General features: G+C 33.9%; 5 protein-coding genes across 6 annotated transcripts in view; 1 reads left to right on the top strand and 4 right to left on the bottom strand.

Moving 5' to 3' along the window:
• Positions 1 to 17,106: 17,106 nt before the first annotated feature.
• Positions 17,107 to 19,559, bottom strand: LOC133315768 (transcription factor bHLH106-like). The gene is made up of 2 exons (XM_061517430.1): positions 19,236 to 19,559; positions 17,107 to 17,604 (listed from the first exon to the last, which is right to left on the bottom strand). The coding sequence occupies exons 1-2, from the start codon at positions 19,557 to 19,559 to the stop codon at positions 17,107 to 17,109; spliced, it is 822 nt and encodes a 273-aa protein (XP_061373414.1).
• Positions 19,560 to 26,573: 7,014 nt separating this feature from the next.
• On the bottom strand, positions 26,574 to 31,289 carry LOC133315769 (transcription factor bHLH30-like). The gene is made up of 2 exons (XM_061517431.1): positions 30,969 to 31,289; positions 26,574 to 27,071 (listed from the first exon to the last, which is right to left on the bottom strand). Exons 1-2 carry the CDS (start codon positions 31,287 to 31,289, stop codon positions 26,574 to 26,576), a joined length of 819 nt encoding a protein of 272 aa, XP_061373415.1.
• A 20,601-nt stretch (positions 31,290 to 51,890) lies between these two features.
• Positions 51,891 to 61,198, bottom strand: LOC133315798 (putative transcription factor bHLH107). Its single transcript, XM_061517472.1, has 2 exons — positions 60,884 to 61,198; positions 51,891 to 52,376 (listed from the first exon to the last, which is right to left on the bottom strand). The coding sequence occupies exons 1-2, from the start codon at positions 61,196 to 61,198 to the stop codon at positions 51,891 to 51,893; spliced, it is 801 nt and encodes a 266-aa protein (XP_061373456.1).
• A 2,727-nt stretch (positions 61,199 to 63,925) lies between these two features.
• On the bottom strand, positions 63,926 to 65,987 carry LOC133315807 (rust resistance kinase Lr10-like). Its single transcript, XM_061517480.1, has 3 exons — positions 65,603 to 65,987; positions 65,227 to 65,256; positions 63,926 to 65,062 (listed from the first exon to the last, which is right to left on the bottom strand). Exons 2-3 carry the CDS (start codon positions 65,246 to 65,248, stop codon positions 63,954 to 63,956), a joined length of 1,131 nt encoding a protein of 376 aa, XP_061373464.1. The 5' UTR covers positions 65,249 to 65,256; positions 65,603 to 65,987; the 3' UTR covers positions 63,926 to 63,953.
• Positions 65,988 to 70,982: 4,995 nt separating this feature from the next.
• The window catches only part of LOC133315780 (acyl-coenzyme A thioesterase 2, chloroplastic-like), a 4,066-nt gene continuing 2,959 nt past the window's right edge, over positions 70,983 to 72,089 (top strand). For both annotated transcript variants that reach the window (XM_061517449.1, XM_061517450.1), the window contains exons 1-2: positions 70,983 to 71,566; positions 71,793 to 71,970. In XM_061517449.1, coding sequence (XP_061373433.1) covers positions 71,063 to 71,566; positions 71,793 to 71,970 — 682 coding nt within the window. In that variant the 5' untranslated portion in view covers positions 70,983 to 71,062. The remainder of the gene's footprint in view (positions 71,567 to 71,792; positions 71,971 to 72,089) is intronic.

The raw sequence follows: 72,089 nt of genomic DNA, 5'->3' as shown, positions 1-72,089 counted from the left end.
CAATTAACAAGTCTCCTCTATTTTTCTTAACATAAACAGCGTGTTCATATGGACATTGTTCAAGTCCATTCTCCTTGAAATATTTGTCAATACGAGCATTCCATGCCCGTGGTGCTTGCTTTAACCCGTAAAGTGCTTTCTTCAATCTCAGCACCTTCTTCTCTTCTCCTGCCTTCATGTAGCCCGGCGGTTGTTCCACATAGACTTCTTCTTCAAGAACACCATTCAGAAATGCCGACTTTACATCCATTTGATGTATTGGCCACCTGTATTGAGCAGCCTGTGAGATGAGTAGCCGAATTGTCTCCATCCTTGTAACAGGGGCAAACACCTCGTCATAGTCAATTCCAGCCTTCTGCTTATAACCTTTTGCAACTAGCCGAGCTTTATTTCGTTCTATCTCTCCTTTAGCATTCATCTTCTTCTTGAACACCCACTTCACTCCAATGGGCCGACTTCCGTTTGGTAGCTCGACTAACTCCCATGTGTTATTTCGGTCAATGGCTTCTATCTCCTCATCCATGGCATCTTGCCATTTCTTATCTCGGATGGCTTCTTCAAAACTTATGTTTTCAGAGTCTGCAAGAAGACAAACAAAATGTACATCACTTGTTGACTCATATATGTCCTATATGCTCCGCATCCTGGGTTGTCGTACCTCGTCTTCATCATCAGAAACTTCAGGGCTTGCCGGGTTGATAATTTGTGTTGAGATTCTGCCTTCAAAATTCACCTCGGATGAATTGCTCCAGTCCCACTCATTTGCTTCATTAAACCTTACATCTCGGCTCACTACAACCTTCTCGTTGACGGGGTCAAACAGCTTATACCCCTTTGTTTTTTCATCATATCCCACAAAAACATATTTCCTGCTTTTGTCCTCGAGCTTAGTTCTGAGCTGGTCTGGTACGTGTGCATAGGCCACACTACCAAATACTCTAAGATGTTCCACTGATGGCTTTTGACCGCTCCAAGCTTCTTGTGGTGTTTTGTCATCTAAACTCGAATGTGGACATCGGTTCTGCACATACACAACACACTGCATAGCTTCCGCCCAAAACTCCTTCGGCATCTTCTTGTTTTTGAGCATTGACCGAACCATGTCAAGAATAGTTCGGTTCTTCCTTTCAGCCACACCGTTCTGTTGTGATGAGTATGGTGCTGTTAGAAACCTCCTTATCCCCTGTTCCTCACAAAATGTCAGAAATTCTGTCGAGGTATATTCCCCACCTCGGTCAGAACGCACCGATTTGATATAGCTTCCTGTTGCCTTCTCAATCATCACCTTGAACTTTTTGAACACATCAAACACCTCGGACTTCTCCTTCAGAAAATAGACCCAAGTTTTCCGTGAGAAATCATCAATAAAAGAGAGAAAATACTTCTTACCGCTAAAAGAACCCGGATTGATGGGTCCACACAAGTCGGTATGTATTAATTCCAGAGGTTGCTTAGCCCGAAACCTTGTCATCTTCTGAAACGTAGTCCTGGCATGCTTGCCAAGTACACAACTCTCACAAAATTTTCCTTCAAAGTTTATGTCAGGTAACCCGTCCACCATCTTCTTCTTTGCCAACTCGGTTAGACCACCATAATGTAGGTGACCAAACCGGAGATGCCACAGTGACGCCTTATCTTCTACCTCGGCTTGTAAACATTCAACCTATACACATTTCAAATTCAGTTTATACATACGATTCTTACCCATTTGAACTCGGACTATCACCCGACCTCGCTCATCTTTCAAATACAATACCCGGTCTTTCATAATAACCGAGTAACCTTTCTCCATCAATTGACCCATGCTTAAAATATTGCTTTTTAGGTCGGGTACATAGTACACATCTCGAATTGAGCCAATTAACCCGTCCTTTTGTAAAAAACAGATCGTACCTCGGCCTTTTACCTCAACCTTCGAGGCATCCCCGAATGAAACATGTCCGGTTTCCACCTTTCTCATCTCCTTGAATAAGTGCTTATGTCCGCACATGTGGTTGCTCGCACCCGTGTCAAGATACCACTCCATGTCATCGTCTGACCTTCCTTCACTGTGTGTCATTAACAAGACACCATCCTTCATCTCGCCTTCTGTGGCTAGGTTAGATGTCTCCTCCACCCTTTTCTCTTCTCTGCATTCTCTTGCAAAATGTCCAACCTTGCCACAATTGTAACATTTGTCCGAGTTACAATCTTTTGAATAGTGACCATACTTGCCACACTTGTAGCATTCAATGTTTGAATAATGTGACCGACCTCCTCGACGACCCCGTCCTCTTCCACGCCAGTTCTGTTGACTTGATTGTCCTACCTCATCATTACAACCTTCTTGACTTCGGCCTCGGCCCCTACCACCACGGCTAGTACCTCGTCCACCGCGGCCACGTCCTCTACCTCGAAAGTTTTGAGAATAGAGAACCTTCTCATCTTTAATTGTTGCTTTGGTCTGAAGCGCTTGTTCAAGAGTCTCCTCCTTCTTCTTCTTTCTTTGTTCATGCGCTTCAAGAGAACCCGCCAACTCATCAATAGTGAGTGTAGACAGATCCTTGGACTCCTCTATCGCACAAACCACGTTTTCGAACTGGTCTGTCAAAGATCTCAGGATTTTCTCCACCACTCTGGTGTCAGGTATAACTTCTCCATTCCGTTTCAACTGGTTCACAACTCCCTGAACCCGGGCAACGAACCCGGATACTCCTTCCGTGTCCTTCATCTTTATTCCCTCCAACTCGGCACGAAGGGTTTGAAGCCGGACTTGTTTAACCCGGTCAGCTCCTCTATAGACATTTGCCAAGGTGTCCCAGGCTGCCTTTGAGGTCTCACAATTTGCTATCTTCTCGAACCCGGATTCGTCCACAGCTCGGAAGAGCATGAATAACGCCAGCTTGTCCTTTGCACGCGTCTCTTTCAACGTTTTAGTTTGAGCCGCCGAATAGCCTCCAGTGTCCTGTGGTTCTACAAAACCTGCTTGAACATTCTCCCAAGCGTCCTGGGATCCGAGAAGAGCCTTCATCTGGATGCACCAATTCTCGTAGTTCTCCTTCGTCAACTTAGGTAGTGCCATATCACTCCCCCTTTCCATAACTCTGATACCAATTTGTTAAGGTATCAACACACAGATGCAAGAGACAACCAAACGAATAATCTACGAAAGTTTTTCTTTATTATCAAACTCTCTTTTCTTGCTCTGTACTTTCTATGACGATTACATCTCCTTATATGGTAGCTTGCTAAAAATAACTTAAACACCTATTAAAAGCTATTAAACACAATAAAACATAAACCGTAGAAAACTTACAGCCATTTAACAAATATCAAAACCAAACCCCCATAACACTTAACCAACATTAATTCTTAAACATAAAGCTTCTAGAGACCCATTAATCTAAAAACCGTACATTTAAGTTTATCTAATAACAGTTGTTGCAATCAGCTTTGCTTTTTGATGTGTCAAATTGATGGTAGGGGTGGCAGCACTTTGTGATGAAGAAGAAGAGGACATGTTGGGTTTTGAGAGGGAGGGGGCGTGGGGGCACACAAGGAGAGATATTGTTTATTTTTTGTAATTTTGTTTGTGCTTGTGACTTTTGAGACACAGAGAGAGACAATAGAGGGAGAGAAAACTAAGCAATGAGACAATTAGAAGAGAAAAACCTTGTGACCTCATCAAACAGGGGATGCACAGGGCACATGCAGAGGAAAAGTACTTTAATAATTTAATCTGAAGTTAGATATTTATTCAGTACATATGAAGTTAGATATTTATTTAAGACGTAAGATCTGACATAATGCACTTATTAAGTAACGACATTTGAAATTAATGTTTCATTTTAGGAGATAATTTTATTTTATACACACGTATAAAAATGTGTGAAGTTTATTTTATTTTTTTCTCTTCTTTATATGAACTCATAAGGATCCTATATACTTTAATGTATATATAAGAAATAAAATTATTTCTTATAATATAAGAAATATTAATTCTATGATATTTATACCGTATTTAAGATAGAATATGATAGTGAAAGTTGGTTTTTTTATGCACAAAATTATATGATACGGGTGTAAGGATATGGTATCAAATTTGTCTTAACAAAAGAAACCAATTTAAAGGATGGAGAGATGGATAGATTTAACTGTCTTGTTTTTTTTTTTTTTTTTTTTGGTGAGGATTTAACTGTTTTGTTACTCTTGTATAACTTGTAACCAAAAACTTAAAATTAATCAGAATAGTAAAAGTTTGTGCACCTGAAACTGATTAAAAATTCCTTTTAAGCAACCCGTACAATTGCAGTTGTAGTTAGATTTGTACTAAAATATAAATTGTGTTATTTGTATTTACCACTCCTTTAGTATATATTACATATTTCGGAGAAATGTTTATTTGGCTTAATATTATATGAAAATTTTCAATTAATAAAATGAGACAATATATATGTAAACTTAAGATATAATAATTAAAATTTTACACAAAGAATTAATATTGTTGATATAATATTACATAAATCTCAAAATGTAATATAAACTCTTTGTTCACTGATCCTAATTAAACTCACTTATCACTAATATGGCTTGGCATTTTTCTTCAGTAAAAGAGAAAATAACTAAATCAAGGTCTTTGGTTCCCATTTGGGAATAAGGGAGACCCGGGCAAAATGTTGCCCATGGAATCATAAATTTTGGGGCAGTGCATCATTTTTACTTTTATATTTTTTGGCCAACATATTGAGAACTTGACCAATTCAGTTCAGAGTTTTATCGTATAGAGGCCATTCTGTCAATATCATTTTCTCTAAGTGATGCAATCTTTATCAACATTATTGCACACACATTTTTATTTTCAAAATTATTCATTTTCTACAAAGTTCTATCTGAATCAGTGGCTTTGACATACATTTTTTTTTTGATTGATTCTTTGATTTTTAAAGTTTCCGCCTGTAAGAGGGTGAGACTAAGCAAGTGAACAACAATTATTCGTTAATCTAATTGACTGTTTGATCAGGCTCCTAAAATCGGAAGCTAAATATAGGACATCAAATTATTTCTATAATAAAAAGCCTTTAAAACTAAATAATTTACATATGTCATGCACCTAAAATTATTTCTATTGAGAATTAATAATTAATTAATAAATGTCATGCAATAAATTATAACTGTCAGATTGACAGAAATCAACGATTAAAATACGATAGTAAACTTAATTGGTGGTAAGTGAATCTCTCTTATATTTTAATATTAAACATTATTTTTCAACAATAATGGTTCTCTTTTTCGACAATTATTTTAATATTAAATAATTGGTCAATTTCTCTTTTATGTTTCGGCATTAAGATGTGTCGTAGAGATTTAAATTTGGAGGGGGGGAAATGCCATATGGAATTTCTCAGAAAACATAAACCAGAACAGAAGAAGCCAGATGATAATTAACAACTATGTACTATCGATTCCGACATGATACAATACAATAATTTGACTCGTTAATTTTGAAAAATATTAGATTTTGACACGTTAGGACACATTTTGATATTAAATATATTTTCAATTCATGTTGCGTATATTATTTAATATTCAATAATTTAACAAAAAATAAAATTAAACTTATAATATCATTAATTTTGTAAAGAAACATAAGATATCACAAATATTTATACTAAATTCAATAAAATAGTAATAGTAATTCAACGAATCTAATAGTTAGAACTAAAAATGTAACTCAACGCAATCTTTGAAGCTTTTTTTGAGTTTTTACAACTCACGTTGAAGTGTTGAAAAGTGTCAGAATATTAGAGAGTGCCAAAAAGTATTAAACACTACATATCAAAAATTTTGAAATGTGATATTTCGTAAGTTAACAATGCAATAAAAAGCTATGATACCCGTAATTTAAGGGTACCCGAATCTCTGCCGACGTAGGCATATTAGAAAGGACACATAAGCGAATATTATTAGGTCGGATTTTTATAAAGTCTTCTTTTAAAAGTTTTTTTAATAAAAATTAAGAGAAGATAAGATAAATTAAAAGGACATAAATTAGAGTAAAATAATATAAGATAAGATAAATTAGAATGAAATAATTAAGATAAAAATAAAATAAAATGATATGGCAAAAGAAAGTGAGATAAGATAAGATGGAAATATTTAAAGACCCAATGTGTTCTCACTAAAAAAGCACCATTTATTTTTTAAAATATAAACTAATGACTATAAAATAGTATGTTCTTGATATATTATAAGGCTTTAATGTTTTTACTGAATATAGATAATGACATCGTTTTGGGATGAAAAATTAAAAAATTATAATAAAAAAGACTATTATAACTCTGAAATAAATTATAATTACAAAAATATCTTGATTTTTGTCTCAAAACGACGTCTTTTTAGACTCAATATAGATAAATTATCTACATTGACCGTAGAAAAAACGAACCCATATTATAATTGTAAAATTCACATTGTAGTTTGTCTAAATTTAACGCAACCTAATTTTTATTGCTATACCTTCTGAAAAAGATGTAATACTTAAACTGCCCCACTTATATCCCGTTGCTTTGTTTAGTGATTAAAGGTATCAGGTGGCCTTCCACTAAGAGATAGTTGTTATTCACTCTAATTTGACATTTTTCATGTAGGAGTCTACCCAGTGACATTTTTGTGCAGAAACAATGCTAATTTTTATTTATTTATTTATTTTTATGAGAATTGAATACATGGTTTTATTCAATGCTAATTATGTACACATAGTTTATTCTGGTTCATTTTAATATAGGGTTACATCAACAATCGAATCAATATATTTTCAACATTACACTCAGTACAAGCACTTAATTATAAAAGCACTCATTTTTTAGAATAAAAATAGATTAAAAAAAATTTAAGCCCTTACATATATTCATAGCCCTAGCCTAAATTATTAATAAAAAAAAAAATTGAGACACAAAGAAATACGAGATCCTATTGACTTTATATGTATCCGCGGCCATGGGTCAGTCAAGTAGGAGCCATACCCAACCTGTTATAATAGTGGACTGAAAAGCGCATTCCAAAACCAACACTTACTTCAGGACAACCTAAGACATCTGTGTTTAACTTGGCCGCCAGCCTGCCACCCAACTCACCCTACCCTAGGAGATAAAAAAAATTCCCTACAAGAAGAATTTTAGCACTTCTACCATTAACCCACCCAGTGATCCGGATCAATTAAAATTGGATAATGAGTGAGGAGAAAAAAGAGAGAAGAAAAGAAAATTATTTTCTTATCTCAATATCAACCCCTTAATGAAAGGAGCACTTAGCCTTGGAGACCTAAACATTTTCCCCCATCTAGCCACTGGCCAGTGCCCTGAAAATGATAGTAAATACATAAAATTAAAATGGATTTTATTAATTTCATGCAATAGGAAAAAAACTCTCATGCTATAAAAACAATCATGTATGAAACTCACCCATTTATAGAAAAAGATAAAAAAGTAACACGAAAATCGATGTATGTGTAGGAGATAAAAATACCCTCCTACAACGTAAGAGTGTATTTTCCCAGTTAAAATGGTAGTAACAAGACTATTTCATTCCTATAAATATACCCATCACATTATATATGTTATCTATTGCACCAAATTATCTGCACCCATTGCATAATGCCTACCTGTTGTAAATATTAGTGATTTAGCTGATTATTATTATTATTTGTTGTATTGGGCCAAGCCCATTAGGTCAAGGATTAGGTCTTTTATTCTTTTTAAATAAAGACCTCTCTGTACAGAATATACACACAAATTAATAATATATTTCTGATTACCCTTTTCAAGTTGGTATCAGAGCTCTCGATCTTGAGGGCTTTGCTTCCGCGCCTACGAAACCTTGTTCGTCTCTCGTTGCCATCAGCCGCCACCGAAATTTTTTTTCGAGGACCTCTAGGACTGAGAACATCTCTGTTTCTTTTTATCTTTCTTCTTTACACAAAGAATATCACTGTTCCAACTCAGAACCTGTTTCACGCATCACGTTCCAACCTGTTTCACGTTTCACGTCAAACTCAGAACCTGTTTCTCACGATTTGGACATTTTTCCGGTCGATTTTTTGCTCCGACCAACCACAGACCCAGCCGCACCTGCCGGACGTCGCCGCCCTAAAAAGCCCAAGGTCACCGGACGACAGACGTGCCTCCACGCGCCTCCCTTCTGTAACAGCCCGTTATGTACCGGTATTGTTAACATTAATTATGATATTAAGCGCAGTTACAATCATAGCAATTCATTTATAAAAATACGAATAAACTTTTTTCGATTATTACGCGAGCATTTAAAACAATAAAACGCGTAATAATTAAAAGTTGTGACAATAACTGTTAACTCTTGCGGAATATTTATTTTATCTATTTTTACATCACAATATACTTATTATAAGTTACTAAGGGATTCCCATAAACCCACTTAGCCAATTACCAAACTTTACGTTTTTACCTTTTCGAACATGGTTCACTCATCAATTTTCTGCGAACACACCGCTCACAACCATACCTTCTTTTCAGATTATATCTTTGTCTTACTTAATTTCCTTTTCAACAAGCTATCACACGCTCAATTCGGAGCTCATTTGCTCCGGTTATCGCCGTTTGAAGTTGGATAAGCAAAACAGCCAACCAACCCCAAAACAGCACCAAAACCACTTACGCTTCTCGAATTACTGCGCACAATCCACTCATCCAATTGCTCTCAAATTTTTATCCTACAAACTAGACATCTCAAAATTTATTTTGGTGTATCACACGCTCAATTTGACTGAGAGACGAAGTGGGAATCAATTTCCCAAAAAATGGCCAGAACAGCCCCTGCATCAGAGGTCCCTGGACAGTCCGAACTCAATAAATTCCACAGGGCTGCGTACAACCCAGAACTGGCTCATATTTTAACACCATATAGGGGACATCTCAAGCTTCAAAATGGCGTATGGCACGTCCCTATCGGATATCTGTAGAGGGAGATATGCTCTCCCAAAGTTCACCTAAAATCTGTCAATTCTACAGAAAATTCGCCAGAGTTTCCTTTATTTTTCCATCAATCTCCAAATTTGTGCAAGCTCATTAATGCCTCAAAGTACCTAATAATCCAACAATAATACAGTAATAATCCAATAGGTGGCACACACAAGGACCAACAACGCCTTGGGGCACTTACAACCCAATCCAGTTTATATTTATTACACAGTTTATACTATAGAGCTCACATTATATTCCTTACTTGTTTCAATCACAAAGGTCCCATTTACATGTAATTTCACAATATAAGCATATAACCATAACTCTAACATAGGCCTAAAGTCCTTCCATCCTGCTACATCATGCATCTCTTTTACATTTACAACATATACTTAAATATTACAACTTACAACTTCAACTTCAAATTACCCTTTACAATATTACAACTTCAATTACAAATTCAAACATAAGTTCAAATGATACAAACTACTAGACTTAGGCATGCCAACATGAACAATATGTCAAATACTGAAAATGCTCCTCTATCACTCTGCGGGCCTCTTGCCCGCTGCTCCAATGCCACAGGTACATCCTGAAATAAATGCCCCGAGACGGGGTGAGATATACGAATATATCTCAGTAACCCAGAGGTTCTGGAGAAAACTCCGCCCAATGGTTCACTTCGATGCATATGAATAGAATACAACAACCACTTTTTAAAACGGGATATAGCAAGGGTTTTAGAAAACGGGGAATATAGAGATACAAACTACGACGATACGGGATGGTAGCTACCAATACCACGCACGCCCTGGGCATATATAAGCCTATGGGTATCATCCAAGGTGCGTTCCAAAAACCACAACCATGATGCCCCAACCATCCAAAACGCCAAAGACATTCCTAGTGTGCTCCTACCCGGATCACACACCATGACCCACGGTCAACTGGAACTCCCTCCTGGAGACCTATCCAGTGGAAGTCTGAAACTGCCCGAAGGCTAATAAAACTGTCTACTGGCCAGAGACTCGGTACATAAGTACCCATTGTAATAATGCATGCATGCTCATGTGTTCTATACTACTCATACACACTTCCTACCGTTGCCATCAACTGGCAAGGTGGAACAGAAAAGGGGAACAAGCCCCAGTACCAAGAGGTTACCTTAAATATTTTTCTCACAAGCTCCGCAGCAGCTTATCCCTCAACTTGGTACACAGCAGAATGCCTACACAGAGGACATTCCCAATCACTCATAATTGAAACAATACATGCTAATTTACAATTATACATGCATTGAACCAATTACTTACCTCAATCCACTTGGTCCAGGACCAAGGGTAACTCCCAGATTCAAGGTTCGGGATTCAAGTCAACGTACGGCAACCTATACAATCACGTACATCCATCAGTACGCGTCAAATAGCATCAAAACGAAAAATCACGAAATCACCTCACCCACACTTGGTAGGTTCGGCCACCCTAGGCTTATTTCAACTTTTATTTTTCTAAATTTTCTTTCTTATTTTATTACGCCTCAATAGGTTGCCAAGAGGCTAGTTCAATCGTCGTTTTTTCCGTTTTACGACATTTACGCATCGTTTTGCGAAATATTTCACTCTAGGTTCTTTATGCCAACTAAGCCACTTATTATTTTTGCATTGATTCTTCCACTTGCGAATCACCACACAACCCATCTAATTACCTTTTTAACACATAATTCATCACTCAAACAATTTCCAACAACATCAATTCCTTAATTTTCCTTTAAAGGCCAAGTTGTAACCTAGGGCAATTCTAGGATTTCCATTCACATTTAATCACTCCACATCTCACACAACCACATTATATCATCATATAATCATACAACAACTCATTAATTAATTCCCAACAAAATTCCAAAACTCAAAGTCATGACATTCCTCAAAATTTCTAAGTTAAATTTTCATAATTTTCATCAATAATTTTCATGGCATTTCTAGCTCTCACACATCATTCTAAGACATTACCATCTAATACACATTTTTCAATTGAGCTCTCTAACAACACAAATCATCAAATTCCCCCTTAGGGTTCATGAATTCAATCCAAGGATTAAACCGTTAAAATGGTGAAGAAACTTACTCAAAAGCTTGGCACAAGACTCCTCCAAGCTATCTTAAACCATTGGAGCTCCAAACAACTCCATGAACATCATTTTTCTCCAAAATTTTGTGGCTGTAAATGGCCCATATCTAACCAAAGAGAGAGTTTCAAGGCTCAAGAGTGGTGCCAATGTGTTTAGAAGGTGATTTCCATCAAGATTCAAAACAAAAATCGTTGGATTCGGTGGAGAAACGACTAAGTTATGGATCAAAGAAAATTTTCATGAAGAATGGGGGGAGGAGGGCTGATGATCGATTTTGAAGAGAGAGAATGAAGTGAGGAGATGATGAATAGTAAGAAGGTGATGTGGACTTAAGTGGTTTTAAGTGGGGTGGGTCTCACGCCACCTCACACGATCTAAAACTAGTCTGACTTTCATTAAATGTCCGTAAATTCAAAACCTACTTAGAAATTCAAATTTTTAACATTAACTAATCTCCTTTAATTATACTTGATCAGATGAATTCAGAGTCCTCCATTCGTTCGGAGAAGACACTGTTTTAAGCTATTGCGCGCGTCGTTGGCACACTTCCCCAAAATGACTTACTTTCATCAGATTTTATCAACAATCATATTTCCTAACTTAATAGACCATTTATAACTCATATTTGAAACCTAGAGCTCAAAATTCAACTGGCACGTTTTACGGTGCAATCGTACCGCGGTATTTTTACCCGCGAAAAACATTATTCACTGATTTTTCTGAAACTTGCCTATCCACTCTATTTTTCGTTCCGAATCCATTTCCAGGGTTATTTTCAACATCTGAGACCTTCTACTCAATTTTTTATCTTCTTAGGGTTGCGTGTTGGCTAATTACCGTTTTGCCCTTTCTTTGTATTTTAGCCTAATCTTCAGGATTTTTCACTAATCCTCACTTAATTACACACTTAATAGTTTAAACACTTAATTTAAAATTGTGAGGTGTTATACCTTCTCCCTGCGCGTGCAACCCACGCGCCGCCAGCTTCTCCGGCGCGTGGAGGAGGTTCTGGTGGTCGGACCACTGCAGTCTTGATCGTCTCTCCAAGGCGGTTCTGGATCTGTGCTTACCTCTTTGATGGGACGTCGTTTGGTAATTTTTCGTGATTTTTGGCTTCTTGGTACTATTCTTTGAGTATTTTTTTTTGCAGTATGGTCGCTTCCGACATTGAGTCAACTCTAAACACATCTGAAAAAAATTCTACCCTATCTGTGGTGACCCCTCTTGGTCACAATGATCTTCCAAGTCTACATCAGAGTTATCAATTTGACGGATCAAATTATTTGTCTTGGTCTTAGCTCACTCGTACTACCATCAAGAGTCGCAATAAGATTGCTCATCTTGATGGCCCTGCTCCTGCTGCCACGGATCCTGGTTTTGCTGTCTGGGATAATGAGGATTCTCTTATCATGACTTGGTTGTGGAATTCGATGACTCCTGAAGTGGGTCGTCACTGTATGTTCCTTTCTTCTGCTATGGAGATTTGGGAAACTGTCTGCTCCACTTATTCCTTGAAACAGGATATGGCTGCGCGCTATGAATTACACAATAAAATATTCACTACAAAACAAAATTCTTTATCCGTGACTGAGTACTATGGCACCTTGAAGGAGTTATGGACTGAACTTGATCAATTTCAGAGTTTGAAGATGAAATGTACTGCAGATGCTACTGCTTTAGCCAAGGAGGTGGAAAATGAGCATATTTTTGATTTTCTTGCTGGTTTGAATTCCGAGTATGATCCTATTCGGGTTCAGATACTTGGCAAAGAAACTTTTCCATCCCTTTCTGCTATTTTCAATACTGTTCGGGGAGAGGAGAATCGTCGGGGTGTTATGATGAACCCTAATAAATCTGCCATGTTATCATCAAATGGTGGTGCTGCTTCTAAACTCACTGATGGATCTGCTATGATTTCAACAAAAAAGGATAGTTCTACTTACAGGAGTTCCTTTCCAAAATATTCTGATGGAGCATCTTCTAGACCTAAGAAAGATGATCGTTGGTGTTCTTATTGTAAAAGAACAGGTCATATCAAGGATCTATGCTATCTCCTCCATGGAAAACAAACTGTCTTAGAAAAGATGGCAAGGATGTGTGGTCAAGCGAATTTTACTTGTTCTGATATAGCTCCTGCACCTAATGAGACCCAACCTGCATTTCGTCCAGATGAGTTGGAACGACTTCGGACCATACTTGATTCTCTGAGTAAGCCATCTGGTACTAGTGATTTGGCTATAACTGGTATGAGCTCCAAAATTTCTTCTTTTCTTACTTCATGTATTGATTTTAAACATTCTTGGGTTGTTGATTCTGGTGCTACTGATCATATGGCTTGTTGTGCTGACCCCTTTGTTTCTTATAACCCTACCATTGGCACTCATACGATAGCCGTAGCTGATGGCTCACATACATCAGTTGTGGGTTATGGTAACATAAAATTACAGCCTTCCTTACATCTCAAAGATGCTCTTCATGTCCCTAAACTTTCTATTAATCTTTTTTCTATTCATAAAATCACAAAAGATGTAAATTGCACTGTAACCTTCTTTCCTACTCACTGTGTTTTTCAGGATCTCGCCACGGGGAAGACGATTGGGGGTGCTAAAGAGCAAGGTGGGTTGTACTATCTGGTGTCACAATCTCCTGCAACTCATGTTAAGGATCACATCTTGCTGTCACATGGCCAGTCAACTGCTGATTCTTTGATTTGGCTTCATCATAAGCGCTTGGGACATCCTTCGTTTAGTTTACTCAAGTCTTTATTTCCGTCTTTGTTTTTGTCTAAGTCTGTTGAGTCTTTTCATTGCGATGTTTGTGAGTTTGCTAAGCATCATCGTGTGTCTTTCCCTTCTAGTAGTACTAAAAGTGTTGAACCTTTTGATCTTATTCATTCTGATGTTTGGGGTCCTTTTAAGGTCCCTCATTCTTCTGGAAATAAATGGTTTGTTTCTTTTATTGATGATTGCACTCGTGTAACTTGGGTTTACTTAATGCGTGAAAAGTCTGAGGTACCACAACTGTTCTTTCAATTTTATAAAATGATTGAGACTCAATTTTGTAAAAAAATCAAAAGACTAAGGACAGATAATGGTATTGAATATGTCAATCACTCTTTTTCCCAATTTATACAAAATCAAGGTATGATTCATGAACTTACTTATGTAGACACCCCTCAACAAAATGGGGTTGCTGAAAGGAAAAATCGTCACCTTCTTGAAGTTGCTCGTGCCTTACTGTTTCAAACACATGTACCCAAATGCTATTGGGGAGATGCCATTCTTACTGCAACATTCTTGATCAATCGTCTACCCACTCGGGTTCTCGATCATGTAAGTCCTATTCACTCCATGACTTCTTTTTTTCCTTCTGTTCCAACTTTGCAAAGTCTTCCTCCTCGAGTGTTTGGGTGTGTTGTCTTTGTTCATATTCATAAACAGCATCGCAGTAAGTTGGATCCTAGGGCTCTTAAATGTGTCTTCCTTAGATATGCTCCTGATAAGAAGGGCTACAAGTGCTATCACCCTGGAAGTCAGAAATTTTTGTTTCTATGGATGTTACATTTCAGGAATCTGAGTCCTTTTTCCAAGGTCCTCATCTTCAGGGGGAGAATAATTCATCAGAAGACTCATCACCTTCCTTCTTTGAATTGGAATCTTCAGTGTCTACTCCTTCACCTGTGTCAGTGTCTCTTCCTCTTGTTCTTGTTCCTAATGTGTCTATGTCTGATCATTCTGTGACTGATCCTCCTATGACTGATACATCAAGTACACCAGAGATACAGAAGATTGTGACACCTGAATTGGTATATCAAAGAAGGAAACAGCCCACATTGCCTCAACAGCAACCTCAATCGTCTAAACCACTGGTAAGTCCTGAATCTCATATTTCTGATTATGATGTTAATACTTCTGATGACTTACACATTACTACTGCTTCTGATGATTTACCCATTGCTTTAAGAAAAGGAAAAAGATCTTGTTCCAAGAAATCTTGTTCTTCCTGCTCCTCTTGTACTCAATACCCTATCTCCCATTTTGTTTCCTCTGCTAATCTTTCTGTGCAGCACAAAAGCTTTGTTTCAGCACTAGATTCTACTTAAATCCCAAAATCAGTACATGAAGCTTTGAAAGATGGGAATTGGGCTCAAGCCATGCAAGAGGAGATGAATGCGTTGGAGAAAAATAAAACATGGGAGGTTATTGATAGACCCAACGGAAAGAAAGCATTGGGGTGCAGATGAATTTATGCCCTGAAATATAATTTTGATGGCACTCTTGAGAGATACAAGGCACGATTAGTCGCCAAAGGTTACACTCAAACCTATGGCATTGATTATGAAGAAACCTTTGCTCCAGTTGCAAAGATGAATACAGTGAGAATCTTGTTGTCCCTTGCTGCCCATTACAATTGGGATATAAATCAATTTGATGTGAAAAATGCTTTCCTCAATGGTGAGTTAGAAGAAGAAGCCTACATGGAAATCCCGCCTGGTTTTGATTCTGTAAAGGGGGAAAATAAAGTTTGTAGATTAAAAAAGGCCTTGTATGGATTGAAACAGTCACCTCGTGCTTGGTTTGGTAGGTTTACTAAGGTTATGATGACCTTAGGATATAGACAGAGTCAAGGAGATCACACTCTTTTCTTCAAGCACTCCCAAAATGGGAAGCTTACTGTGCTCCTTGTATATGCTGATGATATTATTATCACATGTGATGATTTTGTGGAGAGACAGATTCTGCAGACACGGCTTGCCTCTGAATTCGAAGTCAAAGACCTTGGGAAACTGAGATATTTCCTAGGGATAGAAGTAGCTCATTCAAGCAAATGAATTTTTATTAGTCAGAGGAAATATGTTTTGGATCTTCTCAAAGAAGCAGGGAAGCTCGGGTGTAAACCCTCTAATACTCCTATTGAGCAGAATCACAAGATAGGCTTTGAAGAGGAGAGTCCTCCAGTTGATAAAGGACAACATCAACGGCTAGTTGGAAAATTGATATATCTGGCTCATACTAGACCAGACCTAGCTTATGTTGTTAGTGTTGTCAGTCAGTTTATGCACGATTCAAAGGAGAAACACATGCAGGCAGTAGAGAAATTCTTCAGTATCTTAAAGCTACTCCTGGTAAATGATTGTTATTCCGACGTGATGACAATCTTTCTTTAGAAGTCTACACTGATGCTGATTATGCTGGATCCGTGACTGACCGTTGTTCTACCACTGGTTATTGCATGTTTCTTTGCGGTAACTTGGTGACATGGAGAAGTGAGAAACAAGATGTGGTTGCCAGATCAAGTGTAGAAGCAGAATTTCGAGCTATGGCTCAAGGCATTTGTGAGTTACTGTGGCTGAAAATTGTACTTGATGATCTCAAAATAAAATGTGAGGGACCTAAGAAGCTGCTATGTGATAATAAGTCCGCTATTTGTATAGCTCATAATCCAGTTCAACATGATCGGACTAAACATATTGAGGTCGACCGCCATTTCATCAAAGAGAATCTTGATAGCGGGTTGATTACCACTCCATACATTCCCACTGGGCGTCAATTAGCTGATCTATTGACAAAGGGACTTCCTTCAGACAGATTTCAAGAACTTACTAGCAAGCTGAGAATGATAAATATCTATTCCTCAGTTTCAGGGAGAGTGTTGTAAATATTAGTGATTTAGCTGATTATTATTATTATTTGTTATATTGGGCCAAGCCCATTAGGTCAAGGAGTAGGTCTTTTATTCTTTATAAATAGAGACCTATGTGTACAGAATATACACACAAATTAATAATATATTTCTGATTACCCTTTTCAAGTCTACCACAAAGGGAACCCAAGACTCCAAATACGAATCTCCAACTGGTCCACACACACATACAATGACAACAGACTCAACATAAGCCGTTTTTGGACTTCAGTAACATTATAACTTTCCACCATAATAAAAAATAATAAAAAATCCAGCTATGCAGAAATATATTACATAATACAACACAGCAAATGGTTGCCATCAACAAGAACAGGATCCATGGTTGCATGAGGAAGAAGATGTTTCAATAAAGCATAGTCTTCTCCGCTTGCTTGGATGTGACATTCTCATTGTATACTCAAGTGAGCTAGAAGCCTTATCCAGTACAGAACTTAGTGCCTCATGAACAGTACTTGCAATAGCTTGGCATGCCTCAGTGTCAATATTGTTCCCTTTGCAACATGTAAAGACAAACACATTCTTCATCCTGTCTCCTAAAGTTGATATTTCTGCTCTTACTAGTTGTAGTTTAAGGGCATTAAGTGTCTGTCTTATGTCAGACAACATCTCAGCTCTGTAATCACAACAGATAGTTGCTCTGTAAGAAATGGATCCATCTCCTACATCATCATCATATGGTGCAACTTTCACTTCATCAGCATCCATTGGTATTAGAATACCTTTGCTTGCTTCCACTGCTTCCTTTCTCAATTCTTTTACTTGGTTAACCACTTTAGTCAGTAATGTGGCCTTGTCCATCTAAAGAGTAGCAATTGACCCACCAAATCAAAGTCAACACATTTTAGCAAATGTTTTCTCAAAGAAAAGGGAGGATAATATCATACATAAAAAGTAACATCAAATTTCTGTTACATATACTTTTAAACTACTTAAAAAACTATATATACTCTCTTTATAACAAGGACAGTAGCCTTATGAATTAATTACTATTAATAGTGTTTAAATTGTCGTCTCATTTTGCTATCAACTTGACATCAACCTAAAGATTGTCACGGTGATTACTCTAGTTGATTGATCATTGATCATTTGATAATGGTGACTTGAATCATTTCAATAACTTCACAACTGAGATAGTTTTTTAAGGTAGTTGATTATATTATTAGAAGATTGAGGAATAATGAAGACAACACATGAAAAATTAATGTCTAACCAGTTTTGATTATCCGGTGCTCAAATATAATGGTTTTGCATGTCTTACAGCACCATCATCAGTTAGCCAACAAACAGAATATGGCTGTACAATGAAACAAGACCATCAAAAACATGCAAGCCACATACAATCACATAATGTCACAACTCACAAGAAATTGTCTCTGTCATGCCAACCAGAAGAACAGCTGGCATATCAGCTACAACACTACTTGATAGCGATATCTTAATCTATCTGATTCTACTGAAAACATTTCTGCTTTTTTTTTTAAAGACCATCAAATTAGAATTACCTAGTCAAAATTGACATTCTAAAGCACATGATGTTTAATAATTTGGTTTTTATGACTTAATCAAGGGGGAAAAAAAAAAAACTTTGTCTGCTTCCTTTGCTTTTCCTGTAAAAGTATATCCTACATCTCAATCCAATCAAAACCAGTAACCTTTCTGCAAATAAGTAAATTAAAAATAGCAAAAGCTATGTGGACCCCTTGCAAATTGAATGAACAATAAACAAAACCAGAATAATCTTCGGTCAGTAATATTCAGCTAGTGGTGTAGGGGAACAAGGAAGAAACATTTAGTTTACGACTATATAACAAATTGAATAATAAATGAAGGATTTCCAGTTTGGGATCATAGATGAAATAAATTATAATCATAAAGAAAAATCATGATCAGGAACTATATAATATGTGAGATTGTATGCCATACATAATAATAATTCCACATGCATTACAAAATAATGTGATGCAACTCCGTAGTTGACTCTAGAAAGTAGCAACTCCCATACCTAGTTGACCATACAAACACAATAATGATGCAATCAAAAGCCTTAATTTAATTAATTACAATAATTAACACGATGTGTTTCAAATCTCAAAAAGTTGTGATGTTTATAGTATACAACAGATTCTGAAATCCATTTTTCATTCAAAATTAACATGCTGCACGAAAGGGGGCATATATTATACACTCACCGGCAACTAGCTAGCTTTCAAAATTTAGAAATGCTATTTCAGTAAAACAATATGGATCATAATATTTCAATTAGAACAACTATAATAAAGACATATTTTGATGAAAATGTTAAACCGATTATACAATCAAAATGAAATCATAAAACTGAAAAGCCAAAAAAATTTAATGCTCTTAAAAATTATGATGATATACACATCAAAAGAACAATTTTCCAATAGAAGGAAAGAATAAAAACAAACCTTCTCAGAAGAGGGGACAAGACCACGTAGTGTTGCAAAATGATCGTTTATTCTGTCCCTCCTCCTCCTCTCTGCTTCTCTATGGTTCTTCAAAGCAGCTAAAGCTTTGTCCTCAGAAATCTCATTATTTCCTACCCCTGCAGTTGCACTATACTTCACCTGCTCTCTCTTCTCACTCTCAAAAACCAATGAATGCGATGATGTTAACCCATCTCCCAAAACATCATTGGAAGCTCCAAGGTTATACAAAGTGGGATTGAAGTTGAACAACCTCGAAATATCAGATCCAGATGAAGAATTCTTGCCATAAAAGGAGTGAAACATAGTCCTGAACCTAGTAGTAGTGGAGTGGTACTACTTGAGAAGCAGAAGAAGGAAACCAGGTGGACGAGTAGTTGGAGCGAACCAAAAAGAAAGCTTTTGTTGATGGATGATGCTCTGTGAACCTGCTATGCTGCTCTTTTTGTTTATGGTGTTTGTCATAACTTCCATTACGCAAGGGGAATAAGCTAGTGGGGCTTAAAGGGGAAGATCAGTGTGAAAACATCCACATTTTCTTCTTGATGTTTTTGAACTCTACCATTCCTATGTGGGAAAAGGCCAAAAGGGAAAGAAAAAAAAAATCAGACTTGACTATACAGACCGAAGACAAGGTTGTGATGTTTCTTAATGGTGCTGATGGAATTCATAGAAGGCTTCAGGAAGATACAGATCACTACTGGGCAGGCACAGTTTTTGAGCTGATATGTCATATGTGTATGGTGGAGAAACATTGTTGTAATGTTGAATATATTTATATACGGGAAATAAATCATTAGTTTACAAATTTTTTGTACAAATTTTTATAAATTACAATATTTTTTCTCGGAAGAAGATAGTGTAACTAGTATTCTTCCGGTAAAAGACAGTGTAATTTGTAATAGTTTATAAACAAAAAAATTTGTAAATATAACACGTTCTTTTATATATATATAATGTTCATTATTTAGTCCATGATTAGTAGTAAGACTCTTATTCTTTCCTTTTCTTGTTACTTTGGTCTTAGTCTCTTAGAGGCGTGCAAGGCTTAAATTATTAATCCCATTAATTACTTGGATTTATAATAAACAAAATTATTGGACTACGGATTGAAAATATTTTTTTGTTTTTTGTTTTTTTCCCACTTTTTAGGGGTTAACATTGTGATTGTATAGTTGAAGTCTTGTAGCTTCGCCGCAACTTCCTTCCTTGTGTTTAAGTATATTTTTATCTCTTGATAAGGTTGGATAAGCAGGAGTTGCACCTTTGTGTTCAGGTATTTCAGTCATCACTACCAGGCTAGCTGCAGCACGTGAATAAAGCAAAAAATGTCTTCGTAGGGTTGAAGCCTTTTCGAAAGCATCACATTTTTCTAAATATTCAGTAGTTTAATATTGTATTCTTTAGAAAGAGGTGTTGTTACTTACTATTTTGAGTAGTTCCTTGTGTAAAGTATCCCTTTCTTTGTGACGGCGAAGTGTCCTTTTTTTTCTAAACCGAGAGGTTGATCATTGATTAAAGATGCTCATATAAAATTTTGGGCCACTTTGACCTTTTTTAGATGTTATTTTCCGCAGCCCATAAAGTAATATATGTAGCTGAATTATGCTTCCAAAAAAATAAAATATATGTATATGAAAACAACTTATATTAATAATATCATTGTGATTTTCAATGTCGGTTGAGATTTTCATCCGTATACACATAAATTTCTCTAACCCAGGTCACAGCGCTGATTGATTTGGACATCTCACCAAAACCTTTTATAATTTTAACATTTTAATTGGGGTGAAGTCTCACTAACCGAACATTTGATTGACATAAAACACACGTGACATTTGTGAGTAATTCAAAACTGAAAATATCTTTTATTAATTCATCCAATTTTTAAAATATTTAATAGGAGAAATGACACACGTGTGTATATATATATATATATATGGAAATATTTTTTTTATTTTATATAAGAAAATTTTTTCATGCTACATACACTGTTGAGATATATAGTCCCACATTAGGTCTCAGGCTCCAATTCAAAAGCTCGGCCTTAGAGCCTCCCAGGCTGACCTAATATATTAATTTTTATTTTTATTTTATATTTTTTATATTACTTGTGATAGCTCTCTCTCCTCAATCCATTTCATCTCATTTTATTAATTAAACAAACTTTTTGAATGAATTTGTTTTATATTATGTTGTTTGGATATACATTAAATGTATGAATATTTATGAAATTACTAGTGCTGTTGATTGTATATTTTGTTTGGACAAATTTTTGTTATCTTAAATTTTTTAAATAGGCTAAATCAGACTTTTATTTTTTTTAAATAAGACAGGCCACATGCTGAAATTATATTCATAACAGGTAACAGGCTTGATCAAGCTGACACATTTAAACACAGGCTTAGCCTTTTAAGACCAAAGCTCGGCTCGGCTCAGCCCGTTAACACCCTTAGCCTAAGGCACTCACACCCTTTGAACTAGCTTTTGGGGTGGTGTATCCCAAGATTCTCTACATGGTATTAGAGCCTTGTGTCCCGGGTTCGATCCTCTCTGCCCCCCACTTTCTTTCTACTGGAATTTCTTTCTTCGCACAGGTAGGTGAGCCTGTGCATTGTCAACCCTTCAAGCCCAGTGGGCTCTCGTGTGAGGGAGCTTTCTTCGCACAGGTAGGTGGACCTGTGCATTGTCAACCCTTCAAGCCCAGTGGGCTCTCGTGTGAGGGGGCGTGTTGAGATATATAAAACCATTAATGTAGCTTCACCCAATAGCTTAAGCTTTTGGGTTGAATTGGTTCTTTACATACACAATACATGAGTAGATCTTGATTTTTTTATTTTCTCACTTTTTTGTAAATCTCACTCATATTTTATGTGTATTGCATGAGAAAATTTTCTCATATAAAATGAAAAAATTAATCTATATATATATATATATATGGGATAAGATCAACTTACACCGGTGTAAGAAAAATAAATCTTACACCAAATCTTAACCATTGATTTTCGGTTGAGATTTATTGGAACTTAAAAATTAATTAATGAGTGAGACATAATAAATCATAACCGTTAGATGCAGAAAATCAATGGTTAAGATTTGGTGTAAGACTTATTATTCTTACACCGGTGTAAGATGATCCTGCCCTTATATATATATATATATATATATATATATATATATTGGTTTAAAACTTCTACTTCTAATTTCACAGCAAAAATTTATTTATCCCCATGAAAAATCGAGCTGGCTTAATTTTTATTTTATTTTTTGCTTTTTGTAATGATGGATCCACCTAAAATGTTGTGTCTGCTGCAAGAAATAAACATATGCTGTGACAGCAGAAGTTTTAAACCCTATATATATTGGGATATGTTATTTTACCTATCTTTTTTTCTGTCTATCATTTTAAAAGACAATTAGATCAGAATTTTAATTAACATTTATCTTTCTCTCTCCTATTTAGATTCTGATTTTTGGTGTTAAAAGATTCTACCTCATATATATAAATATATATATATATATATATATATAACCTATCCCATATATATATATTGAGGTTTACATTTCTGCAGCTGCTGTACGTGCAGCAATCAAATACTTGTCATATATATATATATATATATATATATATTTGAAAACATTAAATGCAGGGAATCATAACCATACACATGTCGTTGTTGTACGTAAAGCGACTACAGAAATAATTTTACCATATATATTCAGTTTAAAGAATTTGAAATTGTAAAAGGAATAATTTTGAAAGTCTTCTAAGGGGATGTTTGGAATGATGGGAAAGTGTGTGAGAAATTTTTTTTAACCATGTTTGGTATAAAGAATCCTAAAGAAAGTTCAGACAAAAAAATTAACCATCATTTCAATTTTGTACTAAATACAACTAAAAAGTTATCCCACAAAACATATGATATTTTTTTTTACCATAAAACCAGAATCTGATTTTAATGAAAAGAGACCAAAATGCACCTTCCTTGGAGGAAAAGTCTGCTTCATTATTGCTACAATATTAAAAAGTTATGGGTAAATTGATAATTTCTGTTAATACTCCCATCAATATTTTAGAATCAACCAATCGTACCATCAGTAAAATTATCCAAATTTTTTCAGTAAAATTTTGACCTACCAAATAACTTTTCGTTACTTTCCTGGGCTAAATAATTTCTCCTATATTCTCAGAAATCTTTTTTTCTCTAGGAAAAAAAAATATCTCTTATACCAAACGTCTCCTAATTTTATTTTTACTCGTTTGCAGGGACTAAACCCAGCAACTTATCCTACTAAAAAAAAACCCCAGCAACTTAGTTAGTTTTCGGTCAAGACCCATACTAAACTCGACCAATTTTTGGTATAGGCCCACATCCCCCAAAACCCATTTTATTACTAATTTTGCTTTTATTAAAAAAGAAAAGAAAATCTCTGCTGCACACCAATCCATTCCTAAGCCCAAACAATTTTAAACTCTCGGCCCAACTTGTTTAAAAGACAAGAAGAAGAAAAACAAAAAAGACACAAGAAGGGAGTGGGTTATGGTGTATGAGCACAATACACAGATGAACTTTAGAGCGATAGGTGAGGGTAGATACTAGATAGACACCATCGTGTTAGCTATTATTGTTTTGATCTCCTAACAATCTCATCTTTTGATTTCGATCTAATAGTATTAAAGAATATTAGGCAAAAATATACAGAAAAAATAAATAAATAGAATAACATATCTCGTTATTTAGGGATATATTATTCTACCTATTTCTTTTTTATAGGCGCAATTGAATCTGCGCTTGCACCTACAAAAAAGAGATAGATAGAATTATATATCCCTAAATAAAAGGATATGTTATTTTACTTTTTTGTGTGTTTATCTTTGTTTACTATTCTCCAAGACCATTAGATCAGAATATTAATTACCTTTATCATTTCTCTCTCCTATTAAGATTCTAATATAATAGTATTAGAGAGTAATGAATAAAGATAGGCAGTAAAAAAAATCGATAGAATATATATAAGGATATATATATATATATATATATATAGCAAAATAATTTGTAATGTGACTGCATATAAGCATTGGAGCAATCACCTAAAAACTTGTTAGGGTTGTTTAAGTAAGTGGGTAGTTATTTGAATTTTAAATTTCCTAAAGAATGGGTCATGGCTATTAGTGGAGCCTATTTAGTGTTAGTGGGTAGTTATTTTTAGGTGACTGCATTGGAGCAGTCACCTAAAAACTTGTTATGATTTTTTATTTTATTTTATTATTTTCTGAATTGTTGGGTTGTTTAAGTAAGTGGGTAGTTATTTGAATTTTAAATTTCCTAAAGAATAGGTCATGGCTATTAGTGGAGCCTATTTAGTGTTAGTAGGTAGTTATTTTTAAAGTTGTCTTGTATTATCTATTTAAACCTTCATGTATTTGAATAAAAGTATCATATCAGATTAGAAAAGTTATCCCAAATAGCATTCTGTGCAAGAGGTCAGAGGTCAGGCTTCCTCAGTAAAGCCATTTGAGGTCAGGCTTCCTAAGTAAAGTCAAATTCCCATTTTTATTTATTGTGTTCGTAACAATTGGTATCAGAGCTCAGGCATGGACAAAGAGCTCAGGCATGAACAAACGCGTTCAGAAATTGGAAGATGCAGTCCAATCTTTGTCGGAGCAATTCAAGGAGATGTTCACCAAATTTTCCAACAAATTGGACGTCTTGGTGGCTAACAGGACCAACACCCTCTCATCTGCTATTGGACTGGCAAAACTATATGAGGCATGAAATCAGAAGATCATCTTTCCTGCTCAGAATGTGAAACGGACCATAACAGTCAGCAACACCAAGCGTTCACCTTTATCCACTCCCACCAGCGGTGTTGCATCTTCCCGTAGTGGCGCCTCCTCCATCGGCTCAACTCTTGTTCGCTGTAATGATGCATTCACTCTAGGCCATCACTGCAAACAATTTTTCACCATCCAAGCAGTGACAAAAGAGGCGGTGATGGACGAAAGTGAAGGAGAAGCAAATATTGAAGATTATTCAATTACTTGATGTTAAATTTACTCTTGAGGACAAGAGTTATTTTTAGGGGGAGGGAATGTTACGATTTTTTATTTTCTTATTTTCTTATTTTCTGAATTGTTGGGTTGTTTAAGTAAATGGGTAGTTATTTGAAATTTAACTTTTCTAAAGAATAGGTCATGGCTATTAGTGAAGCCTATTTAGTGTTAGTGGGTAGTTATTTTTAAAGTTGTCTTGTATTATCTATTTAAACCTTTATGTATTTGAATAAAAGTATCATATCAGATTAGAAAAGTTATCCCGAAAGGAATTCTGTGCAAGAGGTCAAGGTCAGGCTTCCTCAGTAAAGCCAAATTTCCATTTTTATTTATTGTGTTCGTAACAAAACTACGTCGTTTTGGTTGGGATAAAAGAAGTTCGCGTTCAAAATTAATTATAGAAAATAAAAATATTATTTTTATTTCTACTTTTGTATGATTATGATTCTCCATATTTAATACTTTAAATTTATTTCCGTCTTTGTATGGTTATAAATCCTCATATTTAATGCGTTCACACTACAAAACGATGTAGTTTTATATGACTGCACCATTCCTTAGGTGCAGTCATTCTATATCCGCTAAACCATATATATATATATATATATATTTATTTATTTATTTATATTGCAATGGACAAAATTAGGGTACCCATGATAATGTAAACTTCAGTTTGAGCGAAAACTATGATGGGAACTTGGATGATTGTGTGAATCAGCGTTATCCCAAGTTAATAGAAAGTAAACAAGATAAAAAAGGGTTGACCACACAAAGTCACACATAGGTTTATTAAGCTTTAGAAAACAAGTAGTTCGCAATACATATATTCACGTTTCTCTCTCTCAATAAATCTTCCCAACATTCTAGTAGTTATTGATGCTACTTGATTATTGTGTACCCACTGCATCTCCAACACAAGGAAAACCAAAGACTTCAGAGAACGAGTTACAATAAAGTAACACATATCTCCAACAGGTCCACAAACACAGTGACAACAGCTTCAGCATGAGTAGTTACTACAAGAAAAAAATGTATTTGTGACGAAAAAATTTCGTCATAAATTTTGTCACAAATAATCAAATTTCGTCACAGATAAACTTGCGACGCAGGAATTTGTGACAAAATTTACTTGCAACGTAGGTATTTGTAATGAAATTTCATAACAATTTTGGGACTTCAAAAGCATTACAATTTTTCAACATAAAAAAATAAAATGCAACATTGGAGAAATATATAACATAACATAACACAGCAAATGGTTGCCATCAGCAAGAACAGGATCCATTGTTGCAAGGGGAAGTAGATGTTTCATTAATAAAGCAAAGTCTTCTCCGCTTGCTTGGGCGTGACCTTCTCAGTGAGTACTCCAGTGACTTAGAAGCCTTAACCAATACAGAACTTAGTGCCTCATGAACAGTACTTGCAATAGCTTGGCATGCCTCCATATTAATATTGTCCCCTTCGCAACATGTATAGATAAACACATTCTTCATCCTGCCTCCTAAAGTTGATATTTTTGCCTTCACTGGTAATTGAAGGGTATCAAATGTCTTTCCTAGATCAGACAGCAGTTCAGGTTGGTAATCACAGCAGATAGTTGCGCTGTAAGACATGGATCCATCTTCTACATCATCATCATTTGGTACAACATTCACTTCATCAGCATCCATTGGGATTAGAATACCTTTGCTTGCTTCCACTGCTTTCGTTTTCAATTCCTTTACTTGGCTAATCACTTCAGCCAGTAATGTGGCTTTATCCATCTAAATAGTAGCAATTGACCCACCAAATTAAAGTCAGCAGATTTTAGTCAATGCTTTCTCAAAGAAAAGGGAGACAGTATCCTTATGAATTTAGTAATTTACTACTACAACTAGCATTTCAATTATTGACTCATCTAGTTATCAACTTGACTTTAACCCAAAAGATTGTAAACGGTGATTAGACAGCAACTGAGTTAGTTTTCTTAAAGTAGTGTGTTTCGTAGAGGAGATATTTTTTTTGTTAACAGCGAAAAAAGATTTCAAGAAATATGGTAGGAAACTTTTGTTTTCAAGGAATGTTGGATTAATTATACTTAAGGTACGAGAAAATAAAAATATTATGTATCAGATGATATTTTCGTTTGAAACTCTGTAATTAAAATTGAAATGATGCGAAAAAAAGATTGTTTCAAGTTAATTTCCTTACTAAAAAGTTATTTATAGGTTAAAATATTTTTAGAAATATTGGTTGAAATTTTTTGATTTTATGTTTAATTATTTGTTAATGATTGCTGAAAATATGCACTGATTTTATAAAATTAACGTTTGATGAATTTTTTTTTTAAAAAAATAATTCTGATATAATACAAAAGATAACCTTTAGCCATCACTGTTCCCCCGCACTTCGGATTAGTCCCATAGCCGGCTCAAAGAGTCGAAGCTCGTGGGGATACCGGAGGGAGCCAACTCGTCTCAAAGAGATAATTAGGGTTGGGTAACTCCAAAAAAAAATAACCGAATGAAGCGCGTGAAGCAGAGATTATCCGGTGCTTAAATCAAATATAATGGTTTTCCGTGTCCCACGTCACCATTTGATTCAGTCAGCCTACAAACAGAAGATGGCTGTCCAACAAAACATGGAAGCCACCACATACTATCACATAATACCTCAAGAAATTGAATCTGTCATGTCCAACAGCACAGCTGGCACGTCTACAACACCACTTGATAGCGATGTCCTAATCAATCTGAATCTAGTGAAAACATTTTATGTTTTTATTTTTTATTTTTTTCATTTAGATAAATACCATCAAATTAAAATACCTATTCAAAATTTACATCATCATATTAATCAACAAAAACGAAAAAAAAAACTCACCGCTTGCTTAGTTTTTCCTGTAAAAGTATTTAATAATTTAATCATATAAAAAATAATTTAATATTAATAAGAGAAGAGAAGAAAAAAATATTTAACTAAGTAATTATAAAATTATTACTATTAATTCATCATTTTATGATTATAATTCTCTCACATAACATAGTCCTATGAATCCATTTCTAAATATATTTCCTAAAACACATCAATAAAATCCAGTAATGTTTGTGCAAATAAATAAATTAAATGGAAACAAAAATAAAAAATAAAAATTAATAATAGGATAAGCTATATGCATTCCTTGCGGAATTAAATGAACAACAAAAAAAGCCAGTAATATTCAGCTAGCGATATAGGGGCCCAAGAAAAATTTTCATTTATAGAACATATTGAATAGTAAACGAAGGATTTTCAGTTTGGGATCATAAATGACGAAACCATTACAAAAAATATTACGCGCATAATGAACAATAATATGGGAGGTTGTACGCCATATCTGCGACCATTGAGTGACAAAATATTTATTTAAAAATAAAAGAAAAAATAAATCACCATCAATTTTATTTACATTATAAAAATTATAATATTTTATTTTATTTTATAAGCTAGCTGATCTTTGAAATTTGAAATCAAGGTTTGGTACTTGCATGGAAAATATTGGAAAATGAATTTCGTTGCATCTAAAATGCATCAATTTAAAAAGTAATTATTTTAAATTAATTGTCAAAAGTATTAATAAATTTAGAAAAAAAATTAATTTATTCTTAAAATAAAATAAATAAACAATGAAATAAAACCACAAATAATTTATAAATAAAATAATTTTCCAATATTAAATTTTGGCTTCACGAAAAAGCAAAAAATATTTGAAAGAAAATATTTACAGGTTATTTAGTTTTCATTTTTGAAAGGAGCAAATTAAAAGAAAGTTAATCCATAATTGCTTAAGATTTAACATTTGAGAATCACCAATCATACAATCAACATTGAAGTAAAGTTAAAAAAAATGGAAACATATTCATTGAATCATTAGAAAATAACTTTTATTATGAGAAATTTCACAAATGATGTTATTTTGAATTAAATCTATTTTTCATTGGACCCTACGAACACTTGACAGTGACAAGTCATACAATGATATGATACAATCAATGATGATCGCTTTTTTTAAAATTTCGTTAAATTATTTAAAAAAAAATCGTTAAATTAAATAATGTTCTTCTTGATAGCATGAAGGTAAAACGCGAACCCATTAACAATCCCCATTCCTTCTAAATTTTCTCTCAAATCATAGGCTAAACTGAACTCAACCAAAAATACAACACTTATGTTAAAATTTGAAGACAGGGTAACAACCATAGTGGTGCCACAGGCAAGACAGCAAAGGTGGGAATAGCACGGTGCGACGGTGGCGCGGTTTACTTTTCTTTTGTGCTTGACGGGATTTAAAGCAGTGGTCATGCGGTCTGATATTTGAAAAATGGAGTTTGAAGTGAGCAGTGAATTAAATTACAAAAACGGTTTGGTTGGAGCAAATCAAACCGGTTTTAAAAAGTGGCTTAGTTCTTGAATCAATTTAGAAAAATAGTTAAATTTTTAAATTGGTTTGAAAAAATCTGACGCCGTTCGGTTTGGTTCGTAATTCAGTTCAGTTCATTTAATTTTTTTTTTTCACTTCTAAAAATGAGTATAATTCAGTTCGGTTCAGACTAAACAAAATGATTTGGTTCTTAAACTTATTCTTAATCTAGTTTGAATAAAATAATTCAATTATTCAATCAATTTAACAAATTATAATTCTTTTGATACGGTTTGAATGAGTTGATAGTTCAATTTAATTTACCTATTGCACACCACTATTCTCAGTTAAACATTGTAACTTTATGTATGATGTTTTAGTTGAGGGGATGCTGTGTTTTCCCTTAAACAAATGCAGCTTAATTAGATCTGCGTGATTCCTCTAAAAAAATTTGTTTGGTTGATTTTATTTTATTTTTGAAGCAGTTGTTTGGTTCACTCAGCATTCAGCGGAGGAATCTATTTTTTTAATTTAATTATATATTATTAATGTTTTGGTTGAATCTGCAAGTTGAGGAATCTCCTCTCTCTTTTTTAAGTTATTTATTATTAATTATTTATTTTGTATTTTCATGATAAAGTGATGAAACTCAATAGTTGATTCTAGAAAGTTGCAACTCCCATGCCTAGTTGACCATACAATGACAGTAATGATGCAATCAAAAGCACTTAATTTAATTACAATAATTGTGATGATGTGAATCGAATCTCAAAATGCTGTGTGGGTGTTTATACTTTATAGTATACAACAGAATCTAAGCTCCATTTTTCTTTCAAAATTTGTGTGTAAGCATGAAAGGGCAGTATACATTCACAGCAATAAGCATCAAGACATAACTGAAATAAAATCACGTAGGTATGAATTCACTTGAGCATTTTGCAAAAAACTGGAAATCTCAGTTAAAAGTCTCAGACTTTTTTTTTTATTTTTTTTGTTTCTTGGTTATGCACTTTATAGAAACATTGTCATGATTCTTATGCAATAACTGGTTAGCTTTCAAAATTAAAAAATGTTGATTCAGTATATTCATATGGATCATATAATCTTTCAGTTAGAACAATTATATTAAAGACATATTTTGATGAAAATGTTAAACCGATTATACAATCAAAATGAAATCATAAAAATGAAAAGTCAAAAAACTTAATGGTCTTATAAATTATGATGACCTACACCAATCAAAAGAACAATTTTCCAATAGAAGGAAAGAATAAAAACATACCTTTTCAGAGGAGGGAACAAGACCACGTAGTGTTGCAAAATGAGCGTTTATTTTGTCCCTTCTCCTCCTCTCTGCTTCGCAATGGCTCTTCATAGCAGCTAAAGCTTTGGCATCAGAAATCTCATTTTTTTCTGCCCTTTCAGTTGCACTGCACTTCACCAGCTCTCCCTTCTCTCTCTCAAAAACCAATGAATATTGCGATGATGACAACCCAACTCGCGAAACATCATTGGAAGCTCCAAGGTTATGCAAAGTGGGATTGAACAACCTCGAAATATCAGAGCCAGATGAAGATTTTTTGTCATAAAAGGAGTAAAACATGGTCCTGAACCTATTGTACTACCTAAGAGAAGAAACGAGGCAAACAAAAAAGAAAGCTTTTGGGGATGGATGATGCGCTTGTGAACCTGCTATGTTGTTTTCTTTGTTGATGAATACATTTATATAGTGCATTATTTAGTCTCTGTAATAATAATGCTCCAATACTAGTACTATTACTACGTAATTCTTCCTAGTTGCGGAAACCAACTATGTATAGAAGCTTTGGGCTAACTTACATCAACCATAACAAGTGAGTCTGATATTATGGACTCCTCTTAATTCACCTAAGAGTTGGATTAGAGTCAAGTTCGACTCGAGTTAGTCTCGTGATTGGCTATAGATAGGTTGTGCTCCCGTTGAGAGGAATCATATCAATGTGAGTTTTATACTTGAAGAGGAGATTGTCGGGATATTTAAACGTGATGGAATCCCTATTTGGTTTGTAATGCGCTAAGTGAATTGTGTATAAGCGGGAGGACCCATAAACCCAATGACTTAGGGTTTAACATTAAGATATGGTGTCGGATTCACTTAATGGGATTGATCTAACTTAGTCCATTGATGATGGTCCCCTCCTATGGGCTATTGACAAGAATATAATATAAAATCATCTATATTTTTAGCTTAAGTTTTTGGTATAATTGATTTAAAAATCATCATCATCAACATCAACAACACTTATCCCAAATTAATTGGGGTAGGTGGTAGATGAACCCAAATGAAAGATACAAAAAAGTTGAAAAAAGAAACATAAAAGTAAAAATAAAAATAAATAAATAGAATAGTAATAATATATATATATATATATATATAAGTAAAAGTAAAAAGAAAGGGAAAAGAAGAAGAGGGGAAACGAAGGGGAAAAGGACTAAAAAAGAAACCATATGGAATATAGGAATAACAACGGGTCTAACCCTCCACCATGCTTATAGCTTTTCTCTATTCCGTTCTAAGACATACTGTCCGCCAATCTATATCTCACTCCATTAAATCTTGTTTTACCACCTTCCCCCAAGTAAGTTTCGGTCTACCTCTACCTCTTTTTGTGTTGAGCTCTTGGTAACAAACTTTTGTTCTTACGGGAGCATCCAGGGGCCTTCTCATTACGTGCCCAAACCACCTCAATCTATGTTCTCTCATCTTCTCAGCCACCGGTAGTACTCCTACCTTTCGTCGAATATCTTCATTTTTTATTTTATCCATCCTCGTATAACCACACATCCACCTTAACATCCTCATCTCTGCTACTCCCATTTTATGCTCATGTTGCCTATGTGCTGGCCAGCATTCAGCTCTATATAGCATTGCAGGTCTTACTGCTGTTTTATAGAATTTTCCTTTTAACTTAAGGGGGATTTTGCAGTCACACAAAAACCCAGATGCACTGCGCTATTTCATCCACCCTGCTCTGATTCTATGATTTACATCCTCATCAATCTTTCCACCTTTTTGCAAAATGGAGCCCAGGTATTTAAAATTGTCTTTCTAGGGTACCTCTTGATCACTTAGATGCACGGGATCTTGGTCTACATCTCCTACCAGAGAAAACTCACACTTCAGATACTCAGTCTTGCTTCGACTTAATGTGAATCCTTTAGATTCCAATGTGCTTCTCCACAATTCAAGTTTTCTATTAACATCATCCTTGCTCTCATCAATAAGCACAATATCGTCTGCAAAAAGCATACACCATGGCACTTCCTCTTGAATATATTTTTTTAGTTCATCCATAACTAAGGCAAAGAGATAAGGACTTAGAGCTGACCCTTGGTGTACACCTACCGTGATAGGGAAATAACTTGATGTTCCGTTATAAGCTTTCACACATCTAGTAGCCCCATCATACATATCATTGATTGCCTTTACATACTTTGATGGTACCTTTTTCTTCTCCAGAACCCACCATAAAATTTTCCTTGGAACCCTATCGTATGCTTTCTCAAGGTCTATGAACACCATATGTAAGTCCTTTTTCTTTTCTCGATATCTTTCCATTAGTTGTCGCATCAAGAAAATGGCTTCCATGGTACATCTTCCTGGCATAAATCCAAATTGATTTACAGAAACCTTGGTATCTCTCCTCAAGCGATGCTCAATAACCCTTTCCCACAACTTCATAGTAGGGCTCATTAGCTTAATGCCTCTATAGTTTGAACAATTATGTATATCTCCCTTGTTTTTGTAGATAGGCACAATCATATTTTTCCTCCATGCATCAGGCATCTTATTTGTCTGGAGAATCTTATTGAAGAGATTGGTCAACCATTTTATTGCCACATCCCCCAGGCCTCTCCACACTTCAATAGGGACCCCATCAGGTCCCAAGCCTTTATTAGTCTTCATCCTCTTTAAAGCCTCCTTAACTTCATGTGTATTAATTCTGCGCACAAATCTTTTATTCAAACATCATAAGCGTTCTCTAAGTCCACCTCGCTTATATCTCCATCCCCATTAAACAGCTTGTTGAAGTAGTTCATCCATCTTGCATTTACATCTTCATCTCTCACAAAAAGTTTTTGATTTTCATCCTTGATGCATCTAACTTGGGTGAGGTCTTTACTTTTCTTATCCCTTATTTTTGCAAGTTTATTTAAAAATCCAATATAAAAATAAGAAATTTTACACTCATTTTTTGTCATCTATTTACTTATATCCAATGACTTACATAATTAAAAAACTCAAACGGTTAAATATAAATAACATCAACGACTTGTATATAGGGTTTATCGTTTCTCCTGTCACAAGAGATAAATTTATCTCTAATAACCCCAAAACTACATAGTTTTTGAAGGCTTTGGTAAAATTCATATAACAAAGAAGGAAACTAATTGTTAAAATATCATTCATTAATTCTCTCAATTCCAAAAGTTTTGGGATTGCTAAAGATAATTTTATCTCCTATGATAGGAGAAATATATTTCTTATATATATACATATAAGGCATTCTTATGGTTATAATTATTGGGTCACACTTATTATTTAATTAGTAATTCCTAATAATTAAAACTGATAAATTGGAAGAAATCAACGGTTAAGATTTGGTGTTAAATGATCTCGCCTATATATATATATATATATATATATAGGGTTTGGTGTTTGTCATTTTAAGAGAGAGATACACACAAGAAATGGAAATCATGGAAGAGAAAGTGGGTGTTTTTTAATTTAAATTTTAAATAAAAAATATTTTATTGTGTCTATCTCTCTCTTAAAATGACATAACTTTATGTCATTTAAAATGACAAATACTTTTCCTATATAATATATATATATATATATATATATATATATATATATATATATATATGAGGTAGGATCCTTTGACACAAATTTGACACCTCATCTGATAGCTGTTAGATCAAAAAAGATCAATGACTCTGATTTGTAAGCATATGATGCCGTTGATCTTTTTTGATCTAACGGCTATCAGATGAGGTGTCAAATTTCAAATTTGACACTGGTGTCAAAGGATCCTACCTATATATATATATATATATATATATATATATATATATATATATATATATATAAGGCAAGATCATCTTACACCAGTGTAAAAATGATAAGTCTTACACCAAATCTTAAGCGTTGATTTCCATACATCTAATGGTTATAATTTATTGGTAATTACTAACTGTTAAATGCACATAATTCAGTGATTAAGATTTGGTGTAAGACTTATTATTCTTACACCAATGTAAGTTGATCTTATCCCTATATATATATATATATATATATATATATATATATATATTGGGAAGCACTGTCACAACTTTTCTTTTAAAAAAGGCATGTCGGACACCGACACGTTCCGATACGTTCAGACACGCGGTCAACGTTTTGGGACATATTGACTATTTCGACACGCGAATTTGATCGTGTCCGACACGGTCAGATGACATTTTTGTAAAAAATTATAATTTTTAAAAATTAAAAAACATTTAATAAAAAAAAGGAAAAAAATGTTGAATAGCAAGAAGAGGCAGCAAGCCAACAACAACACCCTTTGAATGACGCCGACGAAGATGAACGAAATGGTGTCATTGGACAGTACGGGCGTTGCTGCTGCTGTTGCAGGTAACCATTGCAAGAAGTTGGTGCTTGTGATGGTGGTGGTACCGTTTAACTTTTGTCTACGCTCACCGTTTGTTGTGGTGGGTTATCTCTTGTGGTCATTTTCTCTCTCTAGATTGGGTTTGGTTTCTTCTTCTACTTTGTCTCTGTGTGTGTATTTCTAGCTATTAGAATGTGAGAGAGGGAGGTCTTATGGAAAGAAAATGAAGATGGGTATTGATTTGACGAGGTGACTTTTGTTGCTTCATAAAGTAAATAAAAAAAAAGATGAAATAATATTAAAAACTTGTACTAAAAGAATTGATTTAAGATTAGAAGAAATAAATTACTATTTTCAATTTCAACACAAGGGCACACTCAAATTACAATATTATTTTCTTTTCATTTTTTTAATGTTACTCTTCATATATATGTTAGATTTCAAAAAGAAAAAAAAATCAAATAAAAGAAAAAGAAGATAAAATCATACAGTCATATTCTTCCGTTTGCTCTTCACCAAGGGAAGAAAAATAATTCAACTTGTGAGTAGTCTACACTTTAATACTTTATGGATCTTCTATTATTTTTTTATATATTTATATTATGAAATTTGAATATTTGATTGGTTATATGACTTATTATGGGTTGTTATATGTATTAAATGTAAACTGTGTTATATATATTAAAAATATTATTTAATATTAAAACGTGTCCTAACGTGTCAAAATCTGAACATTTTAAAATTAACATGTCGGCGTATCGTGTCATGTCGTGTCTGTGTCAGTGCAACATAATGTGTGTGTGTGTGTGTTTGCTTTGGTTTTAGAGGGCAACAAGAGCTAGATTATCATTCTTATTTTGGGATTTAAATAAATAAAGTTGATTGCTTCTAGGTCATTTTGTTGCATGGTGGTTGAAGATTGTTAAGAATGACTTTTCCGCATGTTCCAACGAACAAGGGATATAATTACAATCACTTCGACGCTTAAAGGTGTGTTTGGGAGTTCATATTACAAGGGAAAGAGAAAGAAATGGAAGGTTTTGCTTATGTTATGAGTTTTAAAGAATGAGGGAATGAATAGGGAATTTTTGTAAAATACTCCAAAATTCTTCTCACCCTTAAAATCAGAATTCCTCCAATTTGGGGTATTTGAGATGTAAAATATATTAAATTACTTATGTGCCCTTCTCACCTTTCAAGATCTGAAACCAATCCTCGACCTCTTCTTCGTCGTCACTGTTAGGAATGTGGCTTCCATACTCAAGAGGGGGGGTGAATTGAGTATTACAAGATTTTCGCAAAAGTCCCCTTCTAGTTTCTAAATAATCATTTCAAGCAAACTTTGATATATGAAAAGCTAATCAATACATTCAAACAACCCTTAATATATAATATATCACAATTATAGAATTTATTCTAGCTCATACAAGATATCAAAGAAACAATTAAAGTGCTAGAAATAAAGAGTATAGAGTTTAGAGAATTGCAAATACAATATATCCTGGTTCGGTCACCACCACTTGTGACCTACGTCCAGACTGAAGCTGCTCGATCAACCTCTTTCACTAATGGTCAAGCTTCACAGGTGCTTGACAAACCTCTACAATCTTCCAAGACTTCTGGTTCGTGGATACCTTACAATCTCCAATTTTACGGGTACTTGGCAACCTTATAATTCACTCCAAATTTACTTAGATATTTGGCTACCTCTCAAACAAAGGGTCTCACAACCCTTTCAACTCAAGAATATAAGGATAGAAATATTTGGAAATGAATATCACTCTCAAAGTGTGGATATACAACTTGAAGCACTATGGGTATATGAATTTTCAAGATATGAGCTCAAATATGTTTGATCTTTGAAAGATATGAAAGAATATGCAAATGATAGTGTAAAAGCTCTCAAAATATGCTTAATATGTGTAGGAATGATGCCCAATGCGTTTTAGAGTCATTGAGAATGTATATATAGTGTTTCCATTGAAAACTAGCCGTTATATGCATTTTGTCACAGTGGTAATCAATTACCAAATGATGGGTAATCGATTACCTCAAATGGTAATCGATTACCTCAAACGGTAATCGATTACCATATTATGGCAATCGATTACCAACCTGACAGCAAGAACACTGTTTTGTATTTTGGGCATAATTTGAGTTATACTTGTCAGATTGATGTGATCTTGGTGTCGTTGGAAAGATAAAAGAAAGACTTACAACTTATATGAAGAACACAAGATCTAAATCCATCATCTTGAATACGAAAAAATGTATGGAAGGAAGCAGTGAAATTAAGCAACAAATTTTAAGTTCAAATGTGTTCTAACTTGCTTCTAACCACTTTTTGTGAAAGATCTTGACTTGATAAATATGTTTTGAAGTTATAAAATATGTCAAGGATCTTTTCCATGAGTTTTTCAAATTTCTTTCAAGTATATAAAGGTTATGATTATGCAATTCGAAAAACACGTTTACTTTGAGAAAAACTTTGAGCTCATGCAATGCAATCTATCATATACCTTTACATATATTCTAAGTCTTAAAGATATATTCCAAATATAATTTTAGACTTAGCTTTATGTCTTGTGTCTTGGATCTTTACTTGAACTTGATGCTTTGACTTGTTGGATATGACAATGCTTGACACTTTGTTGGTTTTGATCATAGGTGTTGCTCTTCTAATTATTCTTTGTTGCTCTTGATTCAATGATCTTGCCACTTTGATATAACATCACTTTTCTTGTGTGGCTACATCATACATCTTCAATATCCATATATGGTTAATGCTTTTTGCTCTTAATCAAAGCTCTTCTCTTTTTGTTGTTGTCATTTTGTTATAATCAAAACATACCTTGTATCTACAGTCACCGTCAAGGTTCGCAATAGGGACTTATTCTCCTTCTCTTGTGACTCCCTCGTGTTGGGCTTTTCCTCCTTAATGTCGCACAAGGCCCAATGTTGGTGATTGGGGCTCAAGAAACCTTATTCCTCATTTTTTATATTCTAGAATCTTCCCTCCTCTTCTGTATAAGCTTGTGCGTACGAGAGGTTAGGGTTAAGGGACATTTAGACACTTTGAGACAATTTTGAGAGCACCTCTAGGGAGAAGCTTGGGTATTAGATCTCCATAGAGAAGTTTGAGAGAATATCACCATTGTAGATGAGGTTTGAGTTTACCACCATTATTGGTGAAGTTTGATATCTTGTACCCATTTTTTCATAGTGGGAGTTTGATTTTTAACTAGTGTCTCATGGAATTTTTACTTCTTAACATTGAAGAAGGTTTTTCCACATTAAAAGATTGATGTGTTTTTCTATTTCTCTCTCCTTTTGTATTTTTTGTTTTTCCGCTGTGCTGGCTGGCCTGGTGATTCAAGTCGACCTCTAACTGTGAGTGCTGAGTTCCGAGCTCGATGTTTGACATCCGCAAAGGCTTCTTAACCAAGTCTGAAGGAACCAAGTTCCCAATAGTGGTATCAAAACCCAATTTCGACAGGTTCTGAAGGAGATGAGATCGTGAACAATGGAATCTCACATGTTGGAGATATATTCAAGCTAACTGCAGATAACTTACCTATTGGAGACTGATGATGGAAGATCATCTTTACTGCAAAGACTTATATGATCCCATCATCCTTGAAGAGATACCTAAAGGCAAAACTGAGAAGGAATAAGAGATCCTGAGTTGAAAGGTGTTAACCACGATCAGGAAGTATATCGACAAAAGCCTTTTTGAGCATGCATACGAGTTATGCATGAAGCTGGAGTTCATGATTCAGAAGAAGACTCCTAGAAACAAAGCACACCTGGTTCGCACACTTGTGAAACTGGAATACAAGGACGACATGAGTATGATCAAACACCTCAACACCTACAAAGGTATTATCAATCAGCTGTCTAAAGTCGAGATGAAGATAGATAACGAGATGCATGCATTGATGTTGCTGAGCTCGTTGCCAGAAAGTTGGGATACTCAAGTAGTGACATTGAGTAAATCAGCTCTAAATGGAAAGCTGAAGATGTATGTCGTGACAGACAACCTTTTGAATGAGGAATCCAGGATAAGGGAATGAGGTGTAACCAGCACGTCAGACGGTCTGAGGCCAACGTGACTGAGAATAGAGGAAGATCAGAAGCTCAGGGTCGAAGCAAAAGTCGGGGTCAAGGCGGACGTGATAAATCCATAGGCCGAGATTTGATTAGAAGTGCTTTTTTTGTGGGAAGCTCGGTCACAAGAAGCCGAATTGTAGGACTCTGCAGAAAGATGAGAAGAACGACACTGTGAAGCCTAATCAAATTCTTTTAAAGAAGAAAGAAGACAAGAACACCACTACGATGGTTGCCAATGCTGATGCCGAGATATTTCTCCTCAGTAAAAATAATTTTTTGAATGTTGCATATGATGACTGCATCTGAATTGTTAATTCTGGTGCCTCATTTCACGTCACTCCATACAAAGATTTTTTCTCCTCTTACAATAATGGTGATTTTGGAGCCCTGAAGATGGGAAATCAGGTGACAACCAAAATTATCGGAGTCGGTGATGTAACCCTGACCAAAAATGTTGGATGTCGGCTTGTGTTCAAAGATGTAAGGCATGTGCCTGACATATATCTGAACCTAATCTAGGTAGGCAAGCTTGATGATGTCGGGTTAGTGAACTACTTCGGAAGTAGTCGATGGAAATTGGTCAAGGGAAATTTGGTGGTTGCCCTAGGTAAGAAAGAAGGCTCATTGTACGTAATGCAAGGAAAAATTAATGGTGGAGAAGCCAACTCTATTCGAGATAGACCTAGCATGGAGGTATGACACAAACGCCTCGTCCACGTGAGCAAGAAAAGGCTCCAAATTCTGAACAAAAAGGGATTTTTTTATTAGGTTGAAAGAGGAAGCGTTGGAGAGCCGCACTCATTGCCTAACTAAAAAGCAGCACCAAATTTCTTTTGTGAGACAATATTAACCCAGACTACAAAGGTACATTCTTAACCTCGTGCATACTGACATATGTTCGATGTTAAAAGATCTCTTGGAGGAGCTCAGTATTTTGTTTCTTTATTGATGACTATTCCCCCAAGTTGTGGGTATATTTGTTAAAAACTAAAAACCAGGTACTCCAAGTATTTAAAGAGTTTCAAAGTATGGTGGAAAGGGAGATTGGAAAGAAACTGAAAGGGATCCGATCTGACAATGATGGAGAGTATGGCGGCCCATTTGATGCTTACTGTAGAGCGACCGTGATCCGACTTGAGATGACGCCCCCAAGACCCCATAGCTGAATGGACTTGGTGAAAGGATGAATCAGACTATTGAAGAGAAGGTCTGAAGTATGTTATCCAATGTCGGATTGCCAAAATCTTTCTGGGGTGAGGATATCAAAGCTGCTATTGACTTGATAAACCTACTACGACCACTTGAAGGAGAAATTCCTGAAGAAGTCTGGACAGGCCGGAAAGCAACCTATGATCACTCTAGGGTATTTGGATACCGAGTTTTCGTGCATATCCCTAAAGACAAAAGGGGTGAAGCTCTATGCAAAGATGAAGGAATGCATTTACTTCGGTTCACTGAGATGTGAGTTTGAATTTCAACTTTGGGATCCAATCAACAAAAAGATAGTGAGTAGCCGAGATGTGATCTTTCAGGAGAACAAGACTATTCAAAACATCTCAAAGCCTAAAGTACGGGTTGCTGTCTGAAGTGTAGAACTCATCCGGGGAGAAATAAATGATGAAAATGTTGAAAATGAACACATTGATGAGGACTGGGATGATGAGATCCGAGATAAGCATGATAAGCCAAATTTTCAACCTGAAGAACAACCCAAACACTCTACACGAGTGAGGCGACTTTCTACAAGGTACCCTCTTGATGAATATATTATTGCTGATGAAGAGAGAGAACCACAAAGCCATGATGTGGTCATAACTAGCTCAGAGAAGGACAAATATGAGAACGCAATGCAAGACGAGATAAATTCCTTGCATGAATATCAAACTTATGAACTGACCGAGCAGCCTCAAGGAAGACGAGCTCTGAAGAACAAGTAGGTTTATAAAATCAAATATGAAGAAAATGGCCAGAAGCGGAGATACAAAGCCAGTATTGTGGTGAAAGGCTGTAATCAGAAGAAAGAAGTTGATTTTGAAGAAATATTTTCTCCTGTGGTGAAGATGACTTTGGTCTGATCCATGTTAGCCATGGCGGCTTCGATGGACCTCAAACTGGAACAAATGGATGTGAATACGACATTCCTTCACGGAGACCTAGAAGAGGAGATATACATGTAGCTACCTGAAGGGTTATGAGCTCCAGGACAAAAAGACTTAGTCTGCCATTTGAAGAAAAACCTATACAACTTAAAACAAGCACCTCAGCAGTGGTAAAAGAAATTTGAATTTTTCATGATCGAGCACAAGTTCATGAAGATAGAGGCCGACCACTGCGTATTTGTGAAAAGGTATGAGGCCAAATATTTTTTTATTTTACTCTTATATATTGATGACATGTTGATTGTAGAGCAAGACAAAATGAGGATACCCGCCCTGAAGAAGGCGTTAAGTTCGTCCTTCGCGATGAAGGACTTTGACCCTGCAAAACAGATACTCGAAAATAAAATTATCCGAGACCAACCTAATAGGCTATTATGGCTGAGTCAAGAAAAACACATAGAGAAAATTCTGAAAAGATTTAGCATGGATAAAGCCAAAATAGTAAGCACCCCCTTAGCCGACACATTTAGCTGAATCAAAAGCAATGTCTGAGATCCGATGAAGAAAAAGACAAGATGTTGAAGATCCCGTACCAATTCATCGTCAGAAGTTTGATGTATGCAGTGGTTTGTACGAGACCCGACTTGGCTTATGCTGTTAGAATGGTAAGTCAGTATTTATCAAACCTCAACAAAGAACACTGGGAAACAAAGAAGTGAATTTTCAAGTATCTCAAAAGAACAACAAATTTGTGCCTCCAATTTGGAGAAGATAAAGTCGAGCTTCAAGGCTTGACGAATTCTGATTTAGGAGTAGATGTCGACTCAAAGAAGTCGATGACGTGATATTTGTTGACATTTGCAGAAGGAGCTATCTCCTGGCAATCAAAAATTGCATAAGTGTGTGGCACTTTCGACAACCGAGGCCTAGTAGATAGTCGTGACCGAGGCAAGCAAAGAAATGTTATGAATGAAGAAGTTTCTCTCTGAACTTGGCCATGATCAAGACAAGTACAAGCTGAGATGTGACAATCAAAGCGCAATTCTTCTTGCGAAGAATTCGACCTATCATTCCTGCACTTAACACATTGATGTGAGGTATAACTGGATCCAAGATGTGGTGGAAGATGGAGAGCTAGAACTCGTTAAAGTGCACACCAACCTGAATTGGTCTGACACGATGACAAAGCCGATACCAATAAGAAAATTTGAAGACTGTTGTGAAAGTGCCGAGCTACTGCTAATGCTGACGCATTGAAGTCGGAAGGGGGGAATTGTTGGGCTTTTCTTCCCTAATGCTGCATAAGGCCAAACGTTGGTGAGTGGGGCTCTTAAGGAGAAGCTTGAGAATTATACCTCCTTAGAAAAGTTTGAAAGAATACCATCATTATAGGTGAGGTTTGAGTGTACCACCATTATTGGTGAAATTTGATATCTTGTACCCATTATTTTCATCTTGGAAGTTTGATTCTGGACTAGTGTCTTATGCGTTTTTTACTTCTTCACATTAGAGAAGGTTTTTTCACATTAAAAAATTGTTGTCTTTCTCTCTCCTTTTGTTTTTTTTTCATTTTTCCACTGTGCTGGCTGACCTGGTGATTTAGGCCGCCTCTGATTGTGAGTGTCGAGATTCGAGCTCGACGTTTGACTTCCGCAAAGACTTCTTAGTCGAGTTTGAGGGAACTGAGTTCCCAACACCTCATTGTCTTCGTGGGCTACCACGATCGCCAGCTAAGGTCGTCACCTCCGCCAGCAGCAGCCACATTGGGATACGCGGCTATTCGTATGTCGATGTCATGCTCAGTGTCAATGGATTTAAGGTCATCTACGATGCTTTCTACTTGCTGCAAGACATAGCAAAGGGTTTGATTTCATTCGATGCTGATACGTGAGCTTAAGGAAAATTAAGGCTTTTCTTCTTCAATGTCCCTTTGAAGGTGTTTCTTCACTTGAGAATTAAAGTTACGATTTTTTAATTTTTCTACATTCAATTTTCTTTCTGGGTAGCTTGCTTTGGGGCATGTGAAAATCTAGGTCCGATCTGATATTTTTTTTTTAACTAATTATTATTGTTGTTACTTGTTTTTGTCTTGAAATGTTACTATACAAGTTTAAAATCTGCTCAAAATCTCATATTTGAATAGTGGAGCTTGTTATCTTGTTGATTTTTTATTTTAGAGAAAAATAATAATTTTTAGAGAGAGAAAATAATTCTTTACAAGGAGAATTATTTTTAAAATGTAAAAATTATATAAATAATTTTTTTTTAAAATGTACCTCTTAAATAAGAGGAAGGTAATAGCTTCTATTTTTCTTCTCTTCTTTTCCCTCCCTCCCCCTGGGATCTATGATGCATCGACACCTCAAAAAACCTAACGTGTTGTGTCCGACACTCCAACAAGCGTTGCAGAGACTCTAAAGAGGATTCAAATGTTGCATTGTGTTGCGTTTTTAGTTTCAACTATTAGATTCGTCGGATTAAGATTACCATTTTATTGAGTTTAATATAAATATTTGTGATATCTTATGTTTCTTTGCAAAATTAATGTGTATTATAAGTTTAGTTTTATTTTTTTGTTAAATTATTGAATATTAAATATAATATACACTACGTAAATTAAAAATACTATTTAATATCAAAATATGTCCTAACGTGTCAAAATCTAATATTTTGTAGAATTAACGTGTTGAAATGTGGTGTCGTGTCATATCCTGTGTCCTGTATCGGTGTCGGTGCAACATAACCTGAGATCCATTTCTTTCCTTTTTCCTCCAAACTTCCAAACACACCCTAAATCAATTGGTGAATGAGACATATCATATAAGGGGCAGGTTATATTTACAAACTTTTTTGTTTACAAACTCTTACAAACTAACTATCTTCTCCCGGGAGAAGATAGCATAATTTGTAAAAATTCGTACAAAAATTTTATAAATGCATCCTTCCCAATCATATAAATATAAAGAAGTTGTAAACATGAGGATGAAAATACTATATTTAAGGATTTCGGATTTCGGATTTGTTTTTTTTTTTTTTTTTGGTAAATGGATTTAGGATTTGTTAATTATTGATTGAGCTGCATTACGGGCACAATGTCCAGAACGCTAATAACTACTTTGCTAAAAAAAATTAGTTTAATGCACAATTTCGATAAAAATATTTACTATCAAATCTAATTTTTAATGAGTTATTTCTTTCTTCTCGTTAATTCTTTTGGCACTCTACTCGAGCCAAAATTAATATAAAAGTAAGTTTCTATTATTTCTTTATCTTATAAAGCATGTGACTCATCTGTGAGGCAAGTCGGAGGAGCTATTAACATAAAATAATTGTTGATATCTGGTTTTCCTTATTGTTAATATTAAAAGTCTAAAATAAAAAAAATCTAAAATAAAATAAAAAATCTAAAATTAACTCTTCAAACGTGATTCGCCGATATATTATGAAGCCTTTTGTAGTTTTGTTGCTAATTAGCACTTTGTTTTTTGTTTTTTTAATAAATACAACATTTTATATATTAGGGTATTTTCTTTTCTTAGATCTATTTATTTGGTATTATTTGTTTTTCATTTAATCTTTTAAAAGTTAAGTTTGTCAGTTACGCCTATGTCATTTGGATGCTAGGAAAAGAAGGAAAGAAAAAAAGTTTAAAAAAAAGGAAATGATAAATAGTTATTTTCCTTATTTTTGTTTAAATCTTTGAAATTCTTAAAATAAAAATAAAAACAAGTATAAGAGATTTATTGGTTGCACGTCTGATACTTTTTTAATATATTTTATTTTAGTATAAAATGCTAGGTGGATTAAAATATGATTTCTTAAATGAGTAATATTAATTATACATAAAGTGCAACTCACATGAGAAAATGTGAATTATTGGTAGGCTGTAAAAAAAAGTAAATAATGATGAGATAAAGTATGTGAGCTATATGAGATTTAAAATGTAACATTTCTTGCTTACCAAAAAAAAAAAATGTAACATTTCCCGCATCGCATTCGGGTTGTACTAGTACAGGGCACATACTCTCATGCATGTTTATGGTCATCGTACTTTTTAATATTTAAAAAAAGATTTGTTTAAATTTTTTTTACAAATTATACTAAGTCTAATCATGCATTCTTGATAGAATTATGACTCATAGGACACAGTGTAGCTTGTTAGAGTTCGTAAACAAAAAGGTTGTAAATATAATTTTCCCTAAAAAAATATGATTTTGCTTTAAACTATTTATCCTTTTAGATTTTTTTTAATCACTTATCTCATGCTTTTTTTCATCAAAACTCATTTTAAATATTATAAGAAATTTAACTAATTTTTTATTTTATCCATTTTAGAAAAAGATAATGGACCAATGACAAAAAAATAAAAATAAGACCAAACATGTTAGAATCTTATAACACTTATGGAAAAGACAAAAAGTAAAATAAAAAATAGAAAATAAAAAGATCAAATATAATTAAATCAAAAAGACAAAAATAGAAAAAAAAAACTAAATATGGTAAAAACTTACAAAAGTGACCGAAAAGATTAAAGTTTTTTTTTTTAAAAAAAAAATAGTCTAAATAAAAAAGAAGAAAATAAACTGAATATAAAAAAAAAAAAAATAAAAAGATAAGAAAAAAATAAAAGAAAAAAAAATCACTATTTTAAGTTTTTAACATATTTGATTTTTTTTTCTTTTTGTCCCTAGTCTATTTTATTTAAATATTTTTATATTTTATATTCTTCATATTTTTTTCTCTCTTAATCTTTTCTATTATTGTTAAAAGAAATGGAAAAAAATAAAAGAAAATAAAATCAGTAAATTTTCAACATATTTGATTTTTTTTGTCCTTGATCTATTTTTATATGGATCTCACATATTTTTATGTGCGTTTAGAAAATAATTTTATCTAAGATCAAACCCTTAATTTATATACAAGTGGTAGTTTATAGTATATAAAGTGAAAGGATGTGAAGTGAAGTTGATTTTCTAACATTATATGTTTAATGGAATATGATATATATTATAAATGTCCCAGATGCTCCTTAGGCTAGGTGTTCATACATGAGGCTAAGAAAGATACAAGTCAATCACACTACGTTTAATGGAATATGATATATATTATAAATGTCCCAGATGCTCTTTAGGCTAGGTGTTCATACATGAGGCTAAGAAAGATACAAGTCAATCACACTACGTTTAAAGGAATCTCGTAGAAATATATTTAGAAGCAATTATTCAGTTAGCTATGTATTCGTAAATTTTCTAAAATTCTGTGTTTAATGGAATATGATAATAGGTGTTTATGAGGCTAAGAAAAGTCAATCAAATAAGAATCTCGTAGAAATATATTTCGTAGTTTTTCTAACATGCTTTATTTAATAGAATATGATAGTATATGTTCCAGATGCTCTTGAGAATGGGATTTTATATGAGGCTAAGAAAGACCCAAACCAATCAAATACGGAATCTTGTTTTCACGAAGAAGAAGAAGAATCTGATAGAAATATTTTTAATAGCAATCCCTTGGTTAGCTAAGTATTCTTTGAGTCCTTTTTTTTTTTTAGGATAATTCTTTCTTCTATTTTAAGACATTGAATTGTGTACAACAATTTTATTTTTATTTTATTTTTAATGGGTGGTCGAATTCTTTTCCCCTTCTTCTTATCATCATAAAAAGAAGAAGCGACATTCTCCATTTTCAATTCAATTCGCATTTGCCCTATGCAATTTGGAAAGTATCATCTATATATATATATATATATATATATATATATATATATATATATATATATATATATATATATATATTATTTCTGTAGCCACTTTACGTACAACAATCACAGGTGTGCTTTCATCCTTTGTATGATTATGATTCTCTGCATTTAATGCTTTCAAGTATTTTATTGCTACACGTATAGCAGTTGCAGAAATATAAACCCCATATATATATATATATATATATATATATATATATATATATATATATATATATATTAAGTAATTTAATATTTTATTATCTTATTCAGAAGAAATTGTGTATTATGTAGAAAGGAGAACTGTTACTAGTTTGAGTAGTATATTATGTCAAGGGTCCTTTTTTTTTCTCTTTAATCGGCGAAGTGTCCTCTTTCAAACCGAGAGGCTGATGATTAATTGAAGATATTCATATTTCATTTTGGGAGAATTATGCTGGGAGAGTAAGTTGTCCAAAATTGTAAATATATGTATTGGAAAACAACTGCTAAGTTCCTTCTGATTTCAACGTCGATTGGGATTTTCCATAATATTCCAATAAATTTCTTTAACACATATTACAGCACAGAATGATTTGGACGTCTTACCAAAACCTTTTTTTTTTTTTTTTGTAAATTACCAAAACCTTTTTCATTTGATATTTTAATTGGATTGGAGTCTAACACTCTAACTAACGGTACAGTTGAATTAAAAATAAAATAAAACAAATACCCGTGAGATTGCACATTATTTCAAATGTCAGAAACAGTAACTGCCCAAACAAAATTGTTACTACATGAGGAGTCAGATACGGCAAAACGAGCTCGGTTCGGTAGGTCAACTCGTCAAACGAGACGGGACGGGTTGAGTTTTTTAAACTATCTCAAAATCGGGGCGGGACAGACTTATTTTTTGGCAGGTTGACGGCAGGCCGATGCGGATCAGTGTAAAATAGGCTCGGCTGGCGGACTAACCCGTCCAATCAACCAGACAGGGCAGGGCGGACAGAATTTTTCAACTCACTTTAAAAAACAAGGCGAGACGGGACGAGCTGACTCATTTTTTTATGGGTTAATGGCGGGGCGGGGCGAGGCGAGGCGGGGCGGACCGCCTACTTTGCCACGAGGAGTAGTGAAGTACTATAGCTAATATACAAGATTGTAAATATTAACGATCAAGTTATATGGCCGAATTCAAGTAGGAGATTGCTAGGGCTGAATACAATCCAGCTATTATTTTTATGGGCAATCATCATTTTTGAATATTTGTTTGCCCCTTTTCTATTACTTTATATTTTGTATATATAGATGATATGGTTCTATAAATGAAATTGCAATAGAAGAAAAGAACTTACAAGAGCAAGTTGGAGGGCAAAAAAAAGGAAAAGAAAACAATATGTGAAAGATTGCAACTTAATTGCAAGAAAAGGGGGAAAAAGTGTTTTACTTTTTTATACAAGAGTAATAGTCGTGTGAAGTAAAAAAAATTCAAAAGTCTTGTGAGAACAACATTACAATTCTTCAAAATTTCTCTATTGAATTCACATAGTGATTCCATTAGGTAGCTCAAGGTTCGAATGAACTATGAACCTCGATAACAAATATTGGTGTGTCTACTTTCTCTTTTTCACTTGATCATTCTATTTTACTTTCTGCCCATAGTTTATGAGTTCAAGTCCTAGGGTCGATTAGCTCTAATGCACCGTAAAAAAAAATATTTTGTATATATATTCAGCAGTATGATGAGATTACAACATATACAAAACAATGTAAATATAAAAGAGAAAATTAATAATTACAATAATCAACTCTATTTGACAAAACATTAAAATTGATTTTATTTAATCCCTGATTTAATATCTCTTCTAAAATATAAGGATTTGATTCTGAGTGAACCCTTGCAAATAAGGATTATGCAAAAAGCCAGAAACCTACAAAAATTACATGAAAAATATAATAAATGAAATTTTTCTTTCTTTCTTTTTTATATTCAATCCAGTTTAAAAGGTGACATTGGCTCGTCCCACTCCCCGTCAACCCACCAAAACTCAAGTGGAGCTGATTGGTTCGTCTCTTGGGTCTGTTTGGTACGACGTATAAGGCCTAATAGTATAAGCTTATACTATACGTTATGACATTTTCAGTTATTTGGTGTGACCATCGTATAGTATAAGCTTATACAGCAGGATCGCTTAATTAATACATCAAAATGATGTATAACTTAATCCTGCCTAAGGGGGAGGGATAAGGCCTAATAAGAGGTTGGTATATTAACATCGTTGACCAGTGTAATTCTCAAAAATTAATATATTATTTTAATATAAATATATTAAAATAAAAATTAATTTGATATATTAATTTCTAAAATATTGAATATTTTTTTTATGAAAATTAATTTATGTTTTGGACACACTGAATCACTGATCAATAAATTTTTATAAAAATTAATATCATATGATATTTTTTGAAGAATTATATAAATTATTTATTAAAATCCTATATAATATTATACAGTGCATTACCAAATATTAGATGATATTATCTTATACAATATATTATTTTATACAATACCGTGCCAAACACTGGATAGTATTAAAATTCAATCAGGTCTTATACAATCAGGCCTTATACTATCAGGTCTTATACTATCATGCCTTAACATATACTATGCACCAAACATGCCCTAAAAGTGGGTTGAAAATATCAACATGCGTTGTTTTATGGCAGGTTCACCGGTCAACCTATTTTAAAAAAAAAAATCAAAACTTAAAAAAAAAATTATGAGTTTTATAGAGTATTATTTAATTTTATTTCAAGTTTTCATTAATTTTTTTTAATCTCGAGCCTAAATCTATATTAATATTTAATCTCACAGTATCTAGAAACTCATATTTAACTCTATATATTGATAACATTAGTGTAAATAAAATATTTTCTTCTTTACCTTTTGCAGAGGAGTACTAAAATAAAAAAATCTGAATATCACAAAAGTTAACCTGACAAATAATATATCATTGAACACTAAAAAAAATGAACGGACGGATCAACCTATCATGTGGCAGGTTGAACCATTTTGACCTGTATTTATGCGGGGCAGGTTGGTGAGTTAAAAATTCCAATCCAACTAGTTGTTTGTGGTGGGATAGATGGGTCAATCGACAAATTAAACCCATTTTGCCACCTATAGGATTGAGTACTCGTAGACTTTCTTATTTTTAGGATTCAAAAATAATAAATCGTGCATGAATTGATAACAATATTGTTTACTTAATAAATAAAATATTTCAAATATTTATAAAGATGAAGGAAAAAATTAAAAAAATTCACAATCTTAACAAAGTCGGTTTTCCCTTCACTTTCATTTCAAAGATAATAACATTTAACTTTTTGAATGAAATTTCGTTACGAGGGAACTCTTAATTACTTTTTCTCAAAATTAAAAAGTAGAACTTTGAGTTGAATGTAAAGGAAATTTTAAATTATTTAATAAACAAATTTCTCTTAAAACATTTCAATTTGGTTTTAGAGTTTTGTTTTTTTTTTTTTTTTCGAAGTTGAATAAAATAGTAATTTGCATTAAAGTATTGAAACACAGGGGAATATAAGTATTATGTTGTAGGCCGGCCTACGGGGGCTCAGCCTATATTAGGCCAAGTTTAGCCTATTACAAACACTTAAATAGAACAATCCTAACATTTTAAAAAAATCTATTTAGAAAGCATGTCATATGCTTTTTTTGTATATGTCGGGCTTATATCATATTATTTATTTTAAATAAAATAAATAAAACTATTATTTTAATAATTTTGAAAAATAAAGTAATATTATTTTAGTTATTTTTTTAATTATAGAATATTTAATAGGCTTAAACAGACTAACAGGCTTAGGCCAAGGTTTTATTTTATAAATATAGGTCAGATCAGACTTATAATTTGGACCTACATAGGGTAACAAGTCAAGCCAGACCTAGAATTTTTCACGCAGGCTTAACTTATTTAAACCAAAGTCTAGCCTAATCTAGTTACTTTGAGGAATACATAGTTATAATATTAAAGTTGTCTTTTTTTGCTGATATGAAAGAAAAAAAGTAATTTTAATATTATAATTATATACTTCCCGAAATACATAGTTAAAAACGGAGTAGGCATTTCAGGACAGGTAACAGAAACACCAATGTCATTTTCACACTAAAGTTCGCTAGCTAGTATTTAAGTCCAGGAATATTACACAAACCATGATAATGTAAACTTTAGTTTGAGGAAGAGCTAGGAGTTTAGTTATCTCAAATTCATGAGAAGTAAATAAGTTAGAAAATAATTGGCGACATAAAGTGCAAGTAGCTAGTTATTGTTGCTACTAGATTACTCTGCACCCACTGCATGTCTAACACAAAGGAAACCCAGGAGTACTTTAGAGTAGGCGTTACACTCAACACAAATCTCTAACTGGTCCACACACATATAGGGACAACAGTTCAACATATATAAGCCCTTTTTGGAGTTCAGTAACATCATAATTTTGCAGCAGAATAAAAGAAAATTCCAGTTTTGCAGAAATACATAACATAATATAACAAAGCAAATGGTTGCCATCAGTATGAACAGGATCCATAATAAAAACTATTTTGAGGAAGTAGATGTTTCATTAATACAGCATAGTCTTCTCTGCTTGCATGGGCGTGACATTCTCAGTGAGTACTCCAGTGAGCTAGAAGCCTTAACCAATACAGAACTTAGTGCCTGGTGAACAGTATTTGCAATGGCTTGGCATTCCTCCATATTAATATTGTCCCCTTTGCAACATGTAAAGACAAACACATTCTTCATCCTGCCTCCTAAAGTTGATATTTCTGCCCTCACTATTAATTGAAGGGTTTCAAATGTATGTCTTAGGTCAGACAGCGTCTCAGGTTGGTAATCACAGCATATAGTTGCAGTGTAAGACATGGATCCTTTTGCTCCATCATCATCATATGGTACAACTTTCACTTCATCAGCATCCATCGGGATTAGAAAACCTTTGCTTGCTTCCACTGCTTCCACTGCTTTCTTTCTCAATTCCTTTACTTGGATAACCACTTCAGTCAGTAATGTGGCTTTGTCCATCTAAAGAGTAACAATTGACCCACGAAATCAAACAGCACATTTTTAGCTAATGTTTCCTCAAAGAAAAGGTAGGATAATCAATTAATCATAAATAAAATGTAACATCAATTTTCTGGTAACTGCCAATATATACTTTTAAACTACTTGGAAAACTAATTACGTATATTCTTCCATTATAACAAGGACACACTAGCCTTATGAGTTAATTACTCCTACTAGCTAGTGTTTCAATTATCGGCTCATCTAGCTATCAACTTGACTTTTACCTAAAGCTTGTCGCGGGATAACTCAAACTGTTTGACCCTTTGATAATAGTGACTTTAATCATTTCAATAACTCTACTACAGAAGAGGCTGGACCCAGCAACCGAGTTAGTTTTTTTAAGGTAGTTGATTATACAATGGGAATATGGAAAAATAAGGAAGATAATGCATGGAATTAATGTCTAACCAGTTTTGATTATCCGATGCTTAACTATAAGGAGGTGTTTGGTAGAAGATAAATTTTTTTTGCTAAGAATATAGTAGGAAAGTGAGTTTGGTAGGAAAGTTAAAAAAAAGTTGTTTGGTAGGCCAAAATTTTACCGAAAAAATGAGTTAAATTTGTGAGTCTATGTTTGATTGAAAATAAAATATTAATGAGAAAATGGGTTAAAATTACGAAATAACCCTTAATATCTGAATCGGATTTACTGCTTGGAACTTTGAATGAGTCTAACCAATAACCAATAAAACAAATAAAGAAGATAATTTTTCCGTAGATAATGTTATCAGCGAGCTTCAGGCTATACCAGACCTGGATGATGATCTAATATTAGATGCTTGTTACTTTTTGGAAGATGAGAAAAGAGAAGTATGTTTCTGGCGTTGGTTGCTAATTTAAGGAAGAAATGGTTATTGAGAAAGTTTCATTCAGAATGATTATTGCTGAACCTCGGGCTAGTTCATCTGAAGAAGATAATTTAAGGAACTATTGTCTTGCTCTCCGGCTCCAATCAATTATGTGTGCGTCCCTGCAAGTGCTACCATATAGCAAGTTTGGTAGAGAGGGTATGGAGAGGATATTTTTGTCTGGTTGTTCATCCTCTATTTTGCATTTAGCTGGTTATTGTCAAATATCATGTTAGAAGTAGGTATGTTAAACAATGTTTTTCATCCCTTTTTTCACACAATTATGAAATGCTGGGAAACCTAGTTCGCTAGGAAAATTTTGTAATCCTTTTTACCAAACATGGACAACACAAAAACCCAATCTCATTTGTCTAGGTATCCTCACAAAAAGCTCCTACCAAACACCACCTAATGGTTTTCTATGTCCCCACGTTACCATTATCTATTAGCCAACAAACAAATGACAGTACAACAAAACACGCAAGTCATGTTATGTGACCAGGGGTGCCCAAAGTATGGGAGATCACCACACGAGAGAATTTAACAATACTTCTCAACACAAAATTTTAAGGCGTTAGATTTGTAGTCTTTCTACTTATATGTTCTTTCTTAACTCATATTTTTCTCTATATGGACTTATCACTCACAATTGTAATCCCAACAATCTCCACCTCTAGTCCTACAATAGGTCAATTCTCCCTCAGAGTATTATGGTGTTACCAACTAAGAGTAGACCAAGTCTAGGTTCCAAAACATGATTTGTTGTGGTCTACAAATCTAAATACTAACCACTATTTTCAAATATTCAGCCCAGCCAATTAACTACCTAGCTGACACAAGTCAATCAACCACTAGCTTTGATTGCACTATTACGTCGCCAAGGGTGAGTCCAAAGCATGGGGCACTACCATCCATGCATCAATAGACTAATTAAGCAACAATCCACCTTAAGTTAACGTGACATTATATCTCAATCCAAAACTTCAAGACATTGAATTAATTTATAGGTCTTACTTATATGTTCTTACTTAATTCATTCCTTCCTGATGCGAGATTTTATCACTCAAACTTGAATTTTCAAGATGCCACGTACTATCACATAATGGCTCAAGAAATTGACTCAGTCATGCCGTCCAGAAGAATAGCGAGTACGTCTACAACACTCATAGCGATATTTAATTATTAATTAGTGTAATAATATCTACATTATTATTATTGCACTTTAATATTACAACACTCATAGCGATATCTGAATTATTAGTGTATAATTATACTGAAAACATTTCTGCTTTTGTTTTTAGTTTGGATAAAGACCATCGAATTAAAATACCTAGTCAAAATTGACATTCTATCATGCTTAATGTTTTATAACTTGGCTCATATGACTTAATCAAGGAAAAGTTTGCTTCCTTTGCTTTTCCTGTAGTATTTCCTATAACTCAATCCAATCAAACCAGTAATCTTTCTGCAAATAATTAAATTAATAATAGCAGAGGCTGTTTGGACACCTTGCACAATTTAATGAACAATAAACAAAACCAGAACAATCTACGGCCAGAACATTCAGCTAGTGATGCAGGAGAAGGAAGAAACTATTTTTTGGATACAAAAGGAAGAAATATTCGATTTACATTTATATAGCATATTTAGTAATAAATGAATGTTTTCTTGATGAACCCATTAAAAAAATATTATGATCATGAACTATAATCTGTGTATTATGAATAAAGAAACTCATTGTATTGATTGATAAAAAAAAAGTAAGTACAAAGTGCTAAGGCTACTGCTATATATATCAGTGAGCCTATGTACAAATCAAGAACGAAAAACTAACTGAATCTAACAAACTAGTTAACTTAGCATAAACAGAAATATAACTAACTAACTAATTATAACTGACTAACAGACTTGGCATTTATATGTTAATACCCCCCCTCAAGTTGGAAGGTGAATGTCCATGAGCCCCAACTTGGAAATAATGGAAAGGAAAGGAGAAGGATGCAAAGCTTTAGTCAACACGTCAGCTAATTGATTAACAGTGGAGACAGGCAATAAATGAAGCAAACCATCTTGAATTTTCTCACGGATTATGTGGCAATCCAATTCAATGTGTTTGCTCCGCTCATGAAAGCTAGGATTATGAGCTAAGTATATTGCTGATTGGCTATCACAGTACACCGAAGCGGGCTTGGAAGGAGTAACACCAAGATCCTTTAATAGATAATGGACCCACTGTAACTCACATGCAATGCTGGCTAAGGCACGGTACTCGAATTCTGTGGAGGATCTAGAAACGGTCGTTTGTTTCTTTGATTTCCAAGATACAAGGGAGGAGCCAATGAAAACACACAAACCAGAGACAGATTTTCGGGTATCAACACAACAACCCCAGTCGGCATAAGCAAAGCCTGAAACAGATAGCTCATTCTGGCCAGGAGAGAATAACCCTTTGCTAGGTGATCCATTTATATAACGAAGAACTCTGGTTGCAGCTTGCATGTGAGTATCCATTGGATTTGAGACAAATTGACTGAGTTGTTGTACAGCAAAGGAGAGATCAGGTCTTGTTGTAGTGAGTTACAACAATCGACCTATAAGTCTCCTATAGGAAGATGGATCAGAACATGGGGAACCTTGGACTCTTTGTAGCTTTCTCGATGGATCCATAGGGGTGGAACATGGTTTACAACCCAATAAGCCATTGTCAGATAATAATTCCAAAGCATATTTTCTCTTATTTATGATGATGCCAGCAGAAGATCGAGAGACTTCAATGCCAAGGAAAAATCGAAGAGAACCTAGGTCCTTTATGGGAAATTGAGCATCCAAATGTTTCTTAACATTGGCTATTTCAGTAGAGTCATTCCCTGCTATGATTATATCATCGACATAGACAAGCAATGTTGTAAAGGATTCACCATGCCTCTTAGTGAATAAAGTATGATCAGCTGATGAAGAGGAGTAACCAAGAGCTTTGTGAGCCGTGGACAGCTTGGAAAACCATTGCCTACTTGCCTGCTTTAGGCCATATAGTGATTTCTCCAATTTACAGACTTGGCCAGGTGTGCAAGCAGATATTCCAGGAGGAAGAATCATATAGACTTCCTCATTTAGATCACCATGCAAAAATGCATTGTTGACATCAAGTTGCTCTATAAGCCATCCCTTTGCAGCTGCTACTGCCAACAAAATTCGAACAGAAGAAAGTTTTGCAACTGGTGAATAAGTGTCAAAAAAATCAACACCCTCAAGTTGGGTGTAGCCTTTAGCCACAAGTCTGGCTTTGTAGCGTTCAATAGTCCCATCAGCTTTGTATTTGATTTTGAACACCCATTTACATCCAATGGGCTGTTTTCCTGTAGGGAGGTCAGTGAGAGTCCATGTCTTGTTTTGTTCAAGAGCTATGATTTCTGCATTCATAGCTTGCTGCCAACATTCATGCTTGACAGCTTCATTGTAGGTCTTAGGTTAATGTTAGTGCTAATGTTTAAGCAATATTTGGTATATCTAGGAGAGCATTTATCAAAACAGACATATGAGGATATGGGATAAGGAGTAGTATGCTTAGGATTAATACCTGAAGTTGTTGATGCTATAGCTGTAGAAGAAGGAAGATTGCAGTAGAAGTCATTGAGATAAGAAGGGGGACGTCTTAGACGATTTGGTCTGTTATTAGTAGAGTTTTGTGGAGCAGAGGAATTGTTTGGGTCAACTGAAGAAACTGAAGGTGCACTTGGAACATTGTTGTTAGTCCATGATACAAAGAAAGGATCAGATGAATCATTTTGTAAATCAGAAACACGAGTGATATTGGGTTGTTCATTGGGCTTTGAAAAAGGAAATACAAATTCATGAAAAACAACATTTCTTGAAACACAAATTTTATGGGAAGACAAATCAAGAACAATATAACCCTTGGTTCCTTCTTTGAATCCCAGAAAAACAGACTTGTAAGCACGATGTGAGAATTTTGTTCTATGGTTTAGCAGTGTATTTGCAAAACATAAACAACCAAAACTTTTTAGCTTTGTGAGAATTGGGGGTGATTCATACATTAATTCATATGGGGTTTTATTATTTAGGAGAAGAGTAGCGATACGATTGATTAAATGAACCGCATGTGAGATACAGAAAGACCATAGATTTAGAGGTAAGTGTGCTTGGAAAAGAAGGGATCTGGCAACATTTAACAAGTGTTGATGCTTACGTTCAACAATTCCATTTTGCTCAGGGGTTTCAACACAGGATGTTTGATGTAAAATGCCTTTGCTTTCATAGTATTTAGGCATGTCAAATTCAAGTCCATTATCACTGCGTATGATCTTTACTGTGATATGAAACTGATTTTGAATTAAAACTATAAAATTCTGTAAATGCCCGCGAGTTTCATGTTTAGCTCGCATGAGTTTGATCCAGGTAAACCGAAAATAGTCATCTACTATTGTAAGGAAATAGCGGAAGCCATGTATACTGGGAGTTTTATATGGTCCCCAGATGTCTACATGAATAAGCTCAAAAGCATAAAAGGATTTTGTGATACTGGAAACATAAGGTAGTTTCCTTTGTTTAGAAAGATGACATATATCACAAGGAATTACAGAATCTGAAGGAAGAAAAGGAAATCTACATGACATGTGTTTCATGGTAGATGGAGAAATGTGTCCTAGACGTAAATGCCAAAGGGCAGATTTATTTGAAACAACTGACTTAAGACTATAAGTTGTCTTCAACTTATTCTTTGCTGGAACATCAATGACAAACAATCCGTCTTCTTCCTTAGCTATACTAATCATCCTCCTGGTATTCATCTCGAAAATCAAGCATTTGGAGTCAGTGAAGGTTAGGGAGCAAAGGGAAATATGAGAAAGTTTGCTAACAGATATTAAGTTTACTTGGAATTCAGGCACAAATAGTACATTGTAAAGTATAAGGCTATCTGTTAGGTGAATGGTTCCAGAATACTTGGCATACACTTTGGAACCAATTGGAAGGGTAATAGGGATAGGCTTAATCTGATTGATGCTATCAAAATGTGAAGAAATATGGGTTATATGATCTGTGGCTCCAGTATCTATAACTCACCGAATATGGACATTACCTGTTTGTGGAGAAATCACATTGAAAGAATTAGATGTATTCACATTGAATGTTGCAGAAGGAGTTTGAGCAAGATTGGAGACATGTACATCATTAGGCTCATTCACTGGATGATGTTGCTGTCCAAGATTGGATTGTATCATATCCAAGATTCTCTAATATTGAGTCTGAGAGAATACATCAGCATCATGTTTCATTTCCTGTTGTGGATCTTCAAATTCTCCGACTTCTTGAAATGCAAGATTAGCAGCTCGCATTGGGATATTCTGCTTGAAACCTTGTGGATAACCGTGCTTCTCAAAGCAAGTTTCCACAGTGTGGTTGGTCCTACCACAGTAAGTGCATAGTCTGTTAGCACGTCCTCTTCCACCATTATTTCGACCTCGGCCACAAAATGAATTATTGAAACCACCAGTAGTGGTACTACCACGAAAAGAATTGTTAAAGACTCTTTGAACTGTTGTATTTGTAAGGATCTTTGGTTCTTCATTGACATTCAGCTGTAATTCAGAGTTCAATTGTCTTTCTTGCTGACTAACTAATGAAAAATTTTCATTAACGGATGGTAGAGGTCGCATAAGCATGATTTGTGAATGAACATTGGAGAACTGATCATTCAGTCCTCTAAGAAATCTTATTGCTCGATCCTTTTCTCTTCCTTCTCGTACACGAGTGGATATTCCACAGTTACAAGGAATAGCACAAGTGCAAGTAGGGAGAGGTTGTAAAGTTTCAAGTTCGTCCCAGAGACCTTTGATTTGAGTGTAGAAATCTGATATTGTTCTTTCTCCTTGATGAATTCTATAGATCTCTTCTTGAAGGTCTGAAATGCGAAAAACATCAGCCTGCGAAAATCTTTGATACAGATCGTTCCAAACTTCCACAGCATTTTCACTCCATAACACTGACTGCAGAATTGTGTCATTTATCGAACGATGGATCCAAGAGAGGATCATCACATTGCACCTTTGCCATGCATCATACATATCGTCTGTAGGATCAAGAACATTGATTGTGCCATCCAAAAAACAGAATTTATTCTTCGAATGCAGCGCCATCTTTAATGCCCAAGACCAAGAATGATAATTCTTTCCATTAAGCTGAGTTGAAACAAGATTCAGCGTAGGATTCTCACTCGGATGTAAAAAGTATGGATTCGCTGGGTTTGTAAAGTAATCTGGAAGAGGATTAACATTTGCCATATTTCTATAGTGCAGAAATTAGCAAGAAACTGTAAGAAAGAAAGAAAAAGAAGATGAACCAGATGAATACCAGAGCTCATATGAGCTCTGATACCATATTATGAATGAAGAAACTCATTGCATTGATTGATAAAAAAAAAAAAAATAAGTACAAAGTGCTAAGGCTACTGCTATATATATCAGTGAGCCTATGTACAAATCAGGAACGAAAAACTAACTAAATCTAACAAACTAGTTAACTTAGCATAAACAGAAATATAACTAACTAATTATAACTGACTACCAGACTTGGCATTTATATGTTAATATGTAGTTGTTACAGTCGTATGTCATACATAATAATAAATAATTGCACATATTACCCAATAAAGTAATGAAACTCAGTAGTTGATTCTAGAAAGTCGCAACTCCCTTGCGTAGTTGACCATACAAAGACAATGGTGCAATCAAAAGCCCTTGATTTAATTACAATACAATAATTACGATGACGTGCATCGAATCTCAAAATGTTGTGGTGTTTATAGATTATAGTATAAGACAGAATCTAAACTCCATTTTTCTTTCAAAATTATCTTACAGCACGAAAGGGCAATATACATTCACAGCTATAAGCATTAAGACAGATAACTGAAAATAAAATCACGGACGTAAGAATTCAATTGAATATTTTGTATAAAAATGGAAATCTCAGTTAAAAGTCAGATTTATTTAATTTCTTTCGTGTCAAGGGCATTGGTTGATAACTTTTTTATATATGTTTTCGTTAATCAAAACCGTTAATTCTCAGCTCTGCCGCCTGGTATTTTGTATTGTCATCATTCTTCAAACTTTAACAGTTTCACCTAAAAATGAAGACTATAATCGTTCCTCACTGATCAGTTTCAACTTTCCATTAAATCTCTTATTTCCTTTTCTTATCACCAACAGAATATGCACTTTTTAGAAACATTATCACAGTTCTTATGCAAGAACTGGCTAGCTTTCAATATTAAGAAATGCTGTTTTAGTATATTCATATGGATCATAATTTTTAACCCAAAACACTTGCGTAAAAGGATGTTTTAAAAGAGGTATAATATAAAATTATTGATAGATCTCTACTTACCGATTTAAGTTTGTAGGTTAAAACGGTTCTTTATCTAAAACAATACAATTATATTAAAGTCATATTTTGATGAACATGTTAATTAAACCGTTTATACAATCAAAATGAAATCATAAAACTGAAAAGCCAAAAAAACTTAATGCTCTTAAAAGTTATGATGACCTACACATCAAAAGAACAATTTTCTAATAGAATGAAAGAATAAAAACATACCTTTTTGGCGGAGGGGACAAGACCACGTAGTGTTGCAAATTGAGCGTTTATTTTGTCCCTCCTCCTCCTCTCTGCTTCTCTATGCCTCTTCATAGCAGCTAAAGCTTTGGCCTCAGAAATCTCATTTTTTCCTACCCTTTCAGTTGCACTGCACTCCACCAGCTCTCCCTTCTCACTCTCAAAAACCAATGAATATTGGGATGATGACAACCCACCTCGCGAAACATCATTGGAAGCTCCAAGGTTATGCAAAGTGGGATTGAACAACATCGAAATATCAGAGTCAGATGAAGATTTTTTGTCTGAGTAAAACATGGTCCTGAACCTAGCTAGTAGTGGAGTGGTACTACTTTTAGGGAGAAGGGACAAGGTTGCGAGATATGTCTTATAGGTGCTTATGGAAATCACAGAAGGCTTCAGGAAGATAAAGATCACCACTTGGTAGGCACTGTTCTGGAACTGTATATATGTATGGCAGAGAAACATTAATGTTTTGTAATGTTGACTACATTTATATAGGGAAAAAACGTTTATCGTTTTAATGGATATAATTTTGTATCATTTTAAATTTTAACTATTAATTTTCGTCAATTAACAGTTAGGATTAATTGAATTTTATTGCGAATTAATAATTAATTAATAAGTTTGATCCAATAAATTCTAATCCTTAATTGATAGAAATAAATGGTTAGAATATAAAATGACATAAAATTATATCCTTTAAAATGATAGATTTTTTTATATATATAGTGTTCATTATTTTATTTTTTATTTTTTGGTGTTGACATTGTGATTGTATGCATGGTTGAAGTCATGTACCTTCGCCGCAACTTCCTTCACGTACGGTGTGTAAATATATTTTAGCTCTTACCTTTGAATTTTAAATATTTCAGTCATCACCAGTAGGCTAGTTGCAGCAAATAAATATAACAAAAAAAAGTCTTCATTGGGTTAAAGCATTTTTTTAGTTATATGGGAGGGTTGAAATCTTGATAAAGAAATGGTGAAAGTCAAGTTATATGATTGGGGTTGGAATTCTTTATATTTGTTATGATTGTTTTCTTCATAAATACGTTTCTTTAGGAGTAGCTAATAACACACCATTTTTTTTTGAAATATTTCAATAGCTTCATTACTTCGCAACTAATCCGATTCGGGGCGGGTTCAGGATTAAGGTTTTAAATCCCTCCCAAAGATGATACTGAAGAGATTCAAACACATGCTCTCATCCCCACCTGCTTAGCTCTCATGCGCCAACTGAACTACCACCGTTCGATAATAATACACACAATTTCAATCAAAATATTTAGAGTGAAACTTAATTTTTAATGAATTTAAAAAAATATATCTTCGTTTTTTTAAGAGAAAAGTTCACCAATGTCCATCTAATTTGCTTCAGAATCACTTATGCACCTGTGGTTTTTTTTGTTTGCAAAAGGATATGTTTTTTTATCACATATGCCCCTGTGGTTTTTTATTTTTTATAAAACAAAGGAGCATGTGTGATAGAAAAAACCACAGAAACATAAGTAATTTTAAAGCAAACCACATGAACATTGGTAAACTTTTCCTTTTTTTAAATCTCAAAAAAAATTGTGACGCTCTACTCGAGCTAAATTTAATATACAAGCGTCTATTAATTTATTTGTTTTCTTATAAAGCCTGTGACTCATCTATGAGCCTAGTGGAGGAGCTACTAACATAAAATAATTATTGATTTCAGATTTCCATTTTATTAATACTAAAATTAACTCTTCAAATGTGATTAGGCGAATACCATTGCGTGTTTAGTAGAGAAAATATTTTTTTTATTGAAAAAAAAGATTTTTAAAAATATGGTAGAAAAAAAATTCCGGATTAATTATAAAAAAGTGTTTGGTAGGTCCAACATTTTTTCGAAAATATTGGGTTAATTATACTGATACTGTGGGAAAATAAAAGAAAAAAGTTCACCAATGTCCCTGTAGTTTATTTCAAAATCATCTATGCTTCTGTGATTTTTTTATCACATATGTCCCTGTACTTTGTAAAAAATAAAAAATCACAGGAGTATATGTGATAAAAAAACATACCCTTTTGCAAATCACAATGACATATGTGATAAAAAAAAAAATCATATGGACATAAGTGATTCTGGAAAAAATCACAGGGACATTGGTGAACTTTTTCCAAAATAAAAATATCATATATCAGATGATTTTTTCGTTTGGGATTCTATAGTTAAAATTGAAATGATGAGGAAAAAAAATTTCCGGTAATATTTTTAGTTTTTTCATACCAAACGTTGAAAAAAATTTTGCCTCACCCCACTTTTCCAAAATTTCTAAAAAAATTCTCATACCAAACCGCCCCAATTAGGCTTCGTGTTTATAAAACGAAGAAAGATGCAAGTCAATCCAAGGAAAATATATCTATTATAACAATTATTTAGTTAACTAAGTATTTTTGTTGTCATAAAAAAGAAGCAACATTCTTGATTTTTAAAATAACTGCTTGAAGAGTAAAATATATATATATATATATATATATATATATATATATATATATATATATATATATGTATTGTTGTCATCTTATATAGTTGAATTATGCTGGAAGAGTAAGTTGTCCAAAATAATAAATATATGTATTTGAAAACAACATCTGAACTTAATAGTAAGTTCGTTGTGATTTTGGGCCCATGACCTTTTGTCTACAAAAAAAAAAAAAAAAATTGTTGTGATTTTCCTTAGTATTTTACATAAATTTCTTTAACCCGGTTTACAACACAGATTCATTTGGAAATCTCAATAGCCATAAAACACGTGACATTGCAGATTAATTCAAACTTCAAAGGACAGAAATAGTAAGTGCCAAAAAATTAGATCTTGTATCAATTTTCAAGGACACAAGTTTTGGTTTTTACCAGAATCAATTACATATACTCATTTCAGACAATGAGCATACAATTAGAAGTGTTATATTTTTTTAATTAAGAATGCTATTTGCTTTTTATTCAACAGTCCTGTCCTGTTGCCAAGTTTGTTTAAGATTGTTCTTGCTATATTCAGTTACAATTTATAAGAACTTCTTACTCTGATTGACAACATGCCAAATTCGAACTTTCACCAGCATGAACATGATCTGTTGGCATCCCCTGCAAAGTAAACAGAGGCTGAGAAGGAAGAGCATCTTGGAACTCAGATTCTCCTTCAAGCATCTTTATTACTTCATTCATTGAAGGACGATCATTTGGCTTCATCTGTATGCAATGTAAAGCTATTACTATCATCTTATTTGCTATCACCTTTTCCTCTTCTGTGACATTACTCAAATCTATCATTTCCTCAAATTGGTCATAAACCCATTTAGCAAAGTAGGTCTGCCAAGAGTACTCCATAGCATTCAAGTTCTTTCTTCTACCTGCCATCTCCATCAATAGCATCCCAAAGCTATAAACATCAGCTTTGTATGAGATGCCTCCAATGTTTTTGTAGAGCAATTCAGGTGCCATGTAACCCATTGTTCCTCTTGCCACTGTTAAAGACACAATGCTATCATCTATTGGATATGACTTTGCAAGTCCAAAGTCCGAGATCTTTGGATTAAAATCATCATCAAGAAGAATGTTATGAGGTTTGATATCAAAGTGTAGAATATGCATATCACAACCTTCATGTAAGTATTCAATTCCACGAGCCACCCCAAGAGAAATATTATAGATTTTCTCATAGCTTATTGATATATTCCCTTGTTCTTGTGAAAATATGTGCTTGTCTAGAGAACCATTAGGCATGTACTCATAAACAAGAGCTCGCTTAGTTCTTTCTGCACAAAATCCAATCAATTGCACTACATTGATGTGACGAATCTTTCCAATAGTGACAACTTCATTTATGAACTGTTGCTCATTTGGTTTTTTGGACTTGCCTAATATTTTCACAGCAACATCACGTTTACTTTGGAGCTTTCCTTTATAGACATAGCCATAGCCTCCTTCACCTAACTTGTGCTTGAAACCTTTGGTCATTTTCTTTATATCAGAGTAAGAGTACTTGATGGGTGTTAGATTACTGTGATTTTGGAGAAAATCCTCGACCTCTTCACACCCAGATTGATCCCTCCTCCTCCATTTATAAATCAAGAATGCAACCACAAATGGGGGACCAAGTGCAAGTTTTAATGCAAACCATGAGAGCACTGTGCACAAGATTTGAACATCAGCATTAATAACCACTTAATATTTTCACTTACAAAGATGTATAAATTGTAAACTTAGTAAAGAAAATCAGAACTTATTCTTACTATTACTAAGGCAAACTTTTAAATTCATATGTAGGTGGAGATAGAGATAGAGATCTTACAGCTATAAATTGGGATAACCATAACTCCCGCTGAAAGTATAACACACAGAGAAGGGAAAATTATCAGGACAAAACAAACTGCAACCAGAATTATAAATTACAAAATACAAACAGTTAGAAAAAGATACAAATCACATATTAACTGATCAAGCAAATTCTATTGTAGACTTGTAGAGATGTTGTTTAAGTTTAATTAGTTCAGAAAAAGAGAAGTACAATCAGGATACAGGAATGCACACAATGTAGTTAAAAGAAAAAATTGACAATGAGTCCCATGTCTTGGTTGATCTTGTCAATTTTCTAACTAAACATACTCAGGAGGAAACTGATTATTAATTCTGCACAAAAAAAAATTAGTTAGATGTAGTTTGCTTACCATTGAGCCCGTCTGCCAGAAAATCTGCATAGTAAAAAAATTAATTAAAAAAAATGTTTGAACAACAGAAAGAACATCCATTTTTGCTAATTCCATTTTTTCCTTGAAAATACCAAAAGTAAATTGTTGCAAACTCACTTGAAATACTTCGCAAAAAACCTACTTCATAAGGGCAAAACACCATGTTGGAGGAGTTGTCCAAGAAGCAAGTACCATCTCCACCATCCCATTCTCCACATAGATTGGCTCGCCATTTGAGCTGAATCCCCTTCACCTCCTCACTCTGCAATATCTCTGTATAAGAACAGTTCTTATTGCATGTCACTGGTCCCCACGGTAACACCTTGATCATCATGTCCACGCTGCATGACTCAGCCACATATGATACTTCTCCTTCCCATGGCAGAACATAAGAATAAGGCCTCTTAGTGGTTCCAATTGCACAAGGAGTTGAAACATCCGTGAAAGGAAAAGAACTAGGTTGGTTCTCACAGCTGATAAATATTATACCATCGGAATAATATCCCCTACCGTGTCCATCTATGTTCTCTAGTTTGCTTTCATGTTCAGAACTATATTTGGTGAAGTTACTGTTTGTGAGAGGAGCAAGAGTGAGTTTGGAGCAATTATTATTGTCAATTCCACCAATCAGGGATTGAGGAGTGGCATTATGGGATGTGGTAATGGCATGCACGAAGTGCCTGCCATAGTTTAAGTACAACACTGTTTTGTTGTCCTCACAAACAACCTCGTAAGTTGGATCATTGCAACTTCGACCTACTGGGCCTGTACCTGAGGGTATGTTAAATATGTGTCCGCAAGAATCAGTGTATAGCTTGGGTGAGGTTATGTAGAAGTAGAGAATGGGACCATATCTGTATAATAGTGAAACAAATGCGAGGAAGATGAAGGTTTCTCTTAGCATTATGGAGAGGTATCAGAACGCCGTATGGACTAGTGAGGATAGTGTTCGATTTTAGTGATAGTAGGTAATGATGATACTCAATTTTTTTAAGTCTTGTCTTTGACTTGAAGATAATAGTGGCAACTACCACCAATAATGGAAGATTTTTCTTCCATAATGTGCCAAAGCCATATCCAACGGCTGAATTTATATACTTTCAAAAGTTATGGGGTCCTATACCCTTATCCAACGGTGAATATATCCCCTTATACAAAAGTTGTCTGGTCCCTTTAGAGTTATCGCGGCACGTGAATATAGACTACTAGACACTGGTTTTCAAATGTTCACATTACTGTTGTTTCTCAATTCTCATTCCATGAATAGTAACGATATTTGCTTGATTTCTATGTTTACCCACAATTAACTTAGGAAAAAATTACTCTTATATAATATAAGAGTAGTTTTATCTTAAATAAATTCATTGAAAACAATGACATTTTTTTTTTATATAAATAGTAGACCTCATCACATATATATCTATAATATAAGATATTTTTTATCATGTAATAGAAGATTAGATGAACCGATTAACTTATCTGAGTTACAACCAGAACGAACACAATTTGTTGGAATTTGTACCTAGCAATGGGATGTTCTCTTATATTTTTCATATATAAAAAAAAGAGAGAAAAACTTTTAGAGATATAGTTAATGCGAAACAATATTTTTAAGCTATAAAGTATAAGAGTTATATTACTTTCATGTAATAGGAAATATATTATCTCATGTTATAAATACAATTATGTAGTGAGTTTTATTATTTATTAAAAAAGAAAAAAAGAAGCACAGAAATCGATAGATGTATAGGAAGTTATATTATCTCATGCAACATAAGAGTAATATAACCCAAAGTATAATGACATTAACCCAAAGTTTTAAGGTATTAGAGGAGAAAATTTTTAATAACTTATATTATTATCTAACATATACTTTCACATAAGAGCCATTTGAACTTTTTCTTTTTAATTTAACTTATGTTTATTTAATTTTACAAGTGGAGACGGTGAGGATCGAACTCGTAATAATTTCAATCCAAAATTTTAAGATATTGGATGAGTTATTTTTTAATGATTTATATTATTCTCTAACAATTTACAATAAAATATAATTATCTTTATTCTTTAACTTTAATCACTGCACGCGTGTGAAAAATATAAGATTGTAAAACCTGTCTTTGTTTTTAGTAAAATCTCGGTCTATACAGTGCTATTAAAATCGGGCCAACTCGGTCGGATCGACCCGGGAATCGGTGAACCAGTCATATAACATGTCCGGTTGAAGCAACAGACCGGTCACGCATCAGAACCAGTGTGACCCGGCCCGACCCGACCGGTTTTCATGAAAACCGGTGACCTGGCCCGGTCCCAAAAAATAAAATAAAAATTCAAATTATTTATATTAAAAAAAATCATAATTAACATATTTGAATATTTTTTTGCTTATTGACTTACATAAGTTAAATACCTATAGCACTAATATTATCTCAATTATGCATTATTCAGAAAATTTTGATTTGATTTATAGTTAGAGATGTCGTTTTTGAACCTAAGCCTCGTATTACGATCATTATATTTTTCTTTGATCTTTTATTGGATAATAATATGTGATTTATTATTTTTCATATTAAAATATTTGATTTTTTTTTTAGATATTTGAGTATGTTTATAATTTTTTAATATAAATTATAAAATTGCATATAATTACCAGGTCATGCAATTAAACTAGTGACCCACTGATTGAACCAGTAACCCAGTGACCCGGTACTTCGACCGAATCAATGATCGAGCCAATTTTAATAACATTGGTCTATACCATCCAAGAAATGTAAATGACAAGCCGTGTGGCAAGCAACGAACTATAGGACCCGGTTTGGATGGACATTTAAAAAAAATGATTTTAGAAGATTTTTTTAATAAAAATAAATTATTTTGAATTTAGATAAAATATGTTAAAATTACTTTAACTAAAAATAAAAATGGAAATTAAATTAAAAAATACATTTTTACATATAAAATTACTAAAAAGGATGTATGAAAACAAATCATGAAAGCAAGATTTGATGGTGACAATGGTGATACCCATGGTGGTGGAGACAATGATGATGGTGGGGGACTGGCGGTGATGACAAAGAAAATGATAGTAAACCGATGGCGCCAATAATAGATTGACTGAGGTTGAAGTTGCGGCAAATTTAAATTTTGAGAAAAAAAAATATATTTTTCTTTTAACCTTCGTGATTTTAAAAAGTTAAAAATTTGAACTTAAAAAAAAAGTAGGGAAAAAAGTTTCTAATGTTACTTTAGATAACTTTGTTTAATGTTCACTAAAATGACGTTATTTTGAAGTTGAAAAATCAAAAAATTAGAATTATAAACACTATTATAACTCTGAAATAAATTAAAATTATAAATACACCATGATTTCCGTCCAAAAAAACGTCGTTTCGATGAACTTTAGAAAAAACAAATTCAAAAAGTATGATTTAAATTTATTTATTTTTTTGTGACTTTTTGTTTTTTTTTTTAATGTTTATCTCTAAACGCTGTAGCACACCCAATTGGGCTTATCGAACGAGCTCTCAGCCTCTCACTGCCCATTAAAAATTGCATGCTAGGTGTTAGGGTAATTGAATATTTTGTTCCTGCCTCTAACTTAGCGGGAATAAACACTACCTCACTTGTACAGTTGTACTCCATAACTTGGGCAAAGCGGATCAAGATAGAATTAGAGCTTGTATTGACTTTTTAAGAAAAAAAAATTTATCACTTTTTTATTTTAAAGTACTTTCTATCAAAGTTATAGTTATTTAGATTTTTAAAAAAATATTTGAATTTTTTTTTTTTTATCCACTAGGATTAGCCTAGTGGTGTGGGGTGTGTGTTAGGTGTTTGTAGTAGGGGTGTTCACGGTCTGGATTGGATCGGTTTTGGAAGCAAAACTCATCCGATCCAATCCCTTCGGTTTGATCATATAATCATCTATTCGGTTTAGATTTTTTTTCAAATCCGATCCGATCCAATCCAATTTTTTTCGGTTTGGATTGGACCGGTTTTCGGTTTTTTGAATATCCTAAAATTAGTTTCATGATTATTGTGCAAATAATATTTTTTGTATATATTGGCTTTGTAAATTATTATTTTTTGAAATACAAAAATATCAGTAAACAATACTATAGTTGATGAGACATGACTAAGTTTTTTCTTGGATTTAGTTGATGAGTTAATGGGTCTTGGGTTTAGAAATTTCTGGGCTACGATGGGGGGAAAGGACCAAGTAAGTAGAGGAGAATTAATATATTGGATCGGTTTGGATTGGATCGGTTTTCATCAACCCATCCGAAAACCGATCCAATCCAATTAAAAGTTGCGGTTTTTTTTCGGTTTTCGGTTTTTCGGTTTATTCGGTTATCGGTTTTTCGGTTCGGTTTCTGCGGTTTGGATCGGTTGATGAACACCCCTAGTTTGTAGTGTAGTGGTGTGTGTTCAATTCACATGTAATGCAAAAAAAATATATTTGATTTTTGAAAAAAATACTTAGCTTTTGATTTCTGTTTTTTTTTTAAAGTTAAAATTTTTAACTTCCGAATAAAGTAGAATTTTGACTTTTTTTTATGATTTCTGCTTTTTTTAAAAGCAGATATGCAAACAGCCTTTTTTCGAGAAGCACTTTTTTTCCTAAAAAAAGTAGCTTTTGAAGAAAAAAAACTCATCCAAACGAGCTCTAAGCCTTACATTAAATGAGTGTGGACTATTTATCAAATATAAAGCCCCGGTCTGGTCTATTTATTTGATATATTTTTCTAATACTTCACTTGGCCTGAAAGCTTATTTGAAGTCTATTTTGTAATACATCGGAAATATTTTTCTCATATGTGAGAAAATATTATTTCATATAAAGATATAATTAGAAGAAAAAAATTATTGGCTCAAATTTCAATGGAGTTTAACATGAGATAGTACTTTATCATATAACATAACAAAATCATTACCTTATAAAAATCAACATATTTATCTCTAAATATATTAATGGGTTTAAAGGCCAATAAACTTAGCGTTTAGTGTTTATTTTTTTAAAAGATATAAAATTATATCATTTTAAATGAAAAAAAATATAAGTAATAAAAATTATGGGAGAAAAGTAGTTGGTTTTTTTTCTAAATTTAAAATTTAAATAAAAAATATTAATTTATATATTTTTCTCTCTTAAGATGAGATAACTATATCTACTTTAAAAGGATAAATATTTTTAGGTAGACTTAAATCTTTATATAACTCAATTTAAGTGCATCTAGTATTGACTATAACAAACCATTCCTATTTCTTTTCTTTTCTTTTTGTGAAATTGCTATTATTTATGGATATAACTTCTCCCAATAAAGTTTTTTTTATATACACTGTCGAACCCGTATCAATAACTTCCTTCGTCAACCATTCCAATTTCTACCGTATGAGCAATATTCAGATTTCAAGTAACACCATCGATTCCATTTCCATGCAATGCAACTATTCAGAAATCCAAAACTATGTCTATTTCACCATCTTTTCAGATTCAGAATCACGCTTAATTCTCTCTATTCATTTCCTTCATCGCAACAACCATTGAATCTTAATATTCACAATCACCACACCAAATCACTGTGCACTTATACACCTCCTGATTCTGATTCTTCAGACCCAACAACATCTCTTCCTATCGATGCAGGCTCTACTAACCGCAAACCCATTAGTATATGGCCTGGGATGCACCATTCCCCTGCCACACACGCTCTCTGGGAAGCCAGATCCACCATATTCGAAAACCCCGTTCATGTTAACGGCCATGGCACCTCTTCACAGATTCAACCCGTTCCTAAAACTCCATCCCGAAGCAGGACTAGTATCTTTTACAACTTCTCTTCTGATCATATACTTCGCGAGCAGTATAGGAACCCATGGAATCATATTAGAATGGGCAAGCTCGTCGAGGATTTTGATGCTCTAGCTGGAACCATTGCATTCAAGGCCTGATTTTTTTTTCTTTTTCTTCAAATTGAATTCTGGGTTTTGTTTATTTCGGGTTTTAAAATCTTGGGTTTTGATTATTTTTTAATGAAACTGATACCAAGTTCAAAAAAAAATTATGTTGTGCTAGTTGTCTAGATCGCTAATTTGTGTATGTGTGTGGGGCATGTGTCTTATGATACTTTGAGAAGATTATTTATGTTTGTGAGGCCTCTCCTTTGAACAGCACTGCTGCAATGAAGATGGCACAACGAGGCCTCTTATATTGGTCACTGCTTCTGTTGACAAGATGGTTCTTAAGAAACCAATCCATATTGATTCTGATTTCACTATTGTTGGTGCTGTTACCTGGGTTGGTCGGTCATCCATGGAGATTCAACTGGAACTGAATCAATCGGCTCAAGGTACTGTGGGATTTATACAAATTGATTATGCTTTTTTTAACCATTGTTTTTATGTGGGGTTATGGGTTCTCAACAATCAACGATGTATGCTTTTGATTATATTTGTCATTAAGTGCTTA

The sequence above is a fragment of the Gastrolobium bilobum genome, unplaced genomic scaffold (genome assembly GCF_033153095.1).
Source record: "Gastrolobium bilobum isolate Gb01-03AN ecotype WA unplaced genomic scaffold, APGP_CSIRO_Gbil_v1 utg10138, whole genome shotgun sequence".
Lineage (NCBI taxonomy): Eukaryota > Viridiplantae > Streptophyta > Magnoliopsida > Fabales > Fabaceae > Gastrolobium > Gastrolobium bilobum.
This window is presented reverse-complemented; position numbering and strand designations above follow the sequence as displayed.

Bases quoted from the DNA above. Each gene is read 5' to 3' on its own strand.
- LOC133315798 (XM_061517472.1), bottom strand. From the start codon at position 61,198: ATGTTTTACTCAGACAAAAAATCTTCATCTGACTCTGATATTTCGATG. The intron at 52,377-60,883 runs GTATGTTTTTAT...GTTACTCTTTAG, and splicing joins TTGTCCCCTCCGCCAAAAAG to ATGGACAAAGCCACATTACT.
- LOC133315769 (XM_061517431.1), bottom strand. From the start codon at position 31,289: ATGTTTTACTCCTTTTATGACAAAAAATCTTCATCTGGCTCTGATATT. The intron at 27,072-30,968 runs GTATGTTTTTAT...GCTACTATTTAG, and splicing joins TTGTTCCCTCCTCTGAAAAG to ATGGATAAAGCCACATTACT.
- LOC133315807 (XM_061517480.1), bottom strand. From the start codon at position 65,248: ATGGTTATCCCAATTTATAGCT. The intron at 65,063-65,226 runs GTAAGATCTCTA...TCTTGTGCACAG, and splicing joins GGTTATCCCAATTTATAGCT to TGCTCTCATGGTTTGCATTA.
- LOC133315768 (XM_061517430.1), bottom strand. From the start codon at position 19,559: ATGTTTCACTCCTTTTATGGCAAGAATTCTTCATCTGGATCTGATATT. The intron at 17,605-19,235 runs GTTTGTTTTTAT...GCTACTCTTTAG, and splicing joins TTGTCCCCTCTTCTGAGAAG to ATGGACAAGGCCACATTACT.